At 45.6% G+C, this 72,089-nt stretch overlaps 3 protein-coding genes across 4 annotated transcripts in view; 1 reads left to right on the top strand and 2 right to left on the bottom strand.

The window, feature by feature from the left end:
* The window catches only part of LOC139046911 (probable serine carboxypeptidase CPVL), a 20,175-nt gene extending 18,974 nt beyond the window's left edge, over positions 1-1,201 (bottom strand). For both annotated transcript variants that reach the window (XM_070520840.1, XM_070520838.1), the window contains exon 1: positions 1,015-1,201. In XM_070520840.1, the coding sequence (XP_070376941.1) occupies positions 1,015-1,160 (146 nt within the window). In that variant the 5' untranslated portion in view covers positions 1,161-1,201. The remainder of the gene's footprint in view (positions 1-1,014) is intronic.
* A 23,985-nt stretch (positions 1,202-25,186) lies between these two features.
* Positions 25,187-52,033, bottom strand: LOC139061185 (probable serine carboxypeptidase CPVL). Its single transcript, XM_070540837.1, has 4 exons — positions 52,013-52,033; positions 44,263-44,455; positions 41,303-41,627; positions 25,187-29,429 (listed from the first exon to the last, which is right to left on the bottom strand). Exons 2-4 carry the CDS (start codon positions 44,410-44,412, stop codon positions 28,597-28,599), a joined length of 1,308 nt encoding a protein of 435 aa, XP_070396938.1. The 5' UTR covers positions 44,413-44,455; positions 52,013-52,033; the 3' UTR covers positions 25,187-28,596.
* Positions 52,034-52,039: 6 nt separating this feature from the next.
* Positions 52,040-69,072, top strand: LOC139061184 (probable serine carboxypeptidase CPVL). The gene is made up of 4 exons (XM_070540836.1): positions 52,040-52,271; positions 55,302-55,494; positions 66,086-66,413; positions 68,196-69,072. Exons 1-4 carry the CDS (start codon positions 52,150-52,152, stop codon positions 69,029-69,031), a joined length of 1,479 nt encoding a protein of 492 aa, XP_070396937.1. The 5' UTR covers positions 52,040-52,149; the 3' UTR covers positions 69,032-69,072.
* The last annotated feature ends 3,017 nt before the right edge of the window (positions 69,073-72,089 follow it).

Genomic DNA, 72,089 nt, shown 5'->3' with positions numbered 1-72,089 from the left:
ATGTAATACTGTCCTGCACAAAAGATTGAGGGTCAGAGACCATATTTTTGCGGCAAAAGCCTTCGGTCTCTTTGCTAGAAGGTCGTGTTGGGAATTACAGAAAATATCACATGACCCAAGGAAGGCCAGAAGCTAAGCAAAGCACGTCCAGCCGTGTATAAGGATGATTTATGATGAGCAAATGATTGATTAGTGATTGGATACAGGTGGATTAGGGTGAATTAGGGCGGATGATTGACGATTAAGATGGATTAAGGTAGATTAAGGTGGAGTAAGGATGATTAAGATGGATTAGGATGCATTAAGGTGGATTGGGGTAGATTAAGGTGAATGAGTGAGGGTTAAGGTCTCTTTGGGTGGATTAAACTGGATTAAAGTGGATTAAGGTGAATTATAGTAGCCTTTACAAGGCTGTCGCCTTCGCGTTTCTTGGGTGATAGCTGAGGACACCTGCGATTTCTTGAAGTTTTGACTGGTTGCCCGGAAGATTTCGTTTTGTCCTCGCAAGATGCCCGGATGTTCTCCTTTGAGTGCCCGGATAACAGCTGTGATTTTTCGCTCAAAGTCACTTGAAAGTCGCCAACAACGGGAGCCAAAAGCGTTTCATGCTTAAAAACGCATTACACAAGGCGGTATATAATCGTTCGCAGAAATCCCGCATAAGTTAGACAAGGAGCTTAGCTTACACAAACGCAACAGAAACCACTGCACCTTCATGGAAGCGGAATTGGCCCCCCTGCCTTGCGAGTCATTGGCAGTTAGGAAGGAATTTCTTTTGTGGCTGGTTGCATAAATAAGCAGCGTCCTTTTAAACTGCGTGCTTTTTACTACGTGCTTCTGGGCTACTTTGGGCGTACTTCTTGCAGTGGAAAGAAAGCGACAACAACTTAGGAAATGACCGCACTATACCCATAAACACTTTGGGAGACTGGGTACCTATGTGAAATTTTTTAGTTCGTGGTTATTACGATGTTGTGCAATTGTCTGAATTTCAAAATTTGCTGAGGTACTTACGCTTCGTTGATATATGCACAGTGTGGAGTTGCGGTTTCGGTATGAACGAAGGAAGATTCATGGTGCCCGTCTTCAGTGTCGCATTTAGAGACTGTTAAAATGGCGGCTGAGATGAGGACGCCGTTTGAGAACTGGTGCAGCTTCATTGCTACTTGGGCAATGATTAAACAGAATACCGAGAAAATGCCCAGGCAAGGCGGGCGCGTTCCCGTAGGTCTTGTCTGTTTGTCGGGGTTGCATTCTTCACATTGTTTGGATGACATTTTGAAAATGCCGTGGCTCGCTGAGTGTCTGTCTAACGGGTAAAATGAGCGAACCTTTGTTGAGGACGACGTTGGTCGTGAAAGAGTGGCAATAAGTGATTGTATACTCGCACTTCAATATGAATGCTTGATCCCACGAACATATTTTTGTTTACGTCTGGAAGTATTGCAATTGCGATGGGAGCACAGCTGGCAGTTCATTCGCAAAAATACCGATAAATCACAAAATAGGCAGCGTGCACCTATCTAGCAGCTACGTTCCTCTTCGCTCTAAAGATGCTTCACTTCTGGCAAAGAAGTTCGAAGGCTACTTACTACATTGAGTCAAGAATTATGATGGACCACTTATAACAGTATCAAATTTACATAATTTACACCGTGTGTATACCTCAATAATGAATGTTTAAGTATCAACCAACTTATTGCACAGTCAATCTTGCTGCGTCTTTTCATAAAAAAATTGAATCACCGGCACAAAGCACGTGCACGATGCGGCGTACAAACTCAGCTTGGGCATACACTCTCCGAGCCAGCGCAGACCTTTGTGTTGTATGGTATAGCGTTCAGCCCACAGTGCTAGCGACGAGACTATTAGGTTACGTACGCTACCACAGCATGGAACAGAGTGGGTATCTACCGCAGCTCTCTTGTAAGCGTGCAACTGAATCGAACGTGATGACGCCGGCCTGACGACAATGTATTAACGGTGACCGCATGACGATGGAGGCCTGGTGATGGCGAAAAAAATAAAGATAAAATGGTCACTTTTGAATGAACATGACGTCATGCCGGTGGTGGAACGGCTACAGTGGCATGCCGATGACATCGTTACGAAAGCGAAACGACTAAGATGGATTGACAGTGGCGGATAAAGCTGCGTTAAAGCCAACGCTATATACCTGCGAGCCTAGAACGGTACTTCGAGGCTAATGAAATGACTCATCCAAGAAAGCTGAGGGAGGTTACGCAGAAGGTTTATCCCTCCAAGGGATGGCCGTGGTTGAGAGAGAGTTCACGAAAAGAACAACTTCCAAATAATGAACATCCCGTTTGTGAACGGAAGAACCGGTGGTGTGCATGGAAATGGCCGAAAGAAAAAAAAAAACGACCCAGTTCCCCCGAATTATGAGGCATTGATAGCGATACAGAATAAGTAAGGTTCGTAGGTTTATCGGTCGTATAAATTGCGGTAAAATTTCGCCTACAAATTATATTAACAATCATGGTGTTGCGTACGCACAGGCGAACATGCATAAATTCCACTCGATGACCACGAACTTTCTTTGTCACAATGCTGGCTCACTCCTTTTGCTTGAGCCTGTTCACGTGACCTTCAGCAAGTTTAGCTCACTCTCGGGCGCCTTGTCCCGTACCCGCAGCAAATGGCACCCGGGGCGCGACTTTTTCACAGTTTGACTTGATACGAAACATAAAGGCTACGATGAGTGCGGGAATCCGCCTGGGGTGTGTGCATAATTGCTACCACGATAAAGAAACGTATCGAATTTCATAGTGTATTTAGATAGTCGTGCATGTTGAATACGAAAGTGTGTTTAGGAAAATTAAGACGGCCATGTGAAGAATCACGAGAAAAACGCCCAAATTCCAGCTTTCATCGAAAATTAAAAAAAAAAAGTAGAATACAAATAAGCCGCTATAGACTATAACAGAGCAGTGCATAAAAACAGAACCAAACAAGAATTTGTTAACTACTGTATAAATGGAAAGGAGCATTCTGCTGTATAATTAATCAGTCTTCCTGCTTGGTTATGTGATTGCTCACGTTGTTGATTGTGTAGATGCGACTCGTATAAATAGCTGAGCGATGGGAAAGAAGGAAAAGAGCAAAAAATTAGACGTCTTGCTTGCGCCCTGCAATCTTGGGGGAGGGCTTGCAATTGTACACATAAAAGCATCAATTCATTCGCGGACTTCAGTTTGCGTTTTTGTGGCACATAAAGACATGCTTACTCTTCTGTTGTTATTATTTTTTGTTTGCTATTGCTCATACAAATGCCAACTGAAATTTCGTCATTAAGATCAATGAACTGCCCAGTCCCGAAGGACACAATGATTCAGTGGCGTGGTGACGGAATATTACATTTGAATGTTTTATCCTGGAATAAAAAAAAACTACAAAGAACGAGTCGGGAGTCACGTAGCTGTTTGAAAGACAAGTAGGCTATCGCAATCAAAGGACATAATGGGCAAAGTTCAGAGGATAAAAACAATAAAGCTTCGAAGTTTGCAAAACTGACTTTACTGTCGTAGATGGCCTCTAAAGAAAAATCAGTTCGAAAGCGGTAACCCTGAAAAGACTGGAAGCAGCAAAGCACAGAGAAAGCATCAAGCTAGTGTCAAAAAAGCGTATGCAGCGACAAAAATAGACTTTCTTGGGTATTTTTGTTTTACTACTAGAACTAACCCTGGGAGTGTTAGCCAGCCCCACCACTCACGAACTTTGGCGGCGGATGTGGAACTGCCTTTCTGATGCAGGCGTCACGAGTACGTGATCTTTTTGGTTAAAGGCAACTGGTCAATAACTCCGCACATGCTACCTGAAGGCATCATTGTTGCCAGATTCAAGACGCTCGTTATGTTAGGCTATCAATTGCTATCGATGTGTCATTTTCATCTGTTTCGAACTGAAAATTTTCCAGCATCCTTCCTTAACATTTACGAATAGGTATATTTTAAAGCAGATGGGCATAAGTGATGAAAGTCAGCGGTTGAATGTTTGAAAAGCAGGTGAAGTGACGTTCGAGGTATATGATGTGTCCCTGAAGTCATGCTCTGTGACAACCGGATGACAAATGAATGATTAAAAAGGACACTACAGGCAAAACACCATTGAAGGGGCAGGTGCAGTGAAGGTGAAGGTGCTGTAAAGGGTTAGCCTTTTACTGCACCTTGTTGCATATGTATGCAACATACCGATAAAAGAGTGGATAACGAGACAGAAAAGTGAAAGAGAAAACGGGCCTGGTGTGCTGCACCATGTCATTTGGCAGCTGTCCTTCACCGCGTGCTTACGGCAGTTGTGAGAAGTAGACCGTTATCCATCAAAAGAAAAGCGTACAATCATTGCCTTGTATCTCTACTAAAAAAGAGAAAAGAAGAACGAACTGCAGCGATAGAAAACAGATACGGGCAACAATAAGAGACACGAAGACTGCTATGTGGACTGGAGAGCAAACAGCAGGATGGGATATTCTAGTTGATATTAAGGGCCGGCCATGTACTGCGTGGCCAGTGGTGGGTTAGAGTTATAGTGGTTGCCAACTGGAGGAAATGGCAGTCAAAAACGGCAAAGAATCAAGGTATGACGAAATTAGGAGTATTGTAACCGGTGTGAGCTGACTCGTAGGAGCATAGCAGCGGTAATTGGACTTCACTGCGAGAGGCATTCGTATTGTGGTGGCCGCAAATCAGGATGGTGATGATGATTTATGGAGTTAGACTTCTTGATTATGCAGTGTGACTTGCTCTACTTCAGGGACACAAGTTAGACTATTATAACAGATACTTATAATGTTCCGGCTGCTTCCATTGGGCCAAAGATGCTTGAATTTCAGGTTCAATTTCAGGTTTCCAGAAGAACGCTACCAGAGGAGGCATGCAAGGACATATGCTTGTATTGAGCATTGTGTATAACGCGCTTGATATGCTGCAAGATTTATGTTTGAGGTTGGGGTGCTTTGTGAACGATCAAACTCGTGAACGCGCACGAAGTAGGAGCTAAATTAGGAACTTCAGTAACAACTAAAGGCGGTGTGCATTGCAAGGCCCAACTTTAGGAACAGCAGATTTTAGGCCTTAGCAGGAATACCGTAAGACGCGAAATATTAGAAGCTGATTTTATTAAAAGGAGAAAAGGAATACATGTGCTTGCGTCACCTCTTGTCGCTGTATGATTCGGAAACAAGATACCGAGACACATTGCCTGCCTGACATTTACGTGGTGATAACGTGAAAGACGCGTAGAGACAGAAAAACGAAGATGAAGGATATTGGAGCCTGCTTGACGGCAACACATTCTTGATCTGTTTTGCCTGGACCGAGCAACTGTTAGCCCTCGTTCCATGTCTCTACATGTGTTTCATTGTTTCCTTAGCGCTCCACTTTGACTAGCGTTTTTTTTTTCATCGCTACATGCTCCGTGCCACATTCCTACGGTGTTTGTTTCCGCGTGCACTTTGAAGTCCTGTGTCGGCGAGGTGCGAGGCAGGCAATTGTTCTCGCTTCCGCAGCTTGTCTGCCTTCAAGACCCCTGCCTTGCGTCGCCAACATTTGCACTTATTGTCTCATGTTGTAGACGTACAGGGCAGTGATATCAATCTTCATTCCTTACTTCAAAGGGTAGATGGCCGACGTTTCGCGGCACATTCGTGTGATGTAGCCAGGCACGAACAACAACACGACCTTTCCAACCCTGCTGCCTCGCGTCGCCATGTTTACATCTGTTGTGGAATGTTTTTGCACGTACAGGACAGCGAAAACATTTGGTACTTCAAAGAGCAGATGGTTGACATTAAAAAAATATTTTGTACTATAGCCATGTGGAAGCAATAACACGCGTTGCTAATGGCCGGTACTTATTGGTACAGGCACTTTTCGTGTTGGTTTGTGTTTGTCCAGGACGGGAGGCATTGTCGAGGGCGTGTTCCAGTTTTTTTTTTTTGTAGTGTCCGCGAAGAAATTTGCTAATTCCAGTGGCGCTGTTAGGAGAGGCCTCGCTTCAGAAAGAAGCCTCGATGAACTTCCGTGAACTGTTCTCTTAAAGGCGGGGCTATTGGCGTAAGCCTAATACGCCTTGAGTTCGGCTTGGAGAGCATTTCACGATGCTTTCATCATGTTTAAAACGGATGAGCAGTTGGTATAAAGTCCTTTTTCCCGCGGGAACTATGTTGAAGAGAGTGTCCAGTTTTTGAACAGCTACTGCGGGTTCTGTTTTCTTTTCACACAAGTATTCGTCATTTCAAGCCAATGCGCGAGCGCCATTCAATAGAAATAATTTAACAACCACCCAGAGTAGTAAAGGTATTCAGCAAGATTAACAATTTCTAGCAAAGGAAACAAATCTCATGACAAGCATTGCGGTTTTGAGGTAGGACGGATACTGCTTTGGTTCTTTTAGGAAATAGTACACCATCCCGGTCGCTTTCCTGTGTGTAAAAAAAAAAGTTTGCTTATTCAGAAACATGATTTAATGAAACGTTTCTATCTTCTAATTTATAGAGCTCTCCTTACGAATATTGCAAATTTTCGAGCATAGGTCGTGTTTCTGCGAATCTTTGTTGATAAAGTTGAGACGTGATGTTTAGGTGACCTAAAGGAACAATTCGGTTGTGCTCTCGGACGCGTTTTGCCATATTGCTCTAATACAAGAACCACGAAAACATTACCTAGGTCTAGAAAAAGAAGCGGGGTTCCTTGTGACACTTGTAATATTGCTAGGCATGAGCTAATGGCACATTTACTGAGGCAATTTCGTCGTGAGAAAATAGAGGTGTTTCACTCATCTTTATTTTGTGTGTCGAATTGCCCTTCATTTTCTGCCACGTACAGAATGTTGATGAGAACTGACTTTTCGTGTTCTCCACGTACATGGCACGTGGCCGTTAGACAGCCTAAAAAAATATGTGCCCAATTTGTGCGCGCTTTGCAGAACGCCACTTATAAAAGATATATTTTTTTTGGCTGACGGTAGGTAGTTACCTCCTTTATGATTTTCCGGCGATGTATAAAATCCCGGTAAAGTATTGATGAACTATCCAATGGTCGACTTATTAGCTGTCATATGACAAGCGACTGCCGTCACTTATCTGATGCATTATCACATTACGGTAATGACACAAGGGAACAGCATTTCACCAGTGGCCCGTATGGTGTATTCGTTCGACGATACGACATAACTCTGCACGAAGGCACGATGTTTCAAAACAATGCCAAGCACTGAAACTGGAAAATCGAGCAAGCATATTCGCAGATTGCCTCAAAGTGAGCAAGTCTTATTGGGCGACTGGAAATTATTCAGCAGAAGTAAGCTGCCTGATGCGTTGGCTCGGAAACAGGCGCGTTGGCTCGGAAACTAACAAAATCATTGGATACAATCCCCGCTTGCATCAGTTTGTCTTACCCAAAGCTCCGGTTACAGCTGTAATTTCTAGTAATAGAATAGGAAATAATATTCGAGAATTTTGAATACCTAATTTTCAAATTAAATACAAATTGAAAGGCCAAGACCATTCGACTCATATTTGAAATTTCAAATTTCCGCTCAATCGAAAAATAAGCGGAAAGGAAACGGTCTTACGAATCGATTAAGGGAGATAACCTGTAGACGGCATTGGGGAAATTACAGGGCGTGTGACCACGAAACGCCATTGAGGAAAACGGGAAACACAGGGAAGGCGGGAGATGGAAATTCAAGATGATGAGCGAAATGAGAACGAGGTAAAAGCGGGAGCCAACGTTTCGACAAGTGGACTTGTCTTGTTCAAGGGGACATAAGCTTTCCTCGGCATAATATATGTAGGTAGTGTTCGCCCACCCACCTTGCCTCCTAGTGTTAGCGGGTAAGGTTGGTGGGTGAGGCTACGACCGAAGGTGTGTTAGCAGCAAGGATGTGGATTTGAGAATATAGGGGTGCTATATACATGGCCGGTGACACGGCCGTGTGTCAGCCGGCGTGTCGATGGCCGTGTGCACAGCACCCCTCTATTATCTGCTTCCGTGGAGGTCAGTGCGCTATCGTCTCTCTGAAAGAGATAATAAAAGGAGCAACAGAAAACGGTGCTCGTGAAAAAAAAAATACTAAAATGGAATAAATACGTAAAAAAAGAATAAAGAAAGGGATCGGAAAAAGGAGCACCAAGCAACCAAATGCAAATCACTAAGTGTTGTTGCCTATAGCTCCAAATCTAAAGCAGCGAATAAATTCTAAAGCACCTTTTTAACGTTTATGCCTATTGGTTGACACGTATTGAACCTAAGGATGAGATATGATTCTCTGCATTTTCTTTTTCGTTCAGACCAGAAATACGACTGTAAGATTTAGAGTTTAAGTTCATGGAAGTTATGACCTGGTTGGTTGAAATGCTCGGGCGGCTTTGGGAAGCTTTTTAGCTGTGTCCGTTTATCCTGACGTTCATTGATTGCCCGTTTCACCGATCAATTGTTTATTACAGAATGAACATTCAAGCATATAAATCCCATCGGAACTTGTATAAGTAAAGCTAGCTTTCACTTCGTGTGTATGTCTATTGGTGGTTCTTTTAATTTTAATATCTCTTTGTATGTGCCTGGAGGTTGTGAACGTGGAGCGGCAACATGCTTTTATTACGGGGGAATGATGTCGACCGACTTTTGGGTGCACTAACATGCCTTTAATGTTCCTGTTGCGGCAATAGGTAACCCTTGGTAGATACGGGAACGCTTTTCTCAGACGATCGTTACTTGATAATATTAGGCGATATTTTCGTAGGATGTTGTTCATGTTTGGGGGTGCATTGGAATATTCTGTTATAAAGGCTGGTGGTCTGTCAGACTCTGGTGAAGGCGGTTTCTTTGCTAATTCTGACTGCCTCTAGAATCTTCCCGTGATGTCATAAGCTATATCGAGAGCAACTTTTGGAAAGTTTGTTTCTGCTAGGGTTGTTTTCAGGTCATTTAGGTGGTGGATATAATCGCTGTCTTCGCTGCAGATTCTTATTCGTTTTGCTTGTTCGAGAAAAATTCGTCGCTTGCATTGTCGCAGTTGATGACTGTTGCAGTCTAAATATTGATGGCTATCCGTAGGCTTCCGGTAAAGAGACATTCTCAGTTTTTCCTTTTTCTTTGTAGACTGTCGTTTCGAGGAACTTGATTTGACTGGGAGAGTGGTGAGCAGTAAATTTAATACTTGGGTGAAAGCGGTTGAAATGGCTAATTAAGTCGGTGAACTTGCTTGTGCCGTGTTCCCATATTATAAATATGCTGTCGATGTAAGGGAGATAGGTGTGGGGATTAAAAGGGTAGAATTTTATCAGATCTTCTTCAAGCTGTGCCATGGAAATTTTCGAATACGTGAGACCGAATGATGTTCCCATGCTAATGCCGAATGTTTGCAGTTAGTGAATGGAACTGAATTCAAAATAGTTGAGTGTGAGAAGTAACCCAACGAGTGACAGGTAAACATAACGACATAACGGTAACATTTGCTTGGGGATTGGCTGCGAGGGACTTCGATACGGCTTCAATTCCGTCACTCATGGGTATGTCAGTGTAAAGGACAGAAACATCCAAAGTGACTAGAACAGAGCGGCTGGAAACGATTTCGTAGGCATTGTTGCCTTCGATAATGCGAAGGAAATGCGGCGCGTCTTGAGCAAAAGATGGGAGAGTGGGGAGGGGGGCATGTTTGACAGGTGGTGATTTAAGAATTTAAATAGTGTCTCAGTAGGCGTGTTGATATTAGACACTATAGGCCGGCCTGGGATTTCTGCTGTAAATATTTATTCTACGGGAACCTTATGTATTTTAGGAAGAAGATAAAAGCGGCATGTTTCTATCATGTTGCGCATCAAGAAGCGATATTTTGATTGCGTGATAAGTTCCCTGGTCTGGAGATCCGCTATTGTGCTTTGCAAAGTATTGCTGTATTCTGAAGTTGAGTTAGAGTCAAGTTTTCTTTGATTGGTGTGGTTGCTCATTTCTTTGGAGGCCTCATTCTTGATCTTTTGTACAGGCCAGATTACTATACTGCCGCCTTTGTCTGCTGGTTTTATTACAATTGGCCGATTGATGGCCAATTTATTACAATTCAAATCGGTACACCGCAAGGGGCGATACTCTCCCCCCTTCTTTTCAATATCAGTATGAGACGCTTAGCCAAAACACTCGACATCATACCTGGACTAGGGTATGCGATATATGCAGACGATATTACCCTATGGGCAACCAGCGGCTCGTTAGGACAAAAAGAAGAAGTCCTGCAAGAAGCAGCGACCGTTGTTGAAACCTTCGCTCGCAGCAGTGGAATGAGCTGCACTCCCGATAAATAAGAATTTATCAGGATACGAGGGCGAGGCCGTCAAACTCACGAGCCGGTGAACCTCTTTCTAGGAGACAGCCAGATAAAGGAAGTCCAGAAAATGCGAGTCCTCGGACTGTGGCTGCAAAGCAACAAACGAGTAGACCACACCATTAAAACCCTTAGGACTACGGTGAAACAGATCTCTCGTATGATCCGTAGAGTAACTTATCACCGAAAAGGTTTCAAGGAAACAGAGACGATCCGGCTCGTTCAGGCTTTTGTGCTAAGTCGTCTCACATATAGCCTCCCTTTCCAGGACCCCACGAAAACAGAACTAAAGGCCCTAGATGCGTTGATTAGAACGTCGTACAAAGCGGCTCTCGGCCTACCACAGGGAACCTCTACTGAACGCCTGCTGGCCCTCGGGATTCACAATAACTACGAGGAGCTACGGGCAGCGACGCTCATATCTCAACGGGAGCGGCTTAGCTTAACCACCTCTGGCAGAAAATTACTTTGCCGCGTGGGTTACCCTACTCATCCACAGTATGCGGGAGAAGAACTCGAATCTCTGACCAGAGTCCTTCGTGAAAGGATCATAGTAGCCCCAATCCCTAAGAACATGAGTCCAAAATACCACCAGGGACGTAGAAATGCTCGAGCTCGAAAGTTAATGCAGCAATTCGATGGAAACCCGGATACAGTGTACACAGATGTCGCTCGATGTGGTGCTTATAAATACGCCCTCGCAGTGGTAGGAGCGGCCGCAAATCAAGGGCTTGTGACTTGTGCCACGGCTAGAGTTGCATCTGCGAATACCGAAGAAGCTTCAGCCATCGCGCGAGCTATTAAAACTAAGGACGCTCTGGGACAATCGTCGATAACTCTTACAGATTCCCAAGTCGCATGTAGACTATTCCTCACCGGGAGGCTACCACACAGCACCACTCACCTATTAGGATCCAACCTAACGCAGAAACACATGATCATCTGGTGCCCGGGTCACGCAGGACTCGAGGGCAATGAGAGAGCGGACGGCGCAGCTCGTGCTTTTGTCAACCGAGCGGCCGACCACTCTGACGAAAACCCCTTTTTACCACGAGACATCCTTGAGCACCAGCGGCGCGAGCGAAGAAAGTACAGTCCACCACACCCTGACCTATCCAGGCAGGACTCTTATGACTGGCGCCGAATACAGACGCACACATTTCCAAACCTTTATTTGGGAAATGCCATTCACCCAACGCTGTACAGCGCTCGCTGTCCTTGGTGCGGAGGCCGGCCAACTCTCGCCCACATTACGTGGGACTGCCAGAACAGGCCACCCAAAATTAATACACCAAAAATAACCGGCAAACTTTCCGGAAAGGAGCAGTGGGAGACTTGGCTCGCCAGCGAGTATCGGGAGATGCAACTAGCGCTTCTCGACCAAGCACGGCGGACCGCTCAAGCCAGTGGGCCCCTGGACTAGGGGCTCCACCCACTCGCTTTCTGCATTTTTGTTTCTTTTAAATAAACGTTTTGATATATATATATATATATATATATATATACAGTGAAAGCTCGTTAATTCGAACTTCAATAATTCGAATTTATGGATAATTCGAACTGTACGATTTGGTCCGGCCAAGCTCCACAGAAGTGTATGTATAAAAAAGTCCGTTAATTCGAACGCGAGAAGGTTCCCTCACGGATAATTCGAACTACGCTCGCCTGGCACACGGCCAGAGAAACGCGCCTACTGTGTACACACAAGGCTGTATTGCCTCCGAAACGTAGAGAACGGCGAGAGAAGGTAAAATCGGAAAAAAATCTAACCGACGCGGGGTCAGCCAGAAGGCAGCGGCGGCTGCCGCCTCTCCGTTCTACGTAACCTCCGAGACTTCATGCCCGTTGCGAACCTCGGAGGCTTTGGAAATCTTGTACAGCTGCTAATGTTGTGCGGAGATGGCACGGCAAGTGCCATCGTGACACAGCGAATCAAGTACGTCGCAGCTGCGCTTGCAATCAAGAACCAACGAATCAGGGCCTTCGCCACCTTCACATGTTCAGCGTCGTTGTCTCGGCAGTCTTCATCGGTTGTGCACGTCTGTTTTCAGCTTAGGAGGTATCGGCCATCGCGATTCATTGTGATGGTGTTAAGCCTCAGCTAACGTTCGTTTCGGTGGACATCGGTAGTGTGGCACAGTCGGACCCAGAGCTTCGACTTGAAGATGGCGTGTGCCCGCGGCACACGCCATCACTTTATGACACGCCAAATTTCTGACATGCCCTACTGCTTCCAAATCGCAGTGGACTGTTGCTCTCCTTCACTTTCGTTAGTTCGAACTTTCGTTAATTCGAACTGAAGCGGCTTCCCCTTGCGGTTCGAATTAACGAGCTTTTACTGTATATATATATATATATATATATATATATATATATATATATATATATATATATATATATATATATATAACGCTCCCAAACGCTCCCAAACGCAGTTTGGGAGCGTTTGCAAGCAGTTCGCTCCCAAACTGCTCTGTTAGTATCAGAGATGGGATATCTGATCATAAGTTACTCGTGTTAACATGTTAACATGTCCTATTTCTGGCTCACGATCACCCGTCAAGCCTTCTGACATTTTTATCAGGGACTACACGCACGCGGATGACAATGCAGTAGTCAGCTATATGGAATCCATGTTCCCATATTTTAATGAAATAAGAGATGTCAAGGAGCTATGGTCATGTTTTAAAGAAATGATATTTCATTGTGAGTGCAGTTATGTGCCTTTAAAAAAGAAACGTGTCAACAGGGACTACCCATGGATGAATCGTGATTTGATTCATCTAAAACGCAAGATTAAACGCTGTCGCAAACGTGGTGACAAACAGCAGCTTCCAAGTCTTGTACAAACATTTCAGGAAAAAGTGCACGCAGCAAGAAACCAATTTTTTTCCTGCACTCTGTCCTCTTTCATGTTAGAACAACACAAAAAATTTTGGCGTTATTTGTCTAAAGATAAAAGCGGTATCACAGAAATAAAAGAATCGGGCGTAATCATCGATGACCCCTCCATAATTTCTGAAAAATTCAACGCATTCTTCCAGACCGTTTTCACGCTGACGGCGTCACACGCACATTTGCCATCTTATGCACTTCTTGAACCGATGCCTGAAGTAAACTTAAGCAAAGAGGGCATTCTTCACCTTTTGTGTACACTTGATATAAAAAAATCACCCGGTCCTGACGAAATATCAAACGTGTTTCTTAACAGATATGCGACCTGGGTAGCAGAGTATTTGTATAAAATATATACAGTCTCGTTAGAATCTTGTGTGATACCCGATGACTGGCGCTCCGCAAGGATAGTTCCAATTCACAAGACTGGATCACCATTAGAATTAAACAACTACAGACCAGTTTCCCTAACATCCACAATTTGTAAGATGTTAGAACATATTATGTTTAAGGCGATTATGATACATCTACAAAATAACCAACTGCTTCATGACAATCAACATGGCTTTAGGTCCGGTCTGTCCACTGCAACTCAGCTAGCCGAGATAACCGATGATTTCGTAAATTCCCTAAATTTGAAGGGTCAGATTGACGCAGTGTTTTTAGACTTTTCAAAAGCGTTCGACGTTATTCCACATGATGATTTAGTAACGAAACTGCATGCTATTGGTATTGAAGACAACATTGTTCGCTGGATAGCAGGTTACTTAGCTTCAAGGAAACAATACGTGGCCGTTAACGACTGCATCTCTGATACACTAGATGTACACTCAGGAGTACCACAGGGGTCGGTGCTCGGTCCATTGTTGTTTCTGGTCTATATAAACGACATCTATTTTTCAGTGCAACCTCCTGTAAAGATCCGACTGTTTGCGGACGATTGTGTCCTTTATTCCAGCATAAATCAACACGCTGATCAAGTCAGACTAAATGATGCATTGCAATCAATCAGTGCATGGTGTGATAAATGGGGCTTGAAACTCAATACTTCGAAAACGGCAAGCATAACATTTAGTAACAAAAAAGAACCTTTACAATTTGCTTACACCATTAAAAATGCTTATATTAAAAAAACTAACCAGGTGAAGTATTTGGGTGTTACACTCACAAGTAATTTGAGTTGGGAACCTCATATAGATAATGTTTGCAGTAACGCACTGAAAAAGCTGGCATTTTTAAAACGAAAACTACGTCATGCGTCACCTGCTGTAAAGTTAACAGCATACAAAGCTCTCATTAGGCCAAAATTAGAATATGCGGACCTAATCTGGAGTCCGTATCAGCAATATTTAATTAAAAAAATAGAAAGGGTGCAGAACATGGCATTGAGGTTCATTTATTCTACCTATTCGCGCTTCTCCAGCGTATCAGTTCTTCGAGACAAAGCGAAGCTGAAAAAACTCGATCATCGCAGAATGGTATCCAGATTAAAATTTATTTATCAGCTTTACCATGGTCACTTTAACATACAGCGCGAACGTCACATAACCGAGCCGCCAATACGCTTTGCCCGTACACAACACAACAAAACAGTTAGGCAACCATTCAGTCACCTTAGCATGCATCAATACTCCCTGTTTCCTCATGCTATTTCATTGTGGAATAAATTACCACAAGAAATAGTTAGTGCTAATACCACACAATCGTTTGTTCATCTTGTGAATGGTTTTTCTTTTGATTAATAGCATGCACATAGGGAAAGAAATTAATTAATCATTGTCTGTGTTTTGTAATAAAATTAGGTGAACATGCTGAATTGAGTGACCTGTTGTGTGTACATGGTTTGTCAGTACTTGTTGTTGAGTTGCAAACTACAACTGTTGTTCCTATATCGTATTCATGTTCATAGGTCTAAATTTCAAAGGCTGATGTTCCTGTATATTATATTCTATATATCTTTATTATTGTTCTGTATTCTGTTTTTTTGTGTTATTATTTCTAGCCTTGTTTGTTACTATTGATGTAACCACTCCTGCTTGGGCCCGAATAGGGCCTGCAGTATTTGTAAATAAATAAATAAATTACAATGTAATTTCTTTCTGCGATTTCTTCAAGTTGTTGATGCTGAGCGGGAGACAAAATTTTGCATTGCCGGCAATGCCGCGTCGACTCTAGAATTTGCTTTGAGATTAGCTTTACGTATAAATCAAAGTTTGGGCACTGTTCGGCTTCCCGTGTGAACGTGCTGGGTTGTCTAAGAGAGTCTCTATCCGGTTTTCCTACGTCTGGCTTATCGAAACAGAACTCCTTGATGCGTATGCGTCTTGAAAACTCTGTTTTTTCCTTGTGGAGTACGTATTCGCTTACTGCGTTGTTCGTGGGAGAAGACGTTAGACCACGTTTCAGGAGATCAAGTCCATCGTGACTTAGACTCTGGGATGTGCCTACTACTCTGGATGCTCGCTTGTAGCACTATTGGTGGAGCTATGTGCTGCAGGCATCACATTAGTTTTCTTGGGTGGCTCTACAGCTCTAATTCCTTTGTGCTGGTATTTAGGAAGCAGGTTTTCGTCCCTCGTTTCGACGAATTCTCCATGTTCTCTCTTTTCCGGTTCAGATAAATTTATGCTTTCTAGCTGATTAGTAATTATCGTTAGTTGTTCCATGCAGTCGAGAGTATCAATTAAAGAGACCGATGCATTTTCTAGGACAGCATTCTACTTCATTACCAGCATGGAAGGTAGAGAGCAGAGGGCACATACAATTGCGTAGGGCAAATACTTCAGATACATTAATCATCACTATTTGACCCATGCCTAAGTTATTTTTTTTTGCCTTCCTTGCGTGAGGAAAAACACTTTGCGGGAAGCAGAAAGGACATCATAAAACGAACTAATACATATCGGAATTGGCGTACATAAGCGTGCATCTTTTTAATACGTACTTAATTGATCGGTTTTACTACTATACTAGTAGCCACAGGATATGTGTTAAGAAAATCGGGAATCAAATGCGTTTGTTTTGCTTACTTCAGTTTGTCCAGATTATCTTACTGCAATGTAGATAACGATGCTAAAATTATTTGTACGTAAGTTTCGAGAATCATTTGTACGGAGTGCATCCGTGTTCAATTTCATTTCATCAGAACTATTGTTCGCTAGCTTGGTGAGCCAGGACGAGGAAGCGGCAAAGGCAAAGGGCTACCTAGACTAAGGACGCCACCCGATTTTGGGTCAGGCAAGAAGCGCTTTTTCTCACTGGTTCAGAATATTAAACGCTTCTTCTCTCTCTCTCTCTCTCTCTTTGCTAGAAGATATATTGAAACTTTACGACATGCTTGCCGAAAACAGGGTCAGAGTGCGTTCGGCACAAAATGCTTTTGATTGATGAAATGTCACCGACGGTTACGATACTCCCGAGTGCGAATTTTGAGCAGAGGTGTTAAGGTGTTTTGAATGCGCGATATATCGTTGCAAATGATTTCATTCTGCACGACAGAGTGCTCTCGGCTGTGGCGCTGAGCCTCTGCTCGGGCAGCTGGTTCAGCAGCAGCGGGAGACGAAGTACTCCTGCCGGCTGCGTCGCCCATTGTCCAACAGAAAAAGAAAAAAAGAAAACGTGAACGCGGGAGCACGTGGCTTGCGCGGAGCGCATACTCTTTACTCGCGGAGAACTTTCCGTGGCAATGAAGGGGGACCCACAGAACACCTATATAAACTTACAGAACGGAAACTGTACCTTCCACAGTGCAATGGAAATAAGAGTAGCGGTGGCGTTGTGAAATAAAGTATGCGACCGAGAGATGGCACTGGCAAAATTAAAACTATTATCGTCATCATTATGTAGTAAGCAATATGGCCGCTACAGTAGCGGCTGATGGGGTTAGTTGCGCCGCTCGCTCGCTGGTTTTGGGCGTTTTGTTACCGCTTTCCGGGCGGTGTTCTTGTGTGCGGTACTGTAAAATGACTACAGATATCTTTACTATATCGCCAGGTGACCGAGAGGCCTCAACTGGCGCATAAACACGTCAGACAAGTTAGCTTACATCATTTATTGTCAATCGTGATTGAAGCAGTGCATGTCCTCAATTTTAGTACTGGTCAGGTAGAGCTAATGCTGTCAGTCACTGAGTTTATGACATGCACAAACATAGATGGTAATCTATTTAATGAAAGTGAAAGCTGAAATCGTGTTTGGGGTGCCGCTAAAGCAAGGAAAACGAAGCTTCCGACAACGACATTTGTGCTGGGCCACACTCGCATTTGTATTGCGTACAGTGCGGTTTCACGTGTTTCATGCTGCACGTATATTGCCTACCTTGGACGATTTCTGCTACATTAAAGAAATAAATATGAGAAGTGCTTGGCAACGATGTACTGTCAGTAAGGTGAGCTCGGGTTGCAATGGCCCTTTCTTTTTCATAACCCATTGGTGATAGGCACGAAGTGTACAGGAAAAAAAAACTTTATGCTATTATTTTACATCACATATTGTCTGCCATTGATATTTCTGCTGCAAATTTAGTGTTCAGTAGCGGCAGCAAAGGCTTTTACGCAAGTGGAGTACTCGTAGGAAAGCCATGGCCGTTATGGAGACAACAGTGCTTACATGGACCTCTGCAAACACTGTGTGCATAAACAAGGGCACTAAATAAACATATTAGTAGGTCCAATTAAGGCTGACGTATCCAAGGAAAATGCAATTTGCGGTTTCATCTTGATAAACCATCTCGGTTTGTGTGTTGAAACAATGCGAAGAGGTTACATGGAGATGAACACATCAGTTGAGTAACAGAGCCGAGCATAAGAAGCCTCAGCCTGTAGCCAAAGTTTCAATCAGAAAACATATTTGAGAGAGCCGTGGCAAAGACAAGTTTTCACGCTGAGGTTTCCCTTGCTCGTCCACTGTTCATTGGCTGAGTGTTAAGCTAAACTTTGAGTATATTTCATAAACGTTTTGTGAACACACTGTCTTAAGTTATGCTATCTGCTGTTCGAAGAGAAAGAAAAAAAAAGTTTTTAGTTGATTGTGACGTTTGACAACTGTGGAGTAGGCCGGTTGTGCGAAGTTCTGTTTTCTAGCCATCTCCTACGCTGCAGTGCTAGCCTAGTTACTGATTTCATGCAAACTGTACATGAGCCTTTTGTAGATACAAATGAAAAATAATGCATATATTCATATCTAATTCTAGTTCTACCACTTACCATCTTAACAACGTTCCCTTAGATTTTGTTATGTCATATAAATATATTGTTGTACACATTCTAAAAACCCTAAATTGAACCAATATAGGGTGCGTCCATAACAATGCTATTCACATGCTCGGTTACTCACGGCGCTACTTTTCTAGAGCACCGTGTACTTTAAAACTACAGCTTTACAAGACTCTAATACGCTCGAAACTTGAACATGCATTTGAAATATGGGATCCCAGTCGCGTTACTCTTATTATTTCACTTGAACTAGTACAAAACAGCTCTGCTCGTTTCATTCTTTCTAATTATAACCATACCGCAAGTATAACCTCAATGGAAACTAACCAGCATAAAAAACCCTAGCTAACCACCGCAATGTCAACCGTGTTTAGCTATTTCATAAAATGTTCCATCACACCACACTTCACGATGACTTCATACTGCGGCCTCTGAATACATTTCATAGCGCGTCGATCATCGCAGTAAGGTAGGAATTGATTCTTAGTACACGTAGTTTTTCTTTCAATCTTTCATTCCCCGTATGTCTCAGCAACGGAACCACCTTCCCTGTACTATCGTAGGCATCACCGACGAAATTTTTTGCAAAACATTCGCTAACATTGTATAACGAGAAAAATCATTATGTTACCAGAGCTCACTGCTCTTGTTTGTTTGTTTTACTCTGCTGCTTTTTAACCACTCCCCTCCTTAATGCCATATGGCCCTGAGGGTACATTTAATAAATCATAGAATAATTAAGTGAAGGTTCACTGCCAGAGTTACAGTCAACATGAAGCATGATTTTTCAAAACTCCATTGAGCAGCTTTCAAGGTTTTAAAATTCTTTGCTGTTTCATGTAACAAATTAACGCTATGAGGGAGCATGTGATACTTGGTGGTAATGCCCTTCAATTTGCAAATAGTAGATGACAGAGTTTGTGCATTAGCAAGTAGGAGCTTCCTACATGAGGGTGGTTGCTTGGGCTAGTTTTTAATTCATGATCAAAAATAGCGTACAGCGCGAAGGACAAGGACTGCGAGAGACGACATACACAGCGCTGACTTCCAACAATATTTTATTGCGTTGCCACATCGTGTGTATATATACAAGAGGGGGCAGGCGCACATAATTCGAGGCAGTCACAAGGGTTGTTTTGACAGCAAGTCACTGTACTAACAACATGGTCACTTGAAAAAAAAATAACGAACATTACGCTTTCTGTCTGTTTAAATACGTGACTTCACTAACGGTCAGGTCAGCGTGATAGAGGGGGCACTAACGCACATACTACCAAGTTTTCTGATGAAACCAGCTTCCACAATTTCCCGGGTGAGCTGTGAGCTGTGTCTTGCTAAAACTTCACGTCTTCAAAGAGGGGCACGCAGCCACACTCCCGGCAATGGATGCCCAAGTAGCCTTGTACAGTGCTGTGGACGCTGTTACAATGCTCTCTTAGACGTTCGTTTAAGCACCTGCCTGTGTGCCCAACATATTTACTGCCGCAAGACACGGGAACTTGGTAGACTACATTCGTTGTGCAAGTCACAAAACGTTTTCTGTGCCCGACAGAGCAACAAGTCTGATGTGATTTAGGCGCATTAACACGCTTACAGAGCCTTGCCAAGTTTTCCGGCGCTGAGAAAACGACGGTGATTCCTGCACGCTGCCCAATTTTCTTTAGCCTATGGGAGACATCATGCACATATGGTTGCACTGCAAACCTGCGTCTTTCAGCCATCTGGTTCCTTGACTGAGCGGGCTCATCGCATTTTGTGCGCCTCAGAAGCTGTTCCGCTATGGCAGGAATTAAGGCCAATGGGTAGCGAGCCCAAGAAAGGCGATCAACCTGTGCAGCAAACTGTGTTGCATCTCGTGTGGGCAAGATTTATTGAGGCTGTTAACGAGACATAACTTTATAATACCTCATTTAACGAGCTTTGTGTGTGCGGAGTTGAAGGGCAAGAGTGGCTTCTTACTCCTCGGTTCGAAGAACCAGCACACATGTTTGTTAGCAAGGCATAGCCTGAGATCTAGAAAGCGCAAGTAATCATCAATGGGGACCTCATGCGTAATTATTAGAGGCCGCAGCTCTTTCATAAAGATCTCCAGGGCTTCAGAAACAGCAGGCTCAAAAGCGTGATCAGTGCAATCAATAAATATCAGGTAGTCGTCCACAAGCCTGCACACTTTAACAGGGGGCGCGGCTAGGTGACCATGATTATTGCGATCGTGATGAGCTAGATAAATATCACTTAGTACCGGCACCATGCATGATCCTATACAAACACCGTTCGTTTTTATGTAATTTTGTTCATTCCAAGAGGTGTAAATTGATCTCAAGTAGAATGTCAGGAATTCAAGAAAGCAGCTAACAGAAACACCTGCAGCAGTTTGAAAGCCAACAGATCCAAAGGCATCAATGCATTCTTCAACAGAGAGAATGAAAAGAGGCTCTGTAAGTGTGTTAACGCGCCTAGATCACATCAGAGTTGCTGCTCTGTTGGGCACAGAAAACGTTTTGTGACGAGCACAACAATGTAGTCTACCAAATTCCCATGTCTTGCGGCAGTAAATATGTTGGACAGACAGGCAGGTGCTTAAACGATTGTCTAAGAGAGCATTGTAACAACGTCCACAGCACTGTACAAGGCTACTCGGGCATCCATTGCCGGGACTGCGGCTGCGTGCCCCTCTTTCAAGATACTGAAGATACTGAAGTTTTAGCGAGACACGGCTCATAGCTCACCCGTGAAGCTATGTATTTAAACAGATAGAAATCGTAATGTTCGTTTTTTTTTCAAGTGACCATGCTCTTAGTACAGTGACTTGCTGTTAGAACACCCGTTGTGACTGCCTTTCATTTTCTGCGCATGCCCCCTCTTGTATATAAACACACGATGTGGCAACGCAATAAAATATTGTTGGAAGTCAGCGCTGTGTATGTCGTCTCTCACAGTCCTCGTCCTTCGCGCTGTACGTTATTTTTGACCTTGCAACACTGTTTCTATTTTGGTCGTCATGGCTATAATGACGAGAAAAGAAGCAAGTTGGGACTCAACATGTTACTTCATATTTTCATAAAACGCCCTTAAAACCAATTAAGCTTGTATGACAAAATTAAGGAATGCCGCCACTCCGAGCTAACCAAAAGCCGCTGCGTCATTCCGCAATTCTTCCGTCTACAATTACACACATTTTACAGACATAATAGCGTAGGATTGCAACTTGAATATACGAGGAAGCGTAATTCTCTTATACGCAAACTCAAACACAAACCCCTTTTCCAGCTGCCTGTTGAGGTCTGTCTTAGTAGGAATGGCGTGTCCCGCTCGGTTCCTTGCAGCACCACGATAAAAAAAAAACGAAAGAAAAAGCGCCAGTAAGCTTGCCTTTGTGCAGAGCGTTCGACGCCAACGTTTTCAAAATAACATTATGGGTACATAAGCTGCAGTTGCCGGGAAGCGTGAGCAGCAGTAGGGAGCTTTGAATGCTATCGCGTTTCACTCTTAAAGGCGTAGCTTAAGCTTTCTCCCAAGTTTTTGTAGCAAATCTTCCAAAGTAAGTCGAGCTGGACATTGTGCTGCATGCTCTTCGGCAGCACTTCTACAATAACAGGTATGAGAAAAGAGCCTAGTAACGCAAAGTCAGCAATAAATATGTGCCTCCTTTTCTAAAGAATTCACTACAGAAGTCTCATGTACACCGCGTTGCGCGTGAACGCTGCAGGCCTATTCGAACTTTGGACCTTACAAGCTCCGTACAATCCAGTTTGCTGCTACTCTGGCGCCATCTGCCGCTGCGATGCGGTAGTACTGGGAAGGGGGCTCTGCGGCTCGGCCGGCTCGACGAGTATTATTTCACGCGCACTGCACTTCGTGTCGGCCATGGTTGGGACCATTTGCTTTGTTAATTAGCATTTACCCATTTTTCAGATACGTGTTGCGACAGCGCAATGGCATACGCATTATGGCAGGCAGGCAATGAACTTTATTAAGGTCCTGAGGAGCGACTCCAAAACCCCCTTACGAGGGAGGAGCCGCTGCGGGCCGCTCCCACGTCGGGACGGGCAAGCCGACAAGCATCTAAATTACGGAAGTGTGAAAAAGAACAGGCGGAACCGGCGGTACCGCTGCGTAAGACTCGCAGGCACGAAGGCCAGCCTGGGATAAATTGGTACATGTTTCCTGGCAGGCCTCATGAACTAGAACGGCGAAAGAAATGGATCGCAGCTGTGAGGGGAGTTAAGTAATTCAGCTTCTGTCATATTTGTGAGAAGCGTTTGTTTTGTGAATCGTGCTACACATGCGCGTTTCGCAGTTCGTCTGAAGCCAGCGGTGATGGCCGGGTCAACTGCTCAACATTTAAAAGACATTTGTCACGACTGTGCTGATTAGGCGACTGCTTAGTGTAGCCTTAGCGTTTGGTACGATCAGGATAACCCTGGCGTGTGTGATAAAACATTTTTTATGCCGAGGAAGCTTATTTTATGCTGGCGAGCGCTAATTAGTAGAGATTACTCGTTTCGGCTGCAGGCGCCAGAGGCGTAGTTTAACATGGTGCGATTTTTCTTGAGACTTTACATTTGGGAGATGCCCTTGGAAAAGCAAAGCGCATATGCAAGCAAACGAAATCGCAAGCGAAATCAGATCTTGTGAAAAAGGCACAATGAACCTCGATCACTGTACATGATAGAAAACGGACATTCGCGTCACATAAATTCAAATCGCGGGATTATTAGACCGGAAAGAGTCTTCTCCGCTCATACCGTGGTTGGTCCACTTTCGCTGTAGTCTAATGCTTATGCAGGATATTCGCTCTACTTTGCTTTTATTAGGTTGAACCGTATCGCCAATTAACTGTTTTGTCAGCAATTCTGTTCGAGTGCACAATCGTACAAACTGAGTCACACTTCAGTGCTTGCAGGCGAAAAACTGTCACATAGATTGGGTGGGATTCTTTCCGACTCATACCTCAGAGAATGCTGAAGGATTGTTGCTCTCGCGGTCTGGGATATTCGTTGTGGGCACTGCCTGAGTCTCCATTCTAATTTGATTATATAATGTAGAACATCATTCAATCTGTCAGACTTTCCTTTTGTCACTCATGCTAATGCCACCTTAGTAGTCTATCTGTACGTGAAGCAACAAGGAGCAAATGGTCATGTTCCTAAGCCCACTGCAGAAAGTATTGGAGCTCATCTGAAACTGCTGACAGTCTTCTGGTAAAGCAGCTAGCAGCGCTCGTAAGAATCACCATCCTCGCAGGCTTCCTTTCTGTACAGTCACATAGTTCTTGACAAAATGAAGGGACTTTGGCTCGCAACACAGGATCCTATCGTCGACACAGCTAAACTTGTAATAAAAAGTGCGATGTGTTAGAGTTGCGGGGTCCCGTCTTTGCTTCCTCTGTCCTCATTCCCTTCGTTCCCACCATTTTTAGCTTCGTCTACATTATGACGTAAGGAGGCATTATTCTAGATGATGTAAGTACATTCAGATCATGTCCAAATCTAAAAAAAATGTTGGCAGCAGGTTGCACTGCTTTAACACGGGAAGGCGAAAGCCTGCTTCACACGTAGTAATGTATTGGGTATACGATCGGAGGGGCCAGACTTCTTCTAAGGCATAACGAGCCATAGTGTAGAGAAAACCGATGACGCTGTAGGTCGACCTTCTCAATAATACATTCAAGCACCTAATTCATTAGCCAAAATTGCTTTTGTTGTTTCTTTCATTCTCTCGTTCTTTCCGTATTTTTTGTTTCGTTCTTTCTTGTACTCTTTCTTCTGTCCTTTGTTCGTCTTTCTTTGTTTTATTCTGCTCTTTCGTTCGTTTTCCTTTTCTTCTTTCTTTCTCTCTGTATTTCATGCTGTCACTTCTTCATTCATGTTCCGGCATTGCCTTTTTGCTTGCTGAAGCGGGTGTAAGCCATTCTTGATGATGATCTTTTTGTATCCCTGATTTTTCGCAGCACTTGAATAGACGCTTCTTTTTCGGGTACGAGCCATTGCAACATGCCACTTAAGGCTTTCGCCTTAACATCAACTATAGGCATGCCTCTAAAATTCGTGCTCTTTCTGTAGATTTTAAGGTCATTCATTGAAACTCGAAAGTTGCATGTTCCTTAGGAGAAATTAAAAGTAAATCCAACTAAGTTAACTTATTCTAAAAGAAAAATTTACCCGTGGCGAGAGCCTAAATTAAAACGTGCGTTGTACTCCGGCAGGCACTGTGCATTGCGCGACCGCGCCCGAAGGGTGCCGACAATCGCGCCTCAATCTCGCGCGTACAAGGGAGGAAACGCGCCGCCTTCCATAGCGCGAAAGACCCGCGGTGGAAGGGAGGGAGGTTGGCGTTGTACTCCGGCAGCCACTGCGCCTGGTGCGGCCGCGTGGGCCCTATCTTGAAAGCGATCTGCGTCGTGGGTTTAGCCTAGGTGCAAAGCCGGCTCGTACCCTTGTGTGTGCTTTGTTCTCGCCGCTAAGTTTGCGTTGATACGATACACGACGTGGTTGTGCGCCAATTAACGAGAAAACACTGACTGGCGTTTGGTTGATCCTGGTGTTCCGTACCATTGCCTCCTCTATTATTTTTTAATAGTGGAGGCGATGTCCGTACTCCTGCTATTGCAGTGGGCTGGCTTTTCATTGCTGCATCACGTGTTTGCTCCGTGTTTCATATTCCACATTTAACCAGCGCAATAAACGAGAACTGAGAACTAAAGAATACATATACACAGACACAGCGCTGCACAACCAAATGTAATTTTATTGGAAAAACCACGCCTTTAAAATGTGTCGTATCACAATTGTCATGATAGGTCCTTATCTTGAAAGCAAAAGCACAAATTCTCCTAAGCGCCAGAAATGATCAAGTGGCACAGTGCAAAGTCAATATATCCAAGCATGCAATGTCTTATCCCTAGCTGAAAAAAGTCGCTAGATCAGAGTTTGGTATGGTTCTATAATATGTGAAGTTACGGTGCCAGGTGGAAATGAGAAGATAGTAAAATCACTAAAAGCGGAACTAGATGATCTACGATTGCACTGTACGAGTAACCATGCGGAAAGGGTTCGACTTGAAAAGTGACGTCATCACAAGACTACATATTGTGACAATGAGCAAGCAAAGCAAAAAAAGCAAAGTGCTGAATGGGATAAAAACGGAGATGAGCAACAAGCCCTAGCATTGGAAGGAACGGCCAGCTCGCACCTAGCTACTTAAGTTTTTGTGTAGGTTAAATTGGCATTATGTCGCGCCAACTGGCCCAAATTGATGTAATCTCAGTTCGGTTTTCCGCGCTCTGATGGCCGAAAATCTTCCAGCCACATTTTCACGGAAGATCGCATTCTTCCATATCCAAAACTTGATATTGCTTATACGGAGAGTTTGCTTCAGTTTCCAGGTTACGATGAACCCACTGAAAATAAATGCTTAAAAGTTAATTATATTAATTTTGTTAATTTGTTACTAATTCCTATGCATCACCCGTAACACCGTGGTTGGCACCACGTACTACGTCTCCGAAGGAACCACCTTTTTTATTTCAGAATGCCTATTCGTAAATGTTACTTTAGGTCCTCGTAGAAACACCTGGTTGTATATGTTAAAAAGTTTGTCTCTACGTATAACGCAGATTCGATTCCGCCCAACACAGTACAAATTCTAACGGGTTGTGTGTTACAATTGAGGAGGGCTGATACCCAGCGAGCTAAGTTGACGTCAAAGATGTTCACTGAAGAGCTGCTAGGGGCAGGGGCGCTTGGTACCCCGAAGTAACACCTCGAAGGTGCCTACGAGCATCGATGTTCCTTGCGGCAGAAAATATGTTGCAAAAATCCATTGTAAATATTATACAGAACAGGCTGTGCCAATTGACCAAGTTTGGCGATGATATTGCGGAGTAAAATGAGACAATAGCGAAGATGTTTTCGTATTTATTGCAAAGTTGCATTTGCTTGCAGAAGTTGCCTCGTACAGCGGTTCTCGATGCTGAGAAATTCATTGGGGAGTTTCATTTTCATAACAGTAATAAAATTCAGGCAGATCTCATCTACTATGACTATCCACCTATGCGTATAGCCAAAGCGCGCAATGTATGAGGATTATACTGCAGCCGGGATCCTCTCTTATGCTTCTCTCCGGACATGGTGTGCCTTCTAGCATCGTCGCCGCGAATTTTGCGCTAAGAACTTTGCGTGGGCTCTGAGATTTCTCCCTCGCTGCATCCGAGTGCCTAAGCGATGTACTGCAGTCGGGCCGCTTCCCTTAGGACACGCTGTACTATCTAGCGGCGCGCTCGCGAAGTGCGCAAGGGGCCTCCGAGATGCTTGGCGTGACGGTGCGTGCTATCCTGAGATATGGGATCGTATTTGCGTGGGTTACTTTTACACCCAGGTGTGTGTATTTCCAAATACAAACGACAGCATTAGGAGTTTGTTTATATATTTACCCTCAGGGCCTTTAAATAAGAGAGAGGGGAGTCGGTTACACAAGAAATAGGGAGAAGATATGTTACGAGCATGTACACAATGTTTGCTACTTATACGATATTAGTTGAAAGTTTTTCAAATACAGTAATACAGGATCGAATAATATAGGTCACACAAAAGCAACAAACATTAGTTCGTACACACGCTTGCTATTATACAAAGTGCTTTCTGAAAATTTTCATTTTTATTAATGGAAACAATATCAAATGGAAGTTTATTCCATTCACTCGAAGGACGTGGTAAAAGTGAGTGTACAAACGTCGTGGTAGATTCACTAGCTTTAACTTTAGGCTGGTGATGAGTACGGTGAGATAACTGATATGGTCGCAACATGAATTTAGGATGAAGAGTAGGGTGGGGATCCAGCTTATGGAAAAATCGGAGGCGAGAAGTCTTTCGACGTGTTGCAAGTGGCTGAAGAATCAGATTTGATTTCATTTAAATTACGCTCGCAGCACGGTTGTGCTCCAAAGAATAAAACGAGTTGCTGGGTTTGGGTTAGGTCAAGGGAATGTACAAGGTTTTCGTGAAAGGGGTCCCATATAACTGCAGCATATTTTAATTTCTACTGTAACCGGGTTTTATCAAGTGGTAATTTTAAAGGAGACGGAGAACAATAAAGGTTTCAGAAACCGAGTATTACGGGGAATATTTAGTAATTAATGGTCGCTAATACTGGGTAAGGTATGGATGACAGAGGTATAATCAGGACGATTGGTCAAGATCATATGCGGAATGTTGGCGGAGAATTTGGCTCTAACAGCCAGGTGTTATGCCTACTACAGCCCAGCAATTTTTCATAAAGGATGTCATTATGTTGGTCATTCTAGGATAAATCGCATATAATAGTGTTGCCTGTGGCATAGCCGAATTGTATTGCTGCTGAACGACAGCCCCAAAAAGAGGAAGCCCAACTATTTCAAATGTCGAGGACCCTCGAACAGCGTTAGCCATGTTGAAAAAGAGTGGCTGGAGCTCGTCTTTTCTCAAACATTCGAGACGTCTCTCTGCGCAGTCTGATCTCTTATCGTGCAACAACATTTCGTGCTCTCTGATTGTACGACTGTTCTTTGGTGATTTTAATGTTTAGCTAGAAGTATTTTCTTCCCAGGCACATATTTATCGCTCGCTCATTCTCCAACCATATTTTGAGATCTTGCTATGTAGCCAAATGTTGCCTGCCATGTTAAACATTGCGTTTTTTCATTGTTTTTTTTTAAATTTTGCCTATTGTTTCAAAATAAGCGTTCCCTTTTAGTTAGCGCTCATGTTGTTTGGTCTCCTTTCCGTGCTTGTCTAGCTCGTGCGCTGAAATTTCAACATTAACTCCTACGAACTCGCTCTGTTTAGCAATCTTCTCAGCCAAACGAGGCTGTCATTGTGCAATTGAATTTCGTGACCTTCAAGATGCAACCGTTACACCTAGTTCGCGCCATATGCCCTAACGATGACGTAGTTTAATACGCGTGTTTTATTTAGAAAAAGCTGGGCAGAGGCAATACAGTGTTCGAAAGTTTTAATAACAGCTGTGCAACCGTCGAGTACTTGTTTACAGATTGCGAAAGAAACCAAATTTTCCACAGAGGTTCGTCATGATACCGTAAACACATTGTAATGCAGCAATATTCCGCAGTTTTGTTTGCTGTGATTGCCGGACAGAATAGCAAACTTAATTAGCAACTCCTCACCTCCGGTAAGCTAGGCTTATTTTGGAATACCAAAAACCGGTTATATAGCTGACTCACTGCACGCGAGCGATCCAACGAAACATAGTGGCCTCCGTTCAAGACGGTGGCACACATAACACTGCCAGCTTCTTTCACATAACCGAGAAGATTGAATGGCGACTTTGTATCGAACCAGTGGGAGCGGTTAGCTTTTTGGAGCAAGTCTGACCCCCGCCAAACCAGATTCTTTAAGGAATGCTCGATGTTGACAACCGGAAATACGGCGTCCAGTTGCGCTGTGTATAGGAGAACCCGAACGTTGTTCAGAACATCCACTAGCTTATCCTGAAGGTCCACGAAAAAGTCTGTTACCGCTAAGTTTAGAGATATTTCATGCCTAGTGCCATCAAGCTTCCTCGAAGAACCGACGTGAATTCTTTTCTTAAATTCTGAGCTGTTTGCATAGGCCATGTAGGAGAAAACTTCCCTCGGTCTTTGAGGTGTTGTAATACTTCCGTGGTGATGGAACCCGCTGAGACCTTCGAATAAACTTCGGTGGCCTTTCATACGCATGTTGAGAATGGTTTGGCTTAGTAGTCCAGCAGCCTCTTTAGGCTTTCCTGCTTCAGCAAACGTCCGAACTATATCGAACCTTTGAGCTAACAAATCGCGACCGCAATCATCAAGTAGACTGGTGTAGTAGAGGAAGTCGGTTGAATTGATGAGGTTCAGCAGTGGGAAAAGAAATCCGACGCCAAGCATGACTCCTTTAAAGCGCAGGGGAAGTGAACGTGATGCCTGGGGCACTAACATACGTGCCACTCCAACGGCTGACCTTGCTGTAAAAGGAAAAATACGGACACATTAGAAGGCATACAAATGCAATGGACAATTAGAGCGAAAACTCTAATCTACACGTCTGTTTTTCATGTACTCTGTGAGAAAGCAATTTAGCAGACGCACCAAATGCCTGAAAAGAATGCATAGAGATGTTGGCTTTAAGGAATGAATGAATTATGTAAATATGTGCTCGGAATCGTGCTTTAGTGGCAGTGAGGACATCGAGGTACCAATTTTGGTTTCACCTCGTAATTCTGTAGGGAGCAGAGCCAGCCGTTGCCATCTGAGATGCGCTCTTTTTGTTCATTCATTCCTAATTTCTGCTCAGCCATGACATCATGACTGCTTGCAATCTCGCATTTGATTTTTCGCAGCTCTATGAGAGCCCACCATTATTTTTTACGTCAAAGGCGATGAGTGAGTGTGATCTGTGTCGTAGTACCGTGCAGTATTTATTTGCAAGATATCACTTGGAAACGGTGAAACCTAATCAGCTAATGAGGAGCCTAATGAGGAGCTGCCAATCATGCGTCATAGGCTCCGCATTCACCGTTGCACCTCGTTTACACTAGAGCGTGAAGGGTCTCGTGAATTTTTTTGCCGGCTTCAGTCACTCATTGAACCCATAAACTACATATTCGCTGGAGTGGGGTTTACTAAATGTGGCCATTAGGTGCAGAAACACAATGCTATACCTCTACAGAATAGCCATAGCGAGGAGTTTTATAAGGGTTTCAACAGAGGCTGACGCGACACCGGGTGTCCGTCGGAAATGGGTCACGTGATTTGCGTTTGCACGCGTTAGTCGTTTCCTATATGAAATAACTGATGTAACTTAATTTAAACCGCACATTATCAGCGTTGCATTTTCCAGACATAAGCCAAAGAAACCCGTCAGAAGCTTAAGGAAATTGCGATGTGCACAGTGTCCTATATTTCATAATATTTTTGAGAGCCCTGGCTTTTCCTATAAAGGTAGGACATGCACCATAAGTAGCGCTTAAGTTTCGGTATTGGTGCCTGCACAGACCTGAAACACGCCTCACCATCCCAGGAATCACGCAGAAGGCTAGCATGCCGTCATTTTTCCTGAAGCAGGTCACATTAGAATTTTTACACGAGGTGCACAGTGGCCGCGCACACGTTTACGTCGATGGCTTAGTCACATCTGCAAGTTCAGCTGCTGCTGTGATGATACCAACACGATCCGTCACAATACAGCAAAGAACGTCACATGTATCATCAACGACAGCTGCTGAACGGCGTAGCCCCGCGTGTGGCTCTTCATTTCATTCGGGAGGAACCACCCCATGCATGGTCAGTCTTCTGTGATTTCAAGGCAGCCCTAAAGAGTGTACTTTCAGCACTGTGCCATGGATCAAATGAGCAGCTCGTCGCAGAGATCAAAGAAGTACACCATCGCATAGTTGACGAAGGACACGGGATCATATATCAGTGGTTGCCTAGTCACTGTGGCCTACATAGCAATGATCTGTAGACGCAGCTGCCCGATCTGCCCATGACGGCGTCAACTGCATTGCCATTCCTCTTTCGAGAGTCGACGCAGCGAAAAAACTTTCCGTACTTGATCATGACCTGACATTATATCAATGGAATTCATCCGAATTCAGAAGTGCATGCCTTCATACCCTGGACCCTAATTTACAGCTCCGTATTCCGCCCAAGCTTCCACGACGCGACTGCACCCTTCTAGTTATGCCTTGGAGTAGCATCTTCAAATGCGTACTCTTTTCTTATCGGAATGGCCAACAGCCCACTTTGTGACTTCTGCGGGTGCAATGAAACAATCGCGCACCTTCCTTGTCGGTGCTCTCGTTTCAACCCGCAAAGAGCAGTCCTCTCAGCCACCCAAGACAAACTGGACAAGCGCCCAATGGCAGACAACAAAATCCTTGGAAACTGGCCTACGCGAACATCAGCGCGATCGGCTATGAAGGCGCTGCTGCGGTATTTAAAAGACAGTGTACTTTCTGACAAATAGTGATTTCACTGTGTGACGCAGGATTGTACGGCGACACTGCGTAACACTAGGAACGTCCTTGCGGGCTGCGTGACAGTGCCCACAGAAACAGCTTGTGTGTACGTGCATGTGTCTGCAGTTCTTTTTTCTTTTTTTCCTAATTTTCTAAATCCTCCTTTCTCTCACCTATCGCATACCCTTGCCACTCCGCCAGTACAGGGTAGCCAACCGGAGATAATTTTCACGAGGGTTGCAATGTGGGCTTGTTGGTAATGCATCTTCAACGGGAGTACGGTAGCGCGATTAAAAGTCTTCTTTTTTCCCGTCTTTTAATCGCGCTACCGTATTCCACGGAGATAATCTCTGGTTAACCTCCCTGTCTTTCCGTCGCCTTTCTCTCTCTCTCTCTCTCTCTTAGTCTCGGTATAGCTAAGTAGCACTAGAATCAAAGAAGCACGTTCTTTAGCATGCCAGTCACACTCAGAGAAGGCTGCCAATCACATTCGCCAGTACTTCCCTAATTTAAATTGACTAAATACATGGGCGTTGTTTTAAGTTTTGTTATGCTGATTGATGATTTAGCTTCCGAGGGGCACTGATGCTGCGCCGGCAGAAATCGTGATGCTGGTATGAGGTGGGATCCTGACTTCCTCATTTAATGCATTCCAACCACGGTGACAGACAGCCCTCTCTGATGGCATCTTCTGACCGGGGGACAGCTTTATTGATTTAGAAGTTACGTAGGGGACCGTGCATGCCGTGTTCGGTCAAGAAGTCCGTGCTGAGGATTACGTCTCAGGATTATTCATGAATAATAACTACTGTCGCAATGTAAGACTGGTCATAACTGCAACTCTTGCCATGCAGATTCTAGTACGCATTATTAGGCGTCCTCCAGCTTTGTGGATTTTAGGACCCTCCCATGCAGTCTTGAGTTTATTCTACTTGGCGCCGAATTATCCACTGATGGTGCGGTAGTCGGCTCCCGTGTCTGCGATTTTGTGGACATCGTGAAGCACTCAACGTCGGGGTTCTTTGGCCTGCATTCCAGTTAGGTCGCTCCGTCGGGTCACGGCTGCATCGCACAGCTCCACTGTTTTTAGGTCGCACCATCAGGTATTTATTTTTTCGGCGGCATTTCCCTTCCTTCGATGCTTCGGCTGGCTCGAGGGGTGTCGTTGCCACGTTTTCGTGATGGATCTTTCAACTTCGTCATCGGTGGCGGAGGATCTTGGGCATTTCGAAAAACAGCAACCGCACATCCATCGGTTGCTGTTTTGAGTTTTGCGGATAAAGCGCTACAGACCGGTCACGGGTGTGGCCGTGTACTGCGGACTCCGCGATGGGGAACTGGACTGGCGTCCAGGTCTCAATGAGTAGCTCTGAGATAATCGGCGATCTCATGAAGCCGATCACCTTGAAGCGGACGTGCACGTTGGCGACGAACCCTCGCAGACCAGTGTCACGATATGGGCAGTGGCGGCAGGCGTGCCCCACTTCCACGCAATGATGGCACATCAGGAGGTGGTCGGGAGCACGCCATATGTCTGTCTTCAGTGGGGCGTTGCGGAGGCCGAAAGGTGGGAGGTATGGATGCAGTGGAGAAAGCTGGCGACGCAATTGCACGGTTCAGGAACACACTAGCGGTCAGCTTCCTGCAAAGGTGTGCTGCCCACCGGCGCCGTCAGAATCGGCGCTACACCATTCTCAATTTTGCCGGAGCGGCAGCCACGTGACACTATAGTTGAGACCACTCCTGCAAGCGCTGTCCGTGCGCTATTTGTTCATAGCAGCTTTCAGCAGGGTGCCCCTACACTTGATGTCCTTCCTAGCCGACGGAGAAGCGGGTGAGGGCAACATCGAGACACTTCGAACCCCGACTGTCTCTTATTGTGTCGTTATAACAATGACTACGCGAGGCGCTCACGGGTGCTTTGTCTGGGCTGCAGTGGCAAAAGTATCGCTCGGGCTTATTCGCTTGGCGCTAGAGAAACCACGCCACTTTGCAAGAAAACTGCCGAGAAGCGGCAACACGAGAGCGATCAGCGACTCGGAGATTTGCCGCCTGCCGCTTACCAGGTTTTCGAGTGACGCTAGAGCGGAGGGGGTACGTCAGCGATGGATGGCAGCGCTGGGGCTCAATGCTTCAGGCTGACACTGGAGTGCTCCAGAAACTCGTAGCGACTGCCGAATTTCTTCCAGGATGTTGTCTGCACTTGATCCACCGTGGGGCTGCGACGCTGGGAACATCCTTCGTAGTTCTTCACGCATAAGTGTTCTAATCGTGTCCCGCAAATTTCTGGAGCAGAGTACATGAAGTGCACCTTTTAGCATCGAGCTGAGATTGCACTGTTTAGCACCCTTTTCCTGTCTTTCAAAAAAATATGGGGTTTAACGTGTTCAAAACCACCTTCTGATTATGAGGCACGCCGTAGTGGAGGACTTCGGAAATTTCGACCACCTGGGGTTCTTTAACGTGCACCTAAATCTAAGTACACGGGTGTTTTCGCATTTCGCCCCCATCGAAATGCGGCCACCGCTGCCGGGATGCGATCCCGCGATCTCGTGCTAAGCAGCCCAACACAATAGCCACTGATCAACCACGGCGAGCTTCCTATCTTTTGTGGATCGTCGTGGCCTCTGACCGAAATTGTGCTGCGTTCTTGGACGGGTTGCGCACCAGTCCGCCAAACAGTTCTTGCTATATACCTCGCATGAGGAAACGGATTTTTGGCGCCTCTGGCATTTCGGGGTCCTTGTCAAGAAAAGTTGCGTGATGTCTTCGGTAATGACGACGATATTCTTGTTTGGCAGCCGGCTACTTATGTTTCCAGTAGAATTTCGACGCTTTTCTTCGGACGATACTTGTGAAGGTCCTTGGGAAGTTGCTTTGGAATAGATTAGAAGGCACTGCCGCATTGTTGCAGTAAAATCGCGATTCTCATACCAAGTCCTGGCGGCGTCTTCGAAGGAGAGCTATACATGGCAAAACTTGTCACGTTCCACTTGTTGAGACTGGCAATTTTTTAATATATATCCAGACCAGTTCTCGGGGTATTCCAAACGAGCGTCCACGGAAAATAGGTGGCTTAATTACAAGGTTTTTGCGGTGCCATGGCTGTAGGAGGTGCTGCAGCGGTCACCGTGGCTGTTGCTTTTGTCTTATCTTGATTTTATCGGGACGGGGTGCGTGCTTGGGGGCATTTATTGTAGCTTGGGCTAGCTCGATCGTCCGGAGTGACGTTGGTGTTGTCTTACCACTTTGTGTTTGGTTCACGGTTTGGCGAGGGTGTGCGGAACATGAACGCAGATTCACCTCCACCAGATCCACCAGATTGTCGTGACTCTGAAGAATAACATTGCCAAAGGCTGTGCCGTAAGAAGTTAACTTTTTATTGGGCGATACCGCTTCCGGCAAAGTTAGTAGCGCTCAGAGCAGAACGATAGCAGCGAGCACAGTCGTGGATCGTCGGAATCTTTTTTTTAATTATAGGGTTTTACGTGCCAAAATAACTTTCTGATTTCGAGGCACGCCATAGAGGCACGATCACCTGGGGTTCTTTAACGTGTATCTAAATCTAAGTAAACATGTGCGTTCGTATTTCGCCCCCATCGAAATGCGGCCGCCGTGGCCGGGATTCGATCCCACGACCTCGTGCTTAGCAGCCCAACACCATAGCCACTAAGCAACCACGGCGGTTCGACAAAATCTGATTCCCAGGTAAAACGCGTCGACTATTTATACATCACTTATCGCACATTCAAGCTCAATCACTGGTGCTTGCGTTAGTTCCAGAACGTACACTAATATTCACTTGATGAACACAATCTGATTAGACAAGCATTCTTTTGCTATAGAATCAGCGGCAACGTTCGAGAATGTTCCGGTGGAGGAAGGTGCGCCTCGCGCGAGGTGATATCTACGTAACATTTGCCAGCTGCAGAAAGATGGCCACCATAAAAACGTAAACAATGGGCGCTATACCGTAAAGCTATTTCAATTCTGCAATGAGCCATACATGATTGGTCAAAATATTCGGGCCACCCCCACTTCACCTGTCTGTCACATGACGTCACGACAACAGCGAAAACGAACGAAAAAACCTAACGATCAGACCGATCAACCGAACCGATCAAACCGACCCAAACCGAACGAAAAAAGAAAGATTTGTGATTCTACGCCTTTTTCACTTTTAGCACTCTGCTATCGGTGAAACGCTTTCGGGCTGCTCCCGCTTCGCCTGTCTGTCACCCGACGTCACAAAACCGCGAAAACTCATCGCGCGAAAGAGGCGTGTGCGGATTAAAGACGCTTTAATATGCCGAACAAAAGTGATCTTTATTTTTTCTGAATAGTCGGAGACTGCCCCGCTCCGAAAGGAATAGAAGATGGCTGCCCGCCGGTCGTTCTGGCGCGGGCTACTCGAAGCTACCGGGGAACATGGATTTATTTGCGTAGAATAACAATATTTGCGTGACAGTATAACGTTAAAGAGCCCATCCGGCAGGTATACAAGATCACTCTGCCAATTTTTCTTTGCTGGTTACCCGCTCTGGCGGCATTTTATTCCTTCCGTTGCACGCAGCGGGATTTTCGAGCAGGCACCGCAAGCAAAATAAGGGGAAGCGGACCAATTGCAGACGCCCGCACCACCCTCGTCGTCCAGTTATCTGCTTTGACTATGCTGGTTCTTCGCCTCTTGTCAACCAATTAGATAAGAAAAACTGTCCGATGCAGGCAATGTTTTTATCGTTTAAAGCAAAAAAAAAAGTTACCGCCTCTAAAGGAGGAGCGCGTTTGATAGAGTTTTTCAAACCACGTTGTGGGTTACAGCCCGATGCTTGCGTCGGTGGTTACGTAGCTGTTACGTGAGGAGATTGGAATAAAATTAGATTGGAATAATTTTGCGTTTTAGGTTTAGGTTCTTATGCGTTTTTCATGCGACAAAATATTGTATAAACTCCGTTTCTACTGCCTTTCTATCTTGTTTCTATTTTATTTCTCTCTGTACCAGGTTTAGATCATTGTTTTATTGTTCCTAATATCTTCCTATATTATTTGCATTGTACACATTGCACTTAAGCTTGAACTTTTTGTCTCCCCTATGTAATGCCCTAACGGGCCCTTAGGGTTCTCAAGTAAATCAATCAAAATTTAAATTAGCTTGTAGTGGGCAGTGCTCATTAGGAGCCCCGCGTGGTAGATGAGACTGGACCAGTGCCATCAGGCATATAGGCTCGACGATGGTAGACGCGACATCAACGCTTTCACCTGATAAATAAATGGCATTTCTTTGTGCTTGTCCTGTTCCTACAAGTTGGGGACCAGGGACGTGATACCACGTCCCAACTGTATACGTCTACCAAGTTTCTTCTCGGCGCCGTGGAACCGGCCGCCGAACAACGACGTCTCGAGAAAAACGGAACGTCTTCCGTCGCCGCACTGAAACTTCCCGATTTCTGGCCCTCGGACTGTGAACTCTGGTTTGGCCTCATCGAGGCGCAGTTTCGTCATCCCCGATTCACATCTCAGGCGGTCAAGTACGACAACATTGTGAGTGCGCTTAAACTGACCACTGCACCTTTGGTCTGTGACATTTCGCTAGTTCCTCGGTCCGAGGATCAGTATGACACCTTTAAGCGGGAGTTACTACGCCGCACTACCGACTATGAGTCATGACAGACTCAACAGCTCTTCTCATCGGAGGATCTTGGTAAAAGAAAAGCGACTTAGCTGCTTCGTCGCATGACATACCTCCCGGGAACCAGCCCATCATCAGCAGACTCGAAAATGTTTCGGGAGATCCTTTTTCAGCGTCTACCGTACCAGGTGCCCATGATTCCTACTAACTACGTCTGTCGAGGTTTAGTGACGATGGCAGGCCAGATTAAGGAATCTTTGCATCCTGCGATATCCACTGTTGATCGTTGTAATGCACCCATTGCCACACAACCCCAGTTACAGCAACACTTTGACGAATACGGAAGTTCAAGCACGCAGCTTTCTGCGCAAGTAGAGGAGCTAACTAACCAGTTGGCTGCCTTATGCTTTCGTGCGGGTAACGACCAGCAGCGGCATCGCTCGCATGACCAAAACGTGTCATGCCCTGCGTTTCCATTTATTTGTTGGTTTCACGCCAGGTATGGCACTCGCGCACGTCAGTACCGTCCGCCTTGCAACATTACGGGAAATGGCCAGGCCACTCAGTGATGACGGTTAGTGCTACTGGCCCTACATCAAGCCGTCTCTTTCACGTTGCCCACCGTGTCCGGAAAGTTCGCTATCTTGTAGACGCTGGTGCCGAAATTTGCGTCATTCTACCTACTTTTCAAGACCGCTCAAGGCATCGCCATGACACGTGTTTTCTCACTGCCGTCACCGGTTCCGACATTAAAGCGTATGGCCAGATATGTCACTCTTGTCCTTGGTCTGCCAGGCCCTTTTGGACGCCTATTTACCACCGCCGACGTGCGCGGGAGTTGATCATCGGCACTGACTTTCTGTGGAAATCTAACTTTACCGTCGACCTTCGCCACTCTCACCTTCTTGACTCCACAACTAACCTGTCCGTGCAAGGTATCACCACGTCTGCACCCCCTTTACGTCTCGTACAGGCACACGCTCAAGTACCGAAACTGTGGTCCACCATCGTGCTTGAATGTCAAAAGCTGTTCGAACCACCCTCGCCAGATCTTACAATTGTGCACAACGTCATGCAGCACATTGTGACTAAAAGACCACTAGTATACGCCCTACCTCGGCACCTTGCACTAGACCATCTCAAAAATTGCAAAGCAAGAATTCGAACACATGCTCGAGTTGAGCTTCGTTCGTCCCTCCGATAGCCTTTGGTCATGTGCTTTACACGTCATACCCAAGAAGTCGTGTGATTGGTGGCCGTGTGGCGATTACCGTGCCTTAAACAAAGTGACGATTCCCGATAGTTTCACCACATCATTTCACCACATCGCTTCATGGTTGGTGCATATTTAGCAAGGTGGATCTATCAAAAGCCTACCACCAGATTCCTGTCGAGCCTTCCGACATTCCTAAAACCGCAATAATTACCCCTTGTGGCATGTTTGAATACGTGCGCATGCCATTCGGCCTCTGTCCGTAATGCCGCTCAAACATTTCAGCAGTTCGTCGATAAAGTGCTCCGTGGCCTGAGTTGTTTCTTTGTCTATTTAGACGACATTCTTGTATTCAGTCGCCCTGCTGTGGTACACGAATCTGACCTACGTAAGGTGTTTGAACGCCTCCATAAATATGGCCTGGTTGTAAACGTCTAGAAGAGTGAGTTTGGCGTTTGTTCTCTTGATTTCCTGGGCCATCTGGCAGATGAGCATGGCATCCTACCCGTTCCATCCCGTGTCTAAGTCATTAAAGATTACACACGTCCGTCTTACACCAAGCAATTGCGGTAATTTCAGGGCCTCATCAATTACTATCGCCGTTTCATTCTTCGCGGCGCTTCGATTTTGCAGCCTCTGCACATTATATTATCTGGCACACGACAAGCTAGCACGCCTGTACCACGGACTAATGCTGCAGAATCTGCTTTTATCTCAGCCAAACAAATGCCCTTGCTACCACTACTCTACTGGCACGCCCGCAAGCAGACGCTCCAATGTCCGTTATGGTAGACGCTGCTGACATAGCTGTTGGCGCCAGGTTTCAACAGCTGGTTGGCAAGACATGGCAGCCTATGTCCTCTTTTCTTTCAAGGGAGCTGACACCACAAGAAACCCGCTACAGCATTTTCGGTCGCGAATTGCTAGGACTCTACTTCGCAGCCTGCCACTTCCGTCACAACCTCTAGGGCATCAGTTCTTTATTCTCGCTCACCACAAAGCACTCATTTATGCTATTACCACCAACAGTTCTTCGCACACTCCCCACAGAATTCATCGGCTTGCATATATCTTCGAATTCACTACTGGTATTCGGTATACCAGTAATGCAGATAATCGCGTTGCTGACGCTCGGTCACAGCTGCATATAAATGCAAGCCAAGTAAGTCGTTCCGGCATTGACTTCGTCCACCTCGCCACCGCTCAACGCACAGACCGTGAACTTCAAATACTCCGGACTGCCAGCGATTCTCTGCGCTTCGAAGAGAACTTATTGCCTGGCAGCAATGTCGCAGTGATGTGCGACATGTCTACGGGTCGTCCTCAACCGTACGTTCCACAACAATTTCGGCAGCAAATTTTTGACGCGCTACATTCCTTATCGTACCCTGCAGTGCGCGTCACACAACGTCTCATCACATCCCTCTACCTGTGGCCGCGCCTGACCGTCAACTGAAAGCAGCACTTCGTGTCTATGACTACATAATTCCATGGACAGAGCGCCTGCTTTTAGTTCTACTAGGCCTTCGCACTGCTCTGAAAGCAGATGCAGTGTTCCTCAGCAGAATTCGTTTTCGGCTGGACATTTCGCGTATCCGGTGAGTTCTTTGCTTCGGAAACATGATCTGCTGACCTACAATATTACGCCAACCGTCTTCGCATTAGAATGGCCACTGTTCTACCACCGCCGATTCTTAAAGACAGCATAAATGTTTACATGAGACCATCTTTACTTCATAGGAGTCACGTCTTTATCCGTCCCAATGCTGCTCGCGTTCCTTTGCATGCTCTCCTTACGACGGTCCCTTCAAGGTCCTCAAGCGTGACGCCAAGTTTGCGCACTTCTTGTCAGTGGACGCGAATAGACAGTTTCGATCGACCGCTCGAAGCCAGCTAATCTATACTCTGGCAATGCCATGCCTACAACTTAAATCAACGGGATTACCTTCATCGCTAGGGGTTGGGGGGGGGGGGGGGAGTGATGCAGCCTTCGGTGGAAAAAAAGGCATATAGGCTCGACAATGGTATCCGCGACATGAACGCAGTCACCAAATAAATGGCAATTCTTTTTAGCCTTCTGTTCCTTCAAGCTACACATAAACCTATGGCAGTGCATCACATATATGCGAATGAATCAAACGACGAATAAAAAAGTTGGCTGCAGCAGTTTTGCTTTAAATAAAACAGGTCTTTGGCAATAAAATAAGTGTATGTGTTAAACAAGGCGTAGCGATTTCCTTGGCGTGCAGTTCAAGCCTAGTTAAAAGATGCAAGCAGTCGTTCTGTGACAAATGCCAGCGTCCACAGTGATAGAATCGCAAGTGTAAAAACTACTGATTAAGATATTGGGCAGTCTCATGGCTTTTTCAGTGATTAAAAAATAAATTGTCTTGCGTGCTATTTTGGTAACTCCATGAAATAAAGGTATCTGAAACAAAATGTGTCAAATGGCTCACAAAGAATACGTTTGAAAATATTTAGGATAGAGACACCGAACATCGAGTGCGATAAACTAAGCTAAAGAGACCGCAGCACTTTTTAGCAAGTTTAGCGGCTATGGAGACCCAGATTTTGAAATCGACACGTTAAAATCATGTCCATAGTCACTTGAACAGCAAAAATTCTAAAGTGAATGCAGGACGGCTGTTACTGCAATCTAATGAATACATTTTGGTATTGCGGATCATTCTCATCCTTTCGTTTTTTGTTCCCAACACAAGGTTATTGTGCTTCATTAACTAAACTTCCTTTAGGCTTAACTAAGCTACTAGAGATATTTGAGTGTTTGGAATAAGGTAATCATGAACGTTATTTACGTAGCCGGGTTCCAAAGAGTAAAATATATCAACCACTTTTGGCCGAAATCGACAGTTGGTCGCGTGAAGTCGTTAATTAGTTAAAGCGTGGATCCATAAACATATATAAGCGTCGTTTTTTCTGATCTTTGAGTTTTGTGTATTTGGCGCTTGAGTTGCTCTAGCGCCACTATTAGAAATCTTTTTTTCTGTCGAGTATTAATAGGCAACAGATACGTACCTCCATAGGACTCGCCAGCGATGTAAAAGTCTTTGTCCTTGTATTCGGGAAAAATTTTCAAGAACTCCTCAAGAAATGTGATGACATGGGTCGAAGCTTCATCTAGCGAGGAAGGGTATGCTTTCGTTTCGCTGAAGCTGTATCCGGATCCAACAGGCTGGTCCAAGTAAATAATGTTGAAATTATTTAGAAGGGTGTGTTCTCTGTAGTAAAGTTTCCCTGCGGCATCAATTCCAAGGGGTCCGTTTTCAAGAAACTGTCCAAAAAGCGAGGATTTTCCAGGTCCACCTTGTAGCCATAAAAGGAGAGGTTTTCCGAAATCGGGCTGTAAATGAGAAATAGTTCTTGTGTTGTAGAATTATTGTCATCACTGCAAAATATCAGATTCCTTTCTTTTATCATTCATAGTGTGGATTGTAACATGTAGTGCAATATAGGTCTTCCCATATATTTATTGTTTTGACCCTTCAGGGACCGCTTGATCAGCCTTGAGAGGCAGTTATGTATATTCTGCCATGTAGAACGCCGCTGAATTTGTTTGTTAGACAGATTTTACCAAATAAGTCCTATTCAGAGTTTCTAAAATGATGAGTAAAATTATTGACAAATGATCACTAGCATATCGCTGCACTGGAGCACATATAATGTTCTCATGTTGCGATGTGGTAGTACTTCGTTTTTTCATATTGAAAAAGATACCGAGACGTTATGACAATCACCACGCTCTGCGTAAGTGTGGCATAGCACTGTGGCCAGACTTGTACTGTGACCAGAAAGTTGAAGTTACTCTATACTTAAGAGCAGCAGACAACGCTATCAATAAATTCTTAAATTCTTGATTTTAGTGCCCTTAGCGGCACACGGACTCTATCTATGTCTCTAATCGTTTTCCCGCCAACTAGGGTCCCAGTAAAGTCCATGGTCGAATGGTCGGAGCATCGGGCTGCTGTCCTGAGAGAACAGAGTTAAAAAAAACGTGGTACCAGTGACAACTGACCATTGCTGCAAGTGAATTTGAACTGGTCGGGCTCAGCATGCGGCTCAAGTCAAAGAGCGCCGGCGTCGCACTTTACAAGAACGTTCTCAGACGACCCTTCGGTATTGAATCCGTAACATTACGTCTGTCGCCCCACGTTTTACGATATGCTAGTGCACAACAGAGTGGTAGACGTCCACACTCACCTAAAGTATAATGACCAAAAAAATCGCCGTTGCCTCCGTTTACGTCAGTCCCGGGTCGCCAAGGAGAAGGCAGAGGAATTGATGTCAATGCATCTAATAGCTTACTGCAAGACTGCCTTGATACCTTGCTACGACAACGTTAGCGAACGGGACGTGCTGCTCGCCGTCTGAAGTGACTTCAACACCGACCGCTCGAAGCGTCAAAACGCGTGGTTTCCGCGGTACATGAGGGAGGCCTTTGTTGCCGAGCGGACCTCCCTCGACATGGTACCCACGGCAAGGACCGGCCGTGCGCTTTTTGACATCTTTGTCCGCGGAATCAGACACTTTAGACCTCACACGTATGCATGGTATTTCTCTATCTATCGCCGTCTCCTCGTTGTGATCAACGACAGACGAGAAGACGATGTATTGCCGAACCTATGGACATTTCTTCCTAAGCAGTACACATGCATAAAACATATATATCGTCTCTATACACGCAACTGTACGTTGCTGTACCTAAAAATTTACATACTAGTCAATTAAGCTACATAAATATATATAAGCAGTATGCAATTGTATGTATTATACGATCCTTTCTCTGTCTCTTAATTCCACCATCACAACAATCCATCCCGCATAATCACCAATTATACATGTGGCAAGAAAGTGCATTACTGCCGCCAATCATCTCCATCGGATGAATGCCCCTCATCTCCTCATGAATGCCCCAATCATCTCCATCGGATGAATGCTCATCTCGATCGGATGAATGAGGTTTGCATACGTTTGTAGACGCAATCTTAACGGGGAATGCCCCTCATTCCTCATGAATGCCCCAGTCATCTCCATCGGATGAATGCTCATCTCCATCGGATGAATGAGGTTTGCATACGTTTGTAGACGCAATCTTAACGGGGAAAGCAGCGAGTGTACGGTTTGGCTTAAGTATGATAGCAAAACTTAATTTATGTAGCACGCTTCGCCACCGGCTAAGCACGCGGCTTGACTTCAGTTATTAGGGCACCCGCGATGCCAAAAGCAGCTTGTTGGGCGTGACGATGAAGCGTATTTGCTGTTCAAGAAGGTATTGAGGAAGGCCGCTTTTGCGAAGAGTGGCTACAAATCGGAAGCACACTCTACTAAGCGAAGATGCGAGATGGCGATTTCGGTGCGTATTTGTCAGATAAGAATCCGCATTTCCATGAGAACTTTAGCTCCTTGTTATTTATATGTACGTGCTGATACGAAAAATGCTTTCCTGATGGTACCAATAAGTGCACATGAACGACATGTCTTCGTTTTCGAAGAATACGCTGATTTTTTAGTTATACTCGAGGGCAATGTTTTTTATTGAGGGCCTCAATCACTTAGTACCAGTTAGGGCTAAATAGAATATTGAAAAATATTACTTATCAATAAATTTACTAATCAGTACGAACAGAACATATATATTGGGGGCTTCATCTTCTGAAATGTACTAAATTATCAAAGTCGGCACGTTATGTAGTGATCTAAATTATGCGAGCATTTTTAATAGTAGCTTGAGACACTGACATAGCCAAAATACCAATTTCAATAATTACACCAGTTAGGCTCACTCAAGAAGTCTCGTTTTCCGATGCATACAAAAACAGTGGGAGCATTCAATTTAATAGACGAACGTTATTGCCCGCGAAACATAATGCAGCAACATAAGACGGCAAATAGCACTGCGAAGATGCAAAGCAGTGCTGCATTTAGGTTCTGTAAATGAATATGTTTCGCAGGCGCAGTCGTAGATGGAAGTTGTGTACCTCAGACTTGATATGTAAGAAAAACAAGTACGATGATTTGTTGCTTTTGTCAACGGGAATATATCCAGAATATGCCCTTAGCTTGTCGCATGGCTTTGGCAAACAAACACGACTGGCTTTTCTCAGTTCAGTTAAACGTGTCAGAAGCATCCCAGCATCAATGGTATCAAGAATGGTGTCCTCGGACGGGTCTCTGAAAAAGAAACAAACAAAAAAGACCATTAAAAACAGATGCGACATTGCAGGAAGACATTGCAGGCATCTGTGCATTAGAGAAATTCTTCGCAATATTTTGCCAGCTGCAACAATTTGTTGTCACAAAAAGCTACATATTTATATAGCCCTTGGTCGCCATGCTAAGAAGGAGTTTACAACCCTGACACATAAAGCTTCACCATTCTTTGCAAAAATTAGAGCTTCTCACACTTTTTACAATACAATCTATTGTAGTTAAAACAAATATTTACAGAATTCGAAATGACACCCGTGTACATGCCACGTTTGAGGTTACACACTCAAATTTGGGAGCAAAAAAGTAAGCTGCAGCATCAACGAACAGAATAAGAACAAATATACAAAGATGCGCATAAATAAAACAACATACACGTTAAAAAGTAGAGTCATGAACTAGCAAATCAGAATTAAAACAACTCCTATCATGACACTCAAAAGCACCAATAGCCTTGTGCACCTCCAAAAATATCAAGGTTAGTTATTATGAAATTGGTTCCTTGGTTCTACATATACGGCATAAGCGGGATGCATGGTCGCGTCGATTTGTATACGCAGAGCTCGGAACAGCAAATATGTGTATAAATGCGACATCATTTTATTTTAATATATCGGTACGTTTCGCCCGGGCACAGGAAGATTGTGAACGGGATGAAGAAAGAAAAAAAGAATAAGAAGCAATAATGATTCGAAGGAAACAATAAAAAAAGGATAAATGGAAAGAAAGTGCTATTTGCTAGCGTGATCAATCTATAACCGCATGGCTGTACATGATTGAACTTGCCCTGTCGTTTTGACGTGTGGCGTTTATATCACGCGATGACGTTGAATATCAGTTGTCACAGTGTCCTAAACTCGCTGGAAAGCACAAATATCGCTGACGCACTTAGGCGTCAAGGCGTTTGTTATGCTGCGGTGGACGATATGATGCTACGGCGAGGAAACTGGGCATATTGAAGAAAAGAACCAAACATTTATTTCGAACGCCTTTATATTGCTACAGAACAGTGTTTACAATGATGAAGAGGTGAACAGTGAGAAGACGACGACGACGATTAGAAGCTTGCGCGGGCTGTTGCCTCTTGGCCAAGTGCGGCGTATTCCCTTGTAAATATACTTGTTTATAGCTTTTCGTCTGTGTCTTCCTACGTAACATATCTGGTGGAGGTGGACGTTCCCTGCACCTCGTCACGGAGCTTCGCAGTGGACGGTACGTCGAGCCTTCCTTCATGGCTCCCGGCGACGACAACTCGACTCCGCCGGCTCCGACACTTGCTACCACTTCGACAACTTACATCACTCTCCCCGCTCTCCGTGATCCTGGCGTATTCTCGGGCAAAGATGGGGAAGACGTCGATGACTGGATCAGCCTGTACGAACACGTCAGCTGCAATAACCGGTGGAACCCTACTCTCATGCTCGCCAACGTAGTCTTTTATCTCGGTGGCACACCTCGAGCTTGGTTTCGGACGCACGAAGATGAGCTCACCAGTTGGGATTCACTTAAGCAAAAGCTCCAAGACTTGTTCGGCCACCCATACGGTCACCAACTCGCCGCGCAGAAGGCGTTATCCGGCCGCGTGCAGAGGTCAACAGAGCCCTACGTCACATACATTCAGGACGTCTTGGCTCTGTTCCACAAAGTTGAAGCACACATGACTGAGCCCGACAAGGTCTCCCACATCCTCAAAGGCATTGCCGATGACGCCTTCAACTTGCTCGTTTTCGACATCGTGGTGACGGTGGATGCAGTTATAAAAGAGTGCCGCCGCCTGGAACTCGCTAAAAGCCGACGTATTGACCAGCAGTTTGCCCGTCTGTCCAACACCCCAGCGACATCTTCCTGTGCCGATGCTCCTCGTCCCACCAACACTTGCGATGTTAATAGCGTGTTCCGCCAGAACAATTGCTTTCGGATTGCGGCTTTGCGGGGGCGTCCGGTGCATGAACGCACAAGCACTTCCACCAGATCTCACGTAGTAGTGACGGGAAAGAACACAGCAGCGAAACTGTCCATAACAGCTTTTTATTAGGTGAACCTGTGCCCACAACAGCAAGTTACACTCAACGCACAACGATAGCAGCGAACACAGTCAGCGATATTCGCAATGTGATCAGCGGGTCAAACCCTTCGGCTTTTATACATCACTCGTGGGAGGTTCTAGAGCAATCGCTGGTGCCCGCGTGGTTTCCAGAAACTACTATAGAATTCGTGTCGCGTGTGCGGTCTGTTAATGGATGCTCCGGCGAGGACATACAACAGATAGATTGAACGATAACTTTGGCGTAAGGTCTAAATCATGCATGCGCGTCTTGTGCTGAGGAATAACACTTAACATTTGCTAGCCGGTGAAAAGTTGTCACCGGAGACACATTAACAAGTACACGTGTCAATATTCGGTTTTCTGTTACACAAACCACAAAGCTGACCCTGAAAAACGATCTCAAGGAAGATATTTTGTATATGTAAACATAAGCCGCGGCGGACTGAAAAGATGAACCTAGGAATCTCATACATGGAAGGAGTCATTTCTTAGGAAGCCCCCCAAAAAAAATCGAGGAATCTCAGGATTGTTTCAGCTTGAACAGCATAGTACGCTGACTGTGCGAAGAAGTAAAAATAAATGTACTATAGTACACTGACGAAGCAAATAGAGTGCGCAAGGTTTCGCGCCTTGAAGTATGATGCTTCGCCACACGAAAATGTTTATGGTTGCTCAGTGACTTACGAGTTGTTCATATATCGGCACTGCAGTTCTGCTTGAAGAACAGCAAGGTCAGACCCATCGTTCATTTTGGCCAGTTCACAATTAATTACTGTTAACGCGCAAACTGATATAAGTATGCGTGCTACTTTGAACGTCATGTCTGCGTGCACAACAGCCGAAAAGTATTGAAATACAGAAAACCTGCAAGTGTGGACTGGTATATTTATGCCCCTTCCACGCTGCTGATAATTGTTTACTTCGCTAGAAAGGCCATGAGCATACGAAGAGTGATCAGCTCTCTTAGAAAGTTCACTAACGAAAGCAATGGCAGATCCTACAGCTGCAAGGAGTGAGCACTACTCAATGTATCGTGAAAACACTTGCTTAGAATCCCATTCGTACAGCGAGACTAGAAAACAACTTTTCTTTTTGATGCAAGAAAGATGTCTCATGGGCACAGAAGTTTACCCCATACAGATGTTATCGTCGCAGCAGCAGCATATTTACAATTTCATCATAGGGATAGGTCTGTAAAAAAGAAAACTTAAGAATGATGAAATCCATTTATACCCACGAAAGAAAAACAAGACGACCAAAAGCTTGAATAAATAACTCTTCAAAAATCGTAAGTTTCTTGCCCCAAGCTTGACATTTTTGTAACGCTCTAGCACAACTGTTTTTCTTGAAAACAAATGCTGCTAAAGCATTGTATGTATGTATGTATGTATGTATGTATGTATGTATGTATGTATGTATGTATGTATGTATGTATGTATGTATGTATGTATGTATGTATGTATGTATGTATGTATGTATGTATGTATGTATGTATGTATGTATGTATGTATGTATGTATGTATGTATGTATGTATGTATGTATGTATGTATGTATGTATGTATGTATGTATGTATGTATGTATGTATGTATGTATGTATGTATGTATGTATGTATGTATGTATGTATGTATGTATGTATGTATGTATGTCAATGCTGAAAGGCCAGATCTCTTTATACAGAAGGCACTGCACCAGCCGATGTGCTCTAGTGTGAGTTCGAAACAATCGGAAACATAAAAAGGCGTTGGCAATAGATAAGAAAGAAGATAAACCTATAGGTCCCTACTGATATTTCATAACCTTTAGAATAACGAGAAATTGAGAACAGTTGAGAAAGAAAAAAGAGACAGGGAATCTCACCACAAAGGTGTCCATTTACGCACAAATTTTGAAAACTGCTCAAACATGTGACCAATAGGTCATGGTGACCACCCGAATATTGGGCGTTATTTTTTATCGCTGGCACTTCCACTTCCTCATTCATGGTCATACTGCTGAAGAACCGTCCCAGGTTTCTCCCTCAGCACAGAGAAAACATTGGTAGGTTGGAAGAATAGTGTCGCTATCACGGATCGGTAAATCTCATAATTCACTGCAGACGCTACGGATTATATCGTGAGGTCCTTCCATCACTGCATAGAGTTTTGCTTAGTTAGGGTGCCGCGGTGTCTCGTAGTCTCGTAGAGCAATAAGTCACGAATGTGAAGTTCATTTGGTGAAAACATCTTGTCGTATATGACCTTGATCTTTTCGTAGTAGGTGAGGGAATTACGAATTGCAGCTTTTCTTGCCTCTCTCAGATTTTCAGGATCGCTGTTTAGCAGTGGTGGTTAAAAAGGCGTATCATACATCTGAAAAGAAGTGCGGTATCTTGTCACTTCGTGTGGAGTCCTGCTGTACAAGTGAACGACCTCTGAAAGATGTTGAAGTCATGATTTATAAGGCTCTTCATTGATTTTGCGTTTTATTCGACTCATTATTGCCTGATTTGTGTGTTCGTTCATGCCGCTGCACTGCGGATGCTGAGACGATGTGAAGAGCGGATGAACGTTGCGTTTCAAGAATGATTTCAACTTGCCTGCTGTGAATCCTGCGCCATGGTCAGAAAGAAATTTCTTCGGCTCTTCAGCAGCGAAGCGTTCGAGCATTCTTCCTTTTAGGCTTTCCCATGATTCGTCGGTGTCGAATATATCGCTCAAATAGCAGCAGAAAGCTTCACCTTCCAGGTGGTCGCTGAAATGGTTTAAATTCTCTCGCTCCAGCCATCCTGCCGTTGTCGCCTTGGCACCAAAGAAGCGTAGCCACTGTCCACAGGGACGTGCCGCGCAACTGGCCGCTCGAGGCACTTCGCGCGTATTCGCGGGCTTCTCTGATGCTTTGAAAAACACTTTTATGTAGCACGTGTCCAGCAACAGGAAGCTGTATTGGGAGTCTTTCGTGTTACTCTACGATTTTTTCATTGCCACTTTTCATTTAACTATAATAGATGAGAAGTTGAATAATTAATTATGACTATTTAATAATTTAGGCTGAATGCAAAAAAACAATCTGAGTATTTCCAAGTGGCGGAAAACAAGACTGCCTTGATTCTGTCCAGCTACGTGGCACTTGCCTATTTTTGAAAGCTTAGCTCATATTAGTTAGGGCACCCTACATAATCAGATAACCTTGCATGAATGCATATGACACGGGCTCGATTCCGCCCAGCAACAGAGAAACTTCAAGGGATATTTTTTTTGTCATTGAAAAGCGGAACCCACACAGTGGTCCATAGTCAGATGTCCAAGTCAGTCCAAAGGTTCGTTTCTAACATGGGTCGCTCGACACACCGCAGCCCGATTCATAGATAATGGACTACCATTGACTCAAGTTCGCGGCACAACGGCTAGAGACATTGATAGAAACATACGTAGCAACTGGAAAGCACGTGAATTATCCCAAGAGTGCTAACTGCACTAAAAGCAGGCAGAGCTAGGCGTCTACAAATATTTCACCTTGATTAAAATGCGTGATAGCGTGGAATCCGTGCCGGTCAATATACTGCTGGTCCTCTGCAAGAAACACGGCACTAAATTTGAACTGTCCCACTTTTGCAATTTAGAGGGAATTATGACAGTTCTAAAGGAGCAGAAGTACGTTTTAAAAAGGATGGGCGCACGCCGCAGATATGCTATGAAGTATAATATTTGAGCCTGTAGTGTGACCTTTACTGTTCCTCTGCAAATCTCAGTTCTTATACTTTTTAGTCTATTTCCTTCTTCTTATGTTTGGTTATCACGGATCGGTTAAAAACCTAACATGAAGCAGACCTTATAATGATTGGTGGTTTTTATCGACCTCCTGATATGGCCAATACGTTATCTCGTGAATTCGAACGGTTTCTTGAAATCATTACTGCTCGTTTTGGTAAATCCATAGTACTAATTTTCGGTGCTTTTAATTTCTCTCAATGAATTGGGCTAACCTCTCAACAACAACCTCCCTGTCAGAGGCCCACAGTTTTCAGCAGTCACGTCTCGACTTTTCTTTAACACAGCTTATCACCCGCCCCAGGTGACCTTCGGCTACACCCGCTAATATTTTACATCTAGTACGAACCAGTGATCCTGACGTGCGCTTCGACTTTACTCGCATGATGGGCTATCTGATCATGATGTCATAACAGGTATATAGTCTTGCAGTTTACCTTCCAAGCCGTCCGTACTGTGATAAGTACACCCGATGTTAGAGCACAGCGGATTTTGACAGCATAAACTCCGAACTATCTGACGTTTCTTTGCATTTCCGCAATAAATACCAATGTGAAGTCATTGAACAAAACTGGCTTCAGCTTAAAACCACTCGTGCTGGACTAATTGATCGATTTTCCCCTCTAACAAAAACAGCCTACACTCCAACAGCACGTGGTTTGCCGTAAACATTTGGCTCTTCGTAATAAGAAAAAAAAAACGTTTATATCGTAAAAGTGACAAGGACAACCTCTCAGATTCCTGGTACCGTTGTAAGATTGGTGATAAGCAATAACGGTCACTGTTAAAATCCCCCAAACTACATTTATTTGCCCATGACTTACATTCTATGCTCATTAACAATCCCCAACGCTTTTGGCGCGTAGTAAATGCGAAGAGCTATCCCGATATACCAGTCGGTAATACGCACGGTATTATGGCCCACCACTGTGAATGTGCGTATTTTTTGAATAGCGCATTTTAATCTGTATTTGCACAGAAAGACACCACATTATCACCACCCCTTGAAAATGTCATCAGCATATCAATGCCAGAAAACATTGTTAGTGACGCAGAAATGTCTTCTCCACTAAATACACTTACAATTTCTTCACCATCTGATCAGACTAAAATTACAATTACAATTACAAAGTGTTAAAAATGTGTCGCCTAGCTTATCACCTATATTGTGTGCACTCTTATCGCGGCATTTATCAACTAATGCCATTCCCTACGACTGGAAGGTGGCAAAAGTCAAATCCATTTTTTTCATAGTCCGGAGTCCCAACTCACCAAATAAACTATGGCCCCGTCTCCTTAACTAGTACTATTTGTAAGTTATCTGACCACATCTTCTCTACTGAAAGCATAAACTACTTAGAAGACCACCAAAATATACTTGATTAACAACATGGCTTTCGCTGGGGTTATTCATGCAACTCACAGTTAGCTGACTTCTTGTATGACTTACATTCATGCTTAGACCTAGAATATTAAGTTGGTGCTATCTTTCTGGATTTCTCAAAAGCTTTCGATCGCGTTCCTCGAAAGCTTTTGCCTGTTGGCCTAACCAATGCACTTGAATATCATAAACTGTGTGGATTCTATTCCTTGAGCAGAAGAAAATGGTCCCTTGTCCTTGCATTGAATTTACTTTTGGGAAAGGTCTTAAGAAAAAACAATTTCGCCATCCATTATTGCTACTGTAGCTAGTGACGTTTAGCGGCGAGAATTGTAGTCCCTTACCGTGTAGACTCCAACGTCGTGGTTGATTCAGAAGTTAGTACGTGCAATAAATACAGCAGGTTACCTGTGCGAAGCGGTTGCGTCGCAGGCACCTGGTTTCTGTGAGCAGATGCTTATGCACTCTCTCAAAGGCAGCAATGAAGCTAGCGTGTGTCTACAAAGCTATTTTTGTTTCGGCTGTGGCTTTAGCAGTATGCAAATGCTGTGACGCTCAAGCACCTTCTGGGACCACGAAATGCGCACCATTTTCGAAAGGACAGTAAGTAGAGTTCCAGACATCTGAACCTCGTTTTTTGGTGTGCCGTATGCAGTAAAAAAAAAGAAACCGTGAACTCTGTCATTCTTGCTGTGTTTGTCCCACCTGGTAATTTTCTGCGTTGGATATTCTTACTAAAACAACAAGTATAATTAGTAATACGCATGTTAGCGGTGCCTGAATAAGTCAAACGTGAGGATGCAGCCGACAATTCGACAAGGAAATTTTCTTCGATGACAACAGGTTCCCTTATCTAAACGTTGGCCTGTCTATTAGGAAAACTTTCAGTTTCTCTTTCAGTTATATCCTTGTTTGTATTACGAGCATCTCATTAACGCAGTCAAACACCTCGATGTCGAAACACTTGGGTCGTTCAGGTTACCTCGTCGCAAAGATCGAACACCGTGCCGCGTGCAATAGGGCAACCAGAGCACGTTGAGCAAAATGATATTATTATCTAGCAGTAATTGAAAAGGCAATTTATTCAGAAGTTCAATGGATTCATTGACTGTAGGCCGACCTTATCGAATCGACGCTCACGGCGTGATTCGCGGTCAAACGCAGGACCGACGCAAGTCACAGCTGCAGAGCATCGACTGCGGCTATTGCCTCCCTTGTCCTAATTCGCAATTCGTTCGTCGACATTGGCCTCGTTTCTGTCCAGGCTGTCATCAGCCACCAGCTTCAAGCATATCATCATGTGTGCGTGGGAGGGGGAAAGGGAAGGGGCAACGTGTATTATATCTACTGCGCAGTTGCAGTAGCCCAGTTACGGCTGTAGATGGCAGCTGTGGTGCCGCCGCGTGCGTTTCGTTATAGAGCAACAAATCAACCGTCGTGGACATATAAATTATTTATTTGTTGTACAGACAACTTTTTGCCGTAGTCCTTGCTATAAATGCGTTCCCAATACGCATAAAAGATAGGAATTCGGCTGGGACATTTGAAGTCCTTCGTTATGCAGGCAATTTCGTTGTGACGGCGTTCATTGTAGCTGCTTTCGACTGCATCTGATCGCCTCAAACGTAGATTACGAGTGATGTGGGAGAGGATAGCTGAAGGTTTATTTCTGTGGTTGGACTTACTATATCCTCGCCTGAGAAGTAGAGATGTAGGCTCGTGAAGGACGCAATTGTTGTCGTTTCTTCCCTTCGGAAAAGCGATGTATGGAATGGAACGTGAAATATTTTGCAAAATCTTCCCGGCAGAACACGAAAGGTCGCAGGCAGGAACTACAAAAGTCCGAGCCAGAATTTGTCTGTATTGTCCTCGTCGTCCTGCAGAAACTCGAGAGAGACAAAGAGATACATTCTCTCGGTATAGTCCGCTTTACTAATCCGGTTACAAAACACAGGGATACATGAAATGACACGTTCGAGCATACAACGTGCGCAAGCACACACATAAGCATGTAATTTAAAATCCTTGTGGAGACTTGTGTATAGAAAATATTTGCAACGAAGAAAAATTTTGTTCAGCAAAGCTTTTATTGCGGACCCTCCCAGTATTTCCAAGGATCTACGGCTACTGCCCCGGACATAACCGACGTGTGCTGCTGGGTGCTGCCAATGTCATGCGAATAGTTCGTACTCATAAAAAAATTCTCATTCGAATGCGTTGTTGCTTTGTATTGCTTGTCTTTACCCACCAAAGGTCGTGGGGTTCGAGTGCCTCAATTAATGGTACCTTAATTAACTGTGTAACAATCAACTCCGCTCTAACGCCAAAAGCCATGGGTTCGGCTCCCAGCAAAGGTCGAGGGTACGACTGCCATGAAACATCGCGAGTTCGAGTGCCTGAATTAACTCTGCATTAACTGTGTCTTTTTCCCCATGCTTAGCGGCATCGATGTGGCAGCGATGTGGAAGAAGCGACGCGGAAGAAGTCGACGGCGAACGCACGAGCTGTGGGCACGAGAGCTCCGATTTTCTGTACCTCACAACGCGACCTTGAAACAGAGATCCTAAGGCTTTCGGCTGGAAACTACTTACATGTCCCACAGGTGGATTGAACCTCCGTCTCTCAGCCGAGACACCCGATGCTCTAACCGTTAGGCCACTGCCGCACGTACACTTCGATCGTGCCATCGCCAACTAGATCTTCGAGATGATTGCGCCTGTGCCACATTGCCTAGCACGTGCGCTGGAGAGCGCATGCGCGCGCTCCATCTGCCGATGCGTTTGAGATGCAGGTATAGAATGGGTAGTTGTATAGAATTTCATTCACCGCTTCACGAAAGCTTCGGTTCAGGTATATTTGTAGATGTGCACGATTTCTTTTGTGTGCGTGCAGTTCGCGCCCGTATCATGTGTTCAGCGAGCCTTTCCGACGCGTGGAGCACTCGCTGTCAGTGCTGCCTCAACGTGCACGTCCTAAAAGCTGCCAGGCAAATTTTGAACAGAAGTCTGTGTATAGGGTTCTCATGTTCGGGAAACAGCAGTTAGATATAATGCAAGATACAGATCATGCAAGAAGCAGAAATGCGATATAATTTCTGAATTTCTGAGAAGAGAATCGAGTGCTTACGACAAACAAGGTGTGCAGTTGAACCAGTTATCTGCATTGTTGTGACAAAGTTTTCAACAAATGGGGCGCCTGTTCTGTGTAGGTGCAGCTATGTTTTAGTGTACACTGAGAGAATCCCAGAAAAGGAAAGTTTAATCTTATGCTAGTGAGTCTTTTAAAGCATCTGTGGTCTTCCAAGCGCCTATGCAGGCCGAGCGGACCGAAAAAAAAAATGGATGATTGCTCATGAAGAGTAGCTGTTTTCTATTATGAGCCTGACTACTAATTTTCTGTTTCTGTATTTATTTCTTGGTTTTATTGCATCTTAAGGCATCTCGGAGTGAACAAAGACCCGCAAAAACACATTAGGATGGATTTGATTGCCGTTTTTACCACACCGCGTTCTCGTTTATCACTGAACATGATCGCCAGTGACGGTAAAAACCGGTGACACCATTCTCGCTCTTCGCATAGTCAAATATGTGATAGGACACCACTTCACGTGCAGATATTGTCATTTCGTTTCAGAAAACCCTCCGATGACCTCCTACTGCACCCCACGAACGACCAGATTTCTGAGAAGTCACTGGACGAAATGAGAGCAGCCAGCCGTGTCTGCCTCCCAGCTCCCGGCCAAAATTTGGAAGCCTACTCGGGATACATTCCTGTGGACGATGGCAGCCACTCTTCGTACATGTTCTTCTTGCACATTAAGGCGGAGGTAAGACATTGTAATGGTTATATGTTGCCTTTGAATATCAGCGGGATAAATATTTAGAAATCTTTTTTAGGCTTATAGCGCAGCTCAGAAAGACCAAAAAAGGAAGGTGGAAGGGGTAAAGAAAGGGAACGGAGAACAGAGTGAGCGCTCACTCTGTTCCTTTCTTCCTTCTTTCCTTCCTTTCTTGCTCTTTCTGAGCTGCGCTACAAACCTAAAAATGTCATCACATACCAACTCGCACAAACTGCCACGCTTTTGAATTTTTAGGAAGTTAGCCTTTGACACAGTTTGAGTAACGTTGAATATATATGTCATGGATACACCTTGCCCTCTTAACTGCGGCAGCAGCGGCCTAACTCTTTCGAAGTGACGATGGACGCAGATAAAAACTGATTGATAGCTTTCCAAATAAATGAGGCAGTTGTTAGCAGGTAGATGGAGGCTTGAAGTGATTTGCAATGGTCGAACATGTGATGTATGTAGAGACAATATTTCGGCACCTGCTGCGGTTCTTAGTGGCTATGGTCTTGGGCTGCTAAATGCAAGATCAAGGTATCAAATTCTGGCCATGGCGGCCGCATATCGAAGGGGGCTAAATGAGGAAACAGCCGTGCACTTAGACTTAGGTGCACGTTAAGAACCCCGTGGTGGTCCATATTATTCGGGAGCCCCCCACCAAGGCGTGACTAATGAACAAATCGTGGTTTTGGCACGTGAAACAAGGAGAAACAAGGCAAGGAGAATAATGAAAACATGTTACGTTGTTGAAACGTCGGCTCCAAACATCATTTTCTTTTCGAGCACTGTTGACCGGTTCACAGCTTCCTTTCTAGTTCTTTTTTGCGCCGCATAGTTTCTTTTTCCTGTTTTGCCATTCGGGTATGTACATTTCAGCATGATTCTCCTTAATCCTGACAGCAGTATAATGGCTTAGTTCTGTCCTTACGCTTCCTGCAGAAATTTGTTTTGTTATCTCGACGAAGAAGCTGCTGCTATCCTATTTGTGAATGTTAAGATAATATAGAATGAAATAAAATTTTAGCTCTCTCTTTATGGCTACAGAAGAAAGCGGTATCATGAAAATAATTCACCGGCGATTGTGATAGTCCCTAATTCAAAATCTGGGGCCCTATAACGTAAAACTATTCCAATATGTTTCTATTCCAATCGCCTGACTTCAAATATGCGTAACCGCTGACGCAAGCATCGGGCGTTCACTCGCAGGGTTGTCTGAACAGAGGAATCAAACGCTCTCCTCGTTCATAGGAGGTCACTTTTGTTTGCTTGAAAAACGAATAACATTGCCGACAACGAGCGGTTTGTCTTATCTAATTGGCTGACAACAGGCGAGAAATCCGCTCAAGTGGAGAGAAATTCAATGGGGCCGAGCCAGTGTATTGAAATTCGACAACCGGAAAAAAAAGGTGGTGCCAGCGTCTGCGATTGGTCCGCTTTCCCTTGCTTAGCTTGCGGTGGCTGGTCGACAATCGCGGTGGCATGCGACGGAAGCTTAAGAATGACGCTAGAACGGATCCTCAGCAAAGAAGAGTTGGTAGAACGAGGTCGTAAACGTGCCCAAAGTGCTCGAAAACGTTACGCGGTCACGCAGAAAGTTTTATTATGCACAAATAAACCCATGCTCTCCAGCAGGTGCGAGTAGCCAGTCGGTGGCAGCCATCTTTTATTCCTTTCGGAACGGGGCAGCCTGCGGCTATTCAGAAAAAAAATTCAGTTTTGTTCGGCATATTATTGCATCTTTCACGCGCACACGTCACTTTGACGCGGTGCGTTATTGCGGTTTTGTGATGTCGTGTGACAGGTAGGTGAAGTGGTTACAGCCCGAAAACTTTTGACCAATAGCCGAGGTCTAATGGGCAAAAGGCGTCAAATCAGAATGAACTATTTTTCTTTTGTTCGGTGAAGTGATGCATAATCCGTGTGTACGTCATATCAGATGGGGAGCTATTGCGGTTTTCGTGACGTCGCGTGACGGGGAGGGGCAGTGGGAGTGGTCCAAGAAAGCTTTTGACCAATCAGGGAAATCTGATTGCAGGAATGGAATAGAAAAGTTTGGAATAGTTTTGCGTTATAGCACCCCTGAGTGCAGCTCTATATGTGTTTTCATGTCGCGTATCAATATTTTGTATTATGATTCCATAGGTGCATGGCTTACATTAGGAAGGGAACGCTGTGAGTAGCGCACTTTGTTTCCATACAGACGCCGCTCGATAACATGGCGCCATATCACAGCCATCGTCGCCGCACAGCCCATCTTGTGCGGCACTACGCTTTTCTTTTCACGCTTTCGTTCCACCAACCACGACAACGGCTCTTCGTCACGTTGAAATTGTGCCACCACTGTCAGCTGCGAAAGAACCCAAGGAAGCATCATATCGAGCCTTACTCATAGCCACTCGCCATCACCCTTTGCAGGAGAAGTGATACACGTCACACACTGGTACCGCGGACCAGTGTTGCCAACTCGATGTGCTATATTATTTCTAGATTCATGCCAAAAATCCATCGATTGCGAACAAAAATCCCTAAATGTGTTGTACAGTGACGATATTATGCTTCACGGGGTCGCAGAGTTTGTGCATGCTTCCTTTCCCATCTTTATATGCCTTGTTGACTGGTAAAGTAAATTGGTGTCTTCTTACTGGGCTCACCTTGCTGGTCGTCGTCGACTCTACAAGTTGTCTACAAGAACTGAAGTTCGGGCGAGTTTGTAAGAATTCATATTTGACATAGAGCGCAAAAAAACCGCACACACAATGACACAAGAAACCAAAACCAGATAGGACGAGCGCTTCAAAGCAAATGACAAAAGTTGCCATTTACTTTGGCAATGAGTGTAGTGGGCACAGAACTTTTGGAACCATGAACGTATCAGGTGCTGTGGAAGTAGATATATTGTAAACTGCCAGGCAAGCGTTCTCGAGCGCGCAAAAGATAAAACTGGCCAAGCTTCAGAAGCTTCGCTTTCACACGCGCTGCGCAGCAGGTGTAATACCGTTTCGCGATAAATCTTCGCCCTCTTTCGAGAACAGGAGCAAACAAGGGTTTTCAAAACGAAACATAGGTGACAGCGCAGAACGCCCTTCTTGGTAAAAAAAAAACATTATGGTACATGAGCCGCCTCAATTACAGGGCCGCCGAAAGACGCCTCGCACGTCCGCGAAGAAAACAGCGACACCCATGACACCCTTTCTTATCACGATGCCAGAATTGAAAGAAGTCGCGACTTCCTACGACGTCACTAATTGAAGCGACCGTTACTCCGGGCGCGCTGCTCCACCTCCACTCGTAGCGCTACAGAATTAAGAAGCAGCTGGTCTGAGTCACCTTGCTTAGGTCTTCGTCGGTACTTATGAATATGCATAGTGGCGTAAATGGTGAGATAACTGCGTCGTTAAAACCTATAGATACTTCAAGAAAGACGCTAAATCACTAAGCAGACCAGAATGAATATGTGAATAAATGCCTAGACTTGGCATCACTGCCACGGACTGACCTTAGCGCAGCCCATCCCCCGCTCACGCCGCCCTGGTCCCCCCTTCGGAAGCGCAGATCAGGTGGGGGGGGGGGGGGGGGTTCTGTAAGAGTCCTCCTTGTGGATTGTCCATTTCGGCTTCTGCTGATTGGCTAGGGCCGCTCGTTTCCTCCTCGCTCGTGCAGCTACACCTAATCAGCAGCGGCCGAAATGGACAGTCCACTAGGTGGGCTCTTGCAGAATACCCCCGTCCCTCCCCCCCCCCCCCCCCCCGAATCGCCCACGTGGCGGAGTATGCCGTGGCTGCCGGCAACTCAGCGCAGGCGCAGGCCGTTTCCCCTCCACTCCTCCTCCACTTCCCTCTTCACGCGCTCCTCTTTCACCTACCGCTTCGCTCCGCGTTCCCTTTCACCTTTCGCCTGTGCTCGTTCGTTCGGTTACGAGGTGTAACGCCACCGCCGAGACACGACGACGCTTACTGCGAGAACGGGCGGTTAAGAGCTGTGCTCTAAAAAAGCAGCTAGAAAGCCCCGTCACGCTGCACATCTCCACCATTGGCGAGAAGTTTAGACATTACAAGGTCACACATGATTGGAAGCACTTGAAACACATGTTGAACTCGGCCGCGGTGGTCGCATTACGATAGCACCCGGAATGAAAATACGTTAGTGTACAACGCATTTGCCACACGTTGAAAACGCGACGTAGCAAAAATTATTTCCGACTCCTCCTCTACGGTGTGCCTCATAATCGGAGTTTTGGCACATGAAAGCTCAGAATGAGATGTGAGTTTCGGAAGGAGCAACTTCCATTTGAAGCGTGCAGTTCTGTTGACTGATTTTTTTACAATCCTGTCATTCCTGATGTAACCTACCAGAGGGGACACCGTCACAGGTCAGCCATCGCGATACTTCAATATAGAGTATATCTGAGCATTCACACAGCCATGTCTCGGTATCGCCAGCAGTTACAGCCTGGAGTAACTGTAGCATGCTGCGTGTTTGCTATGCATTTGTGAAGAGAATCCCTCATAGGCACAAGTGTCTACTTAGGGTGAGTAACCAGCCCGAGCAACGTCACGTATTTTCTCAATAGTACTTCGTTTGTCATAGAACCGGATGACAGATAAAGAACAGCTCTAATGACAGGGAGTAGGCAATGACTACGCCGCTTGTAGGCCTTGCAAAAGCGAGTGAAATATTCAACAGACTAATTAGGAAACGAAAGGGAAAATACATAGCAATCTGGCCTATGCGGACTAAGAAGCACGTGGTGTTATTGCAGCCTAACCTGTATATCCTACGTTTCACTACCTTGCTTAAAAGCCTGCAGTATTGGAGGCCAGTCAAGAGAAGAACGATGTAGCCTTTTGTTTAAAGAACAAGCTGTTTCTAAGCGTATGTTGTGCGGCGAGAAGCGCAAGGTACTGACGGTGCTCGACATATGTATGGAAGACTAGAAGGCAGAGGAGTGCAGACGGGAAGTTTCTATTATTTGGTTCAGGAATCGAAATTTCCACTTTTTGCCTTATTCGCTGGAACTCTCGAACACAACACCTTGCGAACTCATCGCAGCTGTGCTAGAGTTATCCTTGTATGGCACAATGGTCAAACATAGGTTAAGCATATATTGTTTGGAGAGTCTGGATGCAGTATTCTGCCGAGGAAGGGGAGGGGGGGACTCATGGTGTCGAAAGAAATTTTAACAAAGGGAAAGTTCGGCTAAAGATCTGGACAAACACAGTCACGGGACACATGATACAATACACTACGCTGTTCTCTTACTGCAGTTGGTTATCTCCTCACAACATACCTTTCGTTCTAGACCATGGCGAACCAGCCTAGTTCTACGTCCTTCTGAAAACAAAAAAAAGGTCGTTATCATGTTTACACAGTCTTTTTCACGAATCACTTTGAATATTCTAACACGCATAAGGGTGTACATGATTTGTCCCATGAGTAGCACCCTACTAGGGCACTTAGCAACAATCACCTCCCCCCCCCCCTTCCCAGAAGCAAGTGAGTTAAACTTGCAAGCCCCTTCCATAAGGGCGTTAAATAAACAATACCCTTCCACATTAAAAGTAACCAGAGCTTGAAAAGGGCCTAGTTGGTAGTGTAGCTTCGTCGTTGTGCTGCGCTGTGCAGGAACGGTGGTATACAAATTGGTAGAAAACAACGAATACGCGGCAAGTGAAACACCAGTGTTATTTCCTTCAGTATGAATGTAACGCGACTGCCATCCTTCTAAATGGGAGTCACAAATACAGATCTGTATTTGGACAAGGGATGCCCAGAAGCCTCGCAGTATCAGTAGCCTCCTTTCGAGGTGCAGACGACCAGACAGCTAGCCGAGCACCAGTCCGGGCGACACTTCTACCAATTATGTGGCGGCCCGGCGGCGCTAGGATTCGATTCGAATACGTTAAATTTAAATTTTAGTAAGTTTTCAATAAATTTTGGGCCATGTTGGTGTCTGTTCGGTTTTGGTTGCTATCGGAGGACAGAGGTTTAGAACTGAGTTCATTGGATTGGGTCCACGCAACTCATGATGTTATTTTAGGCATAGAGTTCCTACGTGACGGCAGCGCAACACTTGACTGTGGGACTGGATATATTTTATGAAGGAGCACGTTGCCAATCGCCATACTTGGAAATTTGCAGACCGATCAAGCCGACGTTTTCTCGCTGTCTGAAAATGTGTTACCGCCTGGTCGGACAGCCATGCTTGCTTCCGTGAGTTCTTCACGTGTCCCGGTGGGATCATGCAGCGCTCTTGGCGAGCCAGATCATAACAACGCGATTAAGAAGAATGTGTTGGCCCCTCGATATATTCTTCAAGGCTGTGGCCATATCACGCTGTCATTCTGATAGCGTCCAGACTGTTAACGCGTGACGTCTACGTCACCCCTTTCCAAGTTTACATATGTCGCTCCATCCCATGAATAAAGCACTTTTCGTTACCGGACCGCCGGTCGGCCTACAAAGGCATCGACGGGCGTGCTTTCCCGTGGGCACGGAACGCTTCTACGGAGTCTGTTACCCTGCCAGTTGGACTTAAAGTGGCAACATCTGAGGAGCAAGCCACAATTGATGTACTAACAGCTGCAGCGTCTTCAGACATCAGTCGACCACTGCTCAACTATTCGGATCACTTGCGACGTATAATAAGCAACTCGTTGTCGTCTTCTGAGCAGGACGTACACCAACAAGTGCTTGCCTGCTACACGTCAGTATTTGATTTTACTCAACGCGAGCGTTCTCAAATGTTGCCGGAATCCCGCATCTACCACCGCATCAACGCAGGGCAAGGGACTCCGGCAGGTCAGAAACCATATCGCGTATCACCCATGGAAAGAAAAGTGATCGCGGAACAGGTGGACGACATGCTGTAGAAAGGCGTTATTCAGGAGTCTTGCAGTCCTTATGCAGCTCCTGTTATACTAGTGAAAAAGAAAGACAACTCGTGAAGATTTTGTGTCGACTACCACTGCCTGAATGCCGTCACAAAGGTAGGCCTGTATCTCTTATCATGCATTGACGACGCTGTTGACTGCCTTCACTCCGCATCGCACTTTTCGTCAGTTGACCTTCGCTCCGGGTACTGGCAGATACCAATGCACCCATCTGACATAAAAAAGACCACTTTTGTTACGCCTGACGGACTCTATCAGTGTACCGGCATGCCGTTTGGCTTATGTAATGCCCCAGCAACCTTCGAGCGATTTATGGACTGCATCCTCCGTGGTCACAAATGGGAGATTTGTATGCGTTATTTAGATGGCGTGATTATTTTCGGCCGAACTTTCCACGAGCACAATAGCAGCTTGGCGTTGTTTTGGACTGCATCCAACTGGCCAGCCTCGTTTCAAACTCTCAGAAATGCCGTTTCGGTGAGCGTCAAGCCCTTGTGCTAGGATATGTCGTCGACAAAGACGGTATATGACCGGATCTCCAAAATATTTCTGCTGTTCGCAACATTAAGCAGCTGAAGACAGTGGAAGGCCTCAAAAGATTCCTGGGCCTTTTCCTGGGATTTTCGCAGGTTTATTAAAGATTTTGCCAGCTCGCTTGTCCGCTGACTGACCTGCTCCGCAAGGACACTCCCTACATGTGGTCTGCTCAGTGCGAGACTGCTTTCCAGCAGCTGAAGTTTTTGCTCACCTCTGGGCCACTACTCCACCATTTTGGTCCGGAGGCGTTCACCGAACTGCATAGTGATGCAAGTGGCGCGGGGGTTGGTGCTGTGCTCGTCCTGTTTTATGACGGACACCAACACGTCGTTGCGTACGCAAGCCGTACTTTGACGAAAGCAGAGAGCAGTTATATAGTCACGGAAGTGGAATGGCTTTCTGTTGTTTTCGCCATTAGTAAGTTCAGATCTTATTTGTATGGCCGCCATTTCAAGATTGTCGCCGACCATCGTTCACTCTGTAGGCTAGTTGGACTGCCTGGCTCAGCCGGGTGGTTGGCTCGGTGGGCCTTGCGTCTTCAAGAATACGACTTTTCTGTTGCTTATAAGAGCGGTCGGTGCCACGTAGATGCCGACTGGTTATCTCGTCTTCCCTCTCAGAGCAAGAGTACTGATGATGACGATTTCGACGACTACTTATCTACAATCTCATCAGACTTTCCTGTCTGCCGTCTTCAAGAACGAACAACAGCGCGACCCTTCACTGAAGCTGTATATTTATGCGACCCACAGATCTGAACGGGCTGCGCCATTTGCAGTACGTGATGGTCTGCTTTATCACAATAATTATTCGAACAATGGTGCTCCACTGCTGCTCATAGTCCCAAAATGCCTGCGGCTCGCTGTACTTCGGGCCATGCACCACGACCGTACATCCGGTCACCTTGGATTCGCTCGAACGCTCCACCGCCTCCGAGATTGTTTCTATTGGCCTCAATCGTGGAAGACAAGCAAGCAGTATGTCGCCAGCTGTGATGTCTGCCAATGCCACAAACAACCGACTACAGCTCCTATAGGAACTCTGCAACTGGTGAGACCGCTGACTTCACCTGTTGAGAAAGTGGGTATAGATTTACGTGGTACATTCCCCAAGCCTTCCACTGGCTGCCGCTGGATATTCGCGTACGTGGTTTATTTAACACGTTATACTGAAACAATGGTACTTGTCTCAGCTACAGCATCCGATGTTTCAGGGTTTATTCTGCATTCGATTATCCTCCGCCATGGAGCTCATCGTGTGCCGCTAAGTTACCGCCGCCGGCAGTTCACCGCTGACGTCGTGGAAGAGTTGCTACGCCTTTGCAGAACTCAATATCGTCATTCTACGCCTTGCCATCCGCAAAGCAATGGTCTAACCGAGCACACAAATCATAACTTCGTCAACGGGCTTTCAATGTATGTCTCAGCGAATCACAAGAACTGGGATGGCATATTACCGTTCATCAGTATGCCTTGAACACAGTCAAGCACGAAGTCACAGGATACGCACTTTTCTTTGTCCTCTACGCTCACCATCCTCAAAGTTTTCTCGACACCATACTTCCTTTTTCACCTAACGACGATGCTTCTGTCACGCAGATATTGTGTCGTGCCGAAGAAGCACGTCGACATGCCCGGCTAAGAACCTTATCGTCGCATGCTCGTGCTAAGGCTCGCTACGACGCACAACATCTGCTCGTCAGATTCGCCACCGGTGTCTTCGTGTGGCTGTGGACACCGGTTCGGAAAAAGCGACCTTACCAAAAGCTTCTCTTCAAATGTTCGGGCCCGTTCGTCGTTCTCTAATGCTTGAGGTGAGTGACCTATGTCATCACTAATGTGGCGGCTGATACCCGCCGATCACGCAAGACGCAAGCTGTGCACGTCGCACGATTGAAACCCCAACATCAACGCACACTCTGACTCGCTCGGTGAGGTTCGTCTGCCCGGCAGGAAAATGTACCGCCGCATCGGAGGAGCGTGGAAGAGAAATAAGGAGCGGCGCGAGGTTTTTGGGTGATCGACTGTTTTGGACCATCCCATGTATTATCTGTCCTTTTCACTGTAAATAAATCCATTCTACATCCGTCAACATTATGAAGGCTTAACTTTTTTTCTTATGATGTAACGTGTTTTATGTACACGCAATAGAACTCTGTGCACCAATGGGGAAACATTTTAATAGATTTGTAGCCTTTACGATTTTCACCCGTCAAATGAGGGTGTAAATTACAAGAAATTACTCGTTACTCCGGGGTCTCCGCATATGACACCGTATTTCGAGAAAAACGAGTGCTGTGAGGGTGTTTACAAGGATGAAACTTACCGAACACCCTTCTTTGACCCATAAGGGCCTAACAATTTTTAGAGTGTATACCTACGTGCCGTGTGCAATTTGTTACCGTAGCGGCCTTGGTAGCATCATAAGGCCGATAGCGGTCGTGATTGGCTCACGCCATAACGGTGCTCGCAATGAGAAAATTCTTCTAGGTAAATGATGTTTGGTGAATATGATCCTTAGTTTGTTTTTTTAGTCTCTGCACGAAAGCTGCGCACGAGGGATGCTGTCCGCACTTAATTGTGCGACAAATGCAATGCAGCTCCCGACTGCGCTCGTTCAGAGCTCAGTCGGGAGTCAGTTGTGTCGGGAGTCAGCTGTGTCGTTATTTTGTTGCTCTGTCAACCCTACTGGTGCGGGAACACTTCAAGCCGATTGGGAAGTATTACACTCAAAACAGAGAGAAAAGTTTACGTCCGGTTTGGTGATTTCTATGCAAACTATAAAGAAGTAATAAATATATCTTCCCCATGGAATGGATGTCGCTGAGGCAAGGCAGCGTAAACACTGTGAACCAGTAAGACGCCTTTGTTTTTTGACGAACATAAAGTAGGCTGTTGTCAGGGTTGTTATTGTTGATGATGAATAGAAAAAAGGTTCTTTATGCTTCTTTCAACTGAAACAGTTGAACAGCCATTCAAAGGCCCATTTAAACATACTCCAAACGAGTCAGGCGATGAGTCTCACCAGTTTCTTACCACCCTGTGAATTCTATACTTTATGGTACAGGGACCATGCAACTCTTTTTTTTTACCATAGAGGTGCTTGTTCTAATTGGAGAGCAGTGAAATTTTCCTTCCTTTCTGCAGGAAAAGCGCGTTAAGAAGCCTCTTCTCCTATGGTTGCAAGGAGGCCCCGGCAAATCTGGACTCTTTGGCCAGTTCCTGGAGAATGGCCCTCTCGGAATCGGCGTCACCAATAATCTTTATAGGAGGAAGCATAGTCTGCTGAAGCAATTCAACATCATCTACCTAGACCAGCCCGTAGGGGCGGGATACAGCTTCGACAGAAAAGGAAAATACTCTACGTCGCTCGAAGAGGTTTCTATCCACCTGATGAAGTTTCTCAGACGTTTCTTGAGAATCTTTCACGAGTACAAGGGCAGTGACTTTTACATCGCAGGAGAGTCCTATGGAGGTAACATCTCTACTAGCCAAATATTAGACTTTTTTGTTATTATATGAGAAACGTGTTTTGCTAGTAGATGTACTATAGTTAAGAGGAGATACCTAATATGATATCGGAACATGGTGTTATTGCAAATAGGTAAATTTTATAGTTTGTCTTCGAAGCCTAAGTTTCGCAAATGTGAACTTGTCTGTGTAAAGACGGGCCCAGTTGGAGCAAACTTTCTTGAAGAACTTTCGACGGTGACATGGCGGCATGCCATCGTCGTTTAGCGCAAGCATGCAACGAAAAAGAAGTCGCGGCCGCCATAATTTCAGCGTTGCTAAAAGCGTCGTGTGGTCTATTACACAGTAAAGTGAAAACAAAAACAGTTTTGGGTTTACAGGCGCACTATTTATTATTTAGCGGTAATTTTATTATACGCGACGCGCGAAGTTTTCGTGGCCGCTCTCATTTTATGCCTAGGCGCGTCAAAATTTGGCCCTCATTGGTCCGCGCTGCCCCTGCCCCCCCTCTCCCCTCCCCCCCCCCCGCGTATGCCGCTCCCTACGGGCGGCTCGCTGCAGGCTGACAATATTGACACGTGTACGTACTTGTTTATCGAATGAGCACATCTCATCGTCTAACAAGTCTTATCGCTCAGCGCGGGTCGCGCCTACATGTATCAGAAGTTTCTGGAATGTTATTGATCGTTATATCTGCTGCCTCTTGCCGCGGAACTTTGTATATTCTGATTGCATGCATGTACGTGGGACGAAAATTGTGCAGAACTTTCTGTAAGACACGCGGCCACCAGCGATAACACTGGAACCTTCAATAGCTTATGTATAAAAGCCGACGCGCTAGACCGGCAGATCAGATTTTCGACGATTTCCGACTCTGTTCGACGCTTTTTTGAGGTTTGAGTGCTACAGCCTGTTCTTCCTGACACCGGTTCGCCCAATAAAGTTAGTTTCGTCGAGCGCAGTTTTTTTGCTGTGTGCTCAGCCGTAACTACCACGTGACAATATCATGGCCGCGGCTTCATCGTCGGCGAGCAGCTACGTTTCGGCTACGGACCTCTGAGCGGACGCCGCCGCTTTTTCGCCGGATGTGGGTCGGCCTTAAGGACCACGGCGAAGAAATGTCGCCTTGGAGATAAATGACGACCTTTGTAGACAAACTAAAATACATTCTTCAATTTTTTGGCCGGAGTCATCCTGACTAAACAGCGTCACGTCGCAGTCACGGCGAAGAACGACGCAGTGTAGAAAGTTGGAGTCATGACGTTAATTCCTTATTGGGCGAACTCGTGTCCAGCAGAACTAGTAACACCCAAGCCCAATGATAGCAGCGAGCACTGTCGGCGATGGTCAAAATTCTCTTCTCCAGGTCCAGAGCGTCGGCTAGTTTTACGTGTATCGTCGAAGATTCGTGCTCGCGTGCCTTCCGGAATGTACAAAATTCGCGCCGCGTATGTCATCTGGTTAAGCAGGGTTCGGCGAAAAAAGGAACAGCAAATAGAACCAGCGATAAAATTCGAGAAACTTTCGATACAGACAGGCGCGTCGGAGGGCGAGTGATAACTTTCAGCATTTCTTAGCCGGAGAAATGCAATCATGGGACTAAAAGAAAAAAAAAGTACGTGCATCAGTAGTTTTCCCAATATTCGGGCAAGAGATATACTGACTGAACAGTGCTGCAGCGTGATGTGCCTGCTTTGCGGCGTCATGTTATCGCTGCATGACTTGACAATATTTCTTTTCTATCTTACCTGTCTCATTACGTTTTCTGCAATTTCTTTTCTTACAGCAAGGTCAGCCGTTGGATTGGCAAACAAGGTATTGACTCGAACACCGGAAGAACTTCCCTTGCGCTTCAAGGGGATCATGCTTGGCGTCGCGTTTCTGTTCCCTTTGCTGGACATTGTCAACTCAGCTGACTACCTCTACTGCGCCGGACTGCTAGACGATCATGATCGCGAGTTATTTGCTGGGAGATTTTCTATGATACAGAAACTGGTCTCTGCGAAGCAGTATAAGAACGCTGCTGGACTACTCAGCCAAACAGTTTTTAACTTGCAAGTCCAGGGTCAACAAAGTTTATTCTCAAATCTCACCGGCTTCCTTGACCATGGCAGCATTACAAGCCCTCAAAAACCGAGAGAAGTTTCGGCGTACTATCGCTATGCAAACAGTGCCGAATTCAAGCAGAGAATTCATGTTAGGTCTTCCAGGACCCTTGATGGCACGAGATTTCAGATGGCAATGCAATTGGCGTTAAACGATTTTTTCGTAGACCAACGGGCATTGTTCGTGGACGTTCTCAACAGAGTGCCCGTTCTTTTCTACACCGCTCAGTTGGACGCTGTATTTCCGACCGTTAACATTTATCGGTCTTTCAAGAAGTTGCAGTGGCGTTGGTCTGAAGCGTTCAACAAGGCTCAACGCACACCTTGGTACCGGAAAAACAAGTCTTCTCTGGGTCTTCTTGGCTACTTGAAGAAGGTTGGCACGCTAATGTATGCTACTGTCCTTTTCGGGGGTCATCACATATCTTTGGATCGTTCGGCAGCTGTAAGCGAATTGTACGGTCACTTTGTGACGTTTACAAATCAGCTTCCGTCCACCTCGCAACAGAAGGTTTGACAAGGAAATTGCTGTTAATCAATAAAACTGTTAAAAACGCACACATTTGACGAATCACTAGTATAAAACTCAAAATGCAGTGACGCAAACATCTTTCTGAGGGGGGAGGGGAGGAAACAGAAAAGCAGAAGGCAGAGGGGATAACCAGAAGAACGCTCGGTTGGCTACCCTAGACTGGGGGAATGGGAAAGGGAAAACAGCGATGAAAGGGAGAGAGAGGAGGCACGGAAAGAAGGTAATTAGCGGGGAGTTCGCTGACATGTGTGGTCTAATAGAAATTGCATTAATAGTCACAGACGTTCACACAAGCCCGTCGTCCTATGGAAGCAGAAAAGCGCCTTCATCGCTTTATGGACCGATGAGCGATGGGGGCGATGTTCCAGCAGCACATGCACAAGTTCTGTACATCAACCCTTAGGATGTCTTAGATTGACGTGACATGCTTAATTCACATTCTCGTACTTCGCGCTTTGTTAATGCTACGGGAAACCTTTTAGAACTTCCAGAAGTAGGCTAGAATGCCTCCTAAAATACATGCTCTTGTTCATCACCTTTCTATTAGAGCCGGCGAGCTTAGAGTGAAAGCAAAGCTCGCATCTTGACTGACGAAACCATGAGCTTTCATACTCACTGCATAAAACAGCTCGTTTACTATAATCTTTTTTTTCAGTGGTCTAAATTTCACCTGCTCAAAGCCACTTGCCTGATGCACGTTGTAGTGGATCCGATTCCGCCGCCGCCGCCGCCGTGAGCGTCTGCACAACGAGCGGATGTTTATGTTCGCGGCGCCGGCCTCCTCGGCGTGGAAGTCACGTACAATAAAGTTTCAGTTTCACCGCCGCTCGGCTGCTCGCCGGTCGCTCTCAAAGTTCGTTCTCTTCTCTCTGCGCGCGTCTGTCTATAGCGGACGCATTTCGCGCCCCTATAGCTTGGTGACCCAGACGTAGCAAGCTCACGCAATGGAAGACGAAATGAACACTACAGTAGTCAGCAACGACGCCCCGGCTCTTCAGCCCCAAGCAACAGTGCCAGGCGACATCCCTGCCCCCAGCGCTGCCATGGACGCCATTTCCAATGCCCAGCTGCGGGTGCCGCCGTTTTGGCCGAAGAATCCCGCCGTGTGGTTCACGCAAGTAGAAGCCCTCTTCGATCTGCGGCGCATCACATCGCAACGTGTGATGTACCTGCATGTCGTCTCAGCACTTTCCTCCGAGGTAGCTGATGAGTTCGACGACGTCATGAGAGCCCCACATCCGGCAGCGCCCTACGACCATTTCAAGGCCATAGTGCTCACACGCAAAACCGTGTCCGTGAGAAGCCGTTTGCAGCAACTCCTCAACGCGGAAGAACTCGGCGATCGCCGACCGTCGCAGCTATTACATCGGATGCGACAGCTACTCGGCGACCGTACTCAAAACTCCGAGAGTCCACTATTGCACGAGCTGTTTCTGCAACGCTTGCCTCAGACACTTGTCGTGGTTTTGGAAGCTGCGGATGATATGCCTCTTGACAAACTGGCAGAACTCGCGGACCGCGTGAACGACTACTCCGGCGCAAGCTCCGCGGTGTCCTCGACCACTGTCACATCAGACCTCGAGGCCCGGCAATCTCGCCTCGAGGAGAAAATTGACAGGCTGATGGACACCATGGCAGCAATGCAGATGGACACGCCTCGTCGCTCTCCACTGGCGAAAGGTGGCTCACGTTCGCGTTCCCGTTCCCGCCCAAGACACACTTCTGACGGCTTCTGCTGGTACCACACCAGGTTCGGCGCCAGCGCTGCAAAATGTCGACAGCCTTGTCGCTGGCAGGGAAACATGGAAGAGAGTCACTAATGGCGGCGCGTGACTCAACCGCTACGGGAAGCCGCCTATTCTACATCACAGACAGGATCGCAGGCCATCGCTTTCTTGTGGACACTGGTGCAGAGGTAAGCGTCATTCCCGCCTCTCGCCAGGACCGACACCGTTGTCCGAGGACTGCGCCTTTGCAAGCTGTAAATACATCCACAATCGCAACATATGGCCAACGCTCCCTCACCATTGACCTGGGCCTGCGTCGCATATTTCGGTGGATTTTCATCCTCGCCGATGTGCGCTTCGCCATATTAGGTGCGGACTTTCTTACCCATTTCGGTTTGAACGTGAATCTCCGCTCCCGCCAACTTGTGGACTGTACGACCAGCCTCTCCGTGCAAGGTATCCTCGCACCGCTGTCCGCCTCTACGCAACCAGCTCCGCATTCGCCATCATCAGAATTTGCCTCTATCCTCAGTGAATTTCCTGAACTTACCAAACCTACCAATTTGGAACTTCCAGTGCGGCACACTGTGACGCACCACATCGTCACCACGGGTCCTCCAGCGTTCTGCAAGCCACGACGTCTTGCTGGAGAGCGCCTCGCCACAGCTCGCAGAGAATTTGATCACATGCTGCAGTTAGGCATAATCCGCCCATCGTCAAGCAGCTGGTCATCTGCCCTGCACATGGTGCCCAAGCGTGACCCCGGAGATTGGCGCCCTTGTGGAGACTATCGTGCATTGAATGCTCGCACCGCTCCCGACCGGTACCCGCTCCCGCACATTCATGACTTTGCTACCATTCTTGCTGGAACAACCATATTTAGCAAGATTGACCTAGTCAAAGCATACCATCAAATTCCTGTGGAACCAGCGGACATACCGAAGACTGCCATCACAACACCTTTTGGCCTATTCGAGTATGTCCGCATGCCTTTCGGGTTGCGTAATGCAGGCCAAACTTTCCAACGCTTCATCATCGAAGTCATACGTGGTCTGCACTTCGTCATCGCCTATCTTGATGATCTGCTGGTGGCAAGTTCTTCACCAGAGCAGCACGCTGACCATCTGCGGTTGCTGTTTTCGCGACTGCAGGAACATGGCTTAACTATCAACACAGCGAAATGTGTTTTTGGTGTTGACAACGTCGAATTTCTTGGACACCTTGTCACACCTGAAGGAATCAAGCCATTGGACAGGAAGGTTCAAGCTCTGCGCGATTTTCCACGTCCAACGTCGCTTCGCAAGCTCCGCGAATTT

The sequence above is a fragment of the Dermacentor albipictus genome, chromosome 6 (genome assembly GCF_038994185.2).
Source record: "Dermacentor albipictus isolate Rhodes 1998 colony chromosome 6, USDA_Dalb.pri_finalv2, whole genome shotgun sequence".
Lineage (NCBI taxonomy): Eukaryota > Metazoa > Arthropoda > Arachnida > Ixodida > Ixodidae > Dermacentor > Dermacentor albipictus.
The sequence above is the reverse complement of the archived record's forward strand: the minus strand, read 5'-3'. Positions and strand labels throughout refer to the sequence as shown.

Coding starts and splice junctions, on each gene's coding strand:
- LOC139061185 (XM_070540837.1), bottom strand. CDS start 44,412: ATGCTTCTGACACGTTTAACTGAACTGAGAAAAGCCAGTCGTGTTTGT. Junction 41,628..44,262: donor TCTTACATATCAAGTCTGAG/GTACACAACTTC, acceptor TCTCATTTACAG/CCCGATTTCGGAAAACCTCT. Junction 29,430..41,302: donor CGCTGGCGAGTCCTATGGAG/GTACGTATCTGT, acceptor TTCCTTTTACAG/CAAGGTCAGCCGTTGGAGTG.
- LOC139061184 (XM_070540836.1), top strand. CDS start 52,150: ATGAAGCTAGCGTGTGTCTACAAAGCTATTTTTGTTTCGGCTGTGGCT. Junction 55,495..66,085: donor TCTTGCACATTAAGGCGGAG/GTAAGACATTGT, acceptor TCCTTTCTGCAG/GAAAAGCGCGTTAAGAAGCC. Junction 66,414..68,195: donor CGCAGGAGAGTCCTATGGAG/GTAACATCTCTA, acceptor CTTTTCTTACAG/CAAGGTCAGCCGTTGGATTG.